This window comes from Cervus elaphus, chromosome X (genome assembly GCF_910594005.1).
Source record: "Cervus elaphus chromosome X, mCerEla1.1, whole genome shotgun sequence".
Lineage (NCBI taxonomy): Eukaryota > Metazoa > Chordata > Mammalia > Artiodactyla > Cervidae > Cervus > Cervus elaphus.
In genome coordinates this window covers 176,135,971-176,208,059 of record NC_057848.1, presented here as the reverse complement: position 1 = coordinate 176,208,059, position 72,089 = coordinate 176,135,971, and the positions used below count along the sequence as shown (strand labels likewise).

The window sequence follows — 72,089 nt, the reverse complement described above, 5'->3', positions numbered from 1 at the left end:
ACATACTCAAGACCCCCTAGGACAACTGCTCCATAACAAAAGGTCCCTGATATCTAGTCATATTTGGTCCCCTCCAAAATGACCCTAAGACATTTGTTACACATAAAAAGGTCCCTGATATCTGGTCATACTTGGTCCTGTTCAAAATGAGCCGAAGATAACCACTCCACATCAAAAGGTCCCTGATATCTGGTCATATCTGGTCCTGTCCAAAATGACCCTAAGATATTTGTTCCACATCAAAAAGTCCCTGATACCTGGTCATATTTGGTTCTGTCCAAAATGACCCTTAGACAACTGCTCCACACAGAAGGGTCCTTGATAGCTGCTGCTGCTGCTGCTAAATCACTTCAGTTGTGTCTGACTCTGTGCAACCCCACATATGGCAGCCCACCAGGCTCCTCTCTCTCTGGGATGGCTGGTCTTGTCTAAAAGCCATTTGGCACGGACTGAATACGAACATGGAGGTTTTGAAGGGGACCAAACATGAAGGATCGTTTGGTGTGAAATAAGCGTCTTATAGACCAAACGTCTTACGGACATCTTGGAAAGGAATAAGTATCTACTAACCACCCAAATTTCTGACCTTTTCCAGATACCATTCCAATAATACATATTTTCACTGTGTGTGTGTGTACGTGTGTGTGTATGCACATATATGTCCATCACACATATTATCAATTGAGTGCCAGAAAATGCTGGCAAACAAAGTAGTTTTCCAAACAAAAAGAATGTATATATAGAGTTATTATATACAGTACAATTTGAAATATGAAAATATATAAAAATATGTGTATGTGTATATACATTTATATATATGAACATACGTATGTCCATGTATGCAACTTGTATGAGTTTTCTGTAGCTACTACAAAAAATCACTACAAAGCTGTTGGCTTAAAACTACTAGAGAAATGTGTAAAATAACAGATGTAGTCCCCTATTTCTGGAGGGCAAAGGTTAAAAATCAAGGTGTGGGCATGGTCACACTCCCTCCGGAGACTCCAGGGGACGATCCTTCCCACCTCTTCCACCTTCTGGGGGGCTCCCATGGACTCCCAGGGAGTCCCTGGGCTTGTGGCCGCCTCCCTCCTGTCTCTGCCTCCATCTTCACGTGGCCTCTCCCGTCTCTGTGTATCCAAGTCCTTCTCTCCCTTCTAAGGACACCAGTCAGTGGACAGAGCCCAGCATAACCCTGTATCACTTCACTCTACATATGCATATGCACAGCACATATTTACAAATGTATGCACACACATCCGCCCCACCTGTTATGAATTAACCACTGAGACAGGTATTGGAAAAACCACACAACTCTAGAATGAATGCTGCAGTGGTTCAGAGCCGTGAAGTACAGACGGAGCGGAGAGAAGGCAGCTGGACCGAGAGGAGGAACAATTCTCTCCTGCAGAAGCTACTCCTCCTAGTGAGGGGCCCACCGCTGCGATCTCCCCACAACCGAGGTTCACCCTGCAGTAGAGCTGACTGTCCTAAGCCGGGGAAAAGCCTGGACTTTGGCCATTGCCTCGCTCCTGTGCTGATTTACGGCCAAGTCTTGTTCACTGAAGTGGAAACCCTGGAGGAGGTCAACCATCAGCATTAACAGATCATTCTGTAAATAACGGCGTGATATGAAATTGTGTCTCTGTGTTGGCATGTGCGTGTGTGTACTGTATGGTGGGTGAAGCCCATATTTACAATTCAGACCACATTTATGGTGAGTGAGTGTGTGTTTGTGTGTTTCTCTTCTGCAGCATAAAAGGCAGCAATTTTCATCTACGTAAATCCCTGGTCTTCATTTTCTTGAATGACGGATGCCTTCTCTGTGCTAACTCTGTCTACGTCTCCGTTACTAAGGAGCCTGAGTGAGGACACTCAGGCATTCAGCTAGAGTGAGTTACTCTCATGAGGACAGACTGCTCTGCATGTTACTTACATACTGGGTAGCGAGCCTTCTGGAAAGAGAAGTCTTATTATTTTTAATAATGAAAGCGCAAACCTCCCCTCAGAATTTCTTGGAGCCTGAGGGCTGCCATTTCCCCAGCTCTGCATTGCAAGATCTACAGAGTACCACTGTTGGCAAGCAAAAAGAAACCCCCAGAAATTTGTAATAAAAACCCAAAAAAAAAAAATCACTGAAATTCTGATTTTGCTTCCCCCTAACAAACTAGTAAATGCTCTCTTACACACATACACATAAATAGACATGCACACCCATACACACATGCACACACATACACACACACAATTCCCAGAAATTTGTAATAAAAGACAATCACTAAAATTCTGATCTTGAAAAAAAATAAAAAATAAAATAAAATAAAATTCTGATCTTGCTTTCACCTAACAAACTAGTAAATGCTCTCTCACATACACATACACACATATACAGACATGCACACCCATACACGCCCACACAGCCACAACTCCCAGAAATTTGTAATGAAAGACAGAAAAATCACGAATATTCTAATCTTGCCTTCACCTAACAAAACAGTAAATGCTCTCTCATACACACCCACACATACATGTCTGCAACTCCCAGAAATTTTTAATAAAAGACAAAAAACAAATCACTAAAATTCTGATCTTGCCTTCACCTAACAAAACAGTAAATGTTTTCTCAAACACATCCACAACTCACAGAAACTTGTAATAAAAGACAAATAAGAAAGCACTAAGGTTCTGATCTTGTCTTCACCTAACAAAATAATAAATGCTCTCTCACACACATACACACCCAGACACACACACACAGACAGACACTCAAACATAAACAGATACACACATACACACCCAGACACACATACACACCCAGCCAGAAGTAACAGAAAAACTGAGAAGTCCAAAATCAGTGTTAGACGTAAATGTATCTCTCCCTGAACATGTTTGACAAGCAGAAAGGTATTTAGAACAGAGATGTAGATACAACATGGAATATTCAAAGGCCTGTACCAATGAACTTTTACAGAACATTGCACACTGGGAATGATTACAAACGTACTGCCCTGACCAGTACTCTGACACTCAGCAACAGAATAACACAATTAAAATGTGAACCTGACAACACTGCAGAACAATTAGAAACTGATGAAACATCAGTGAAAAACATGTCATTGGCTTGGATCACGAAGCACATACTTCTAAGCAACTCAGGGTAGTCAAAAGAAAAATAGAACTCAGAAAATAAGCAGAATCCAGAAACACCGACAACATCATACACCAAGTCATGTGAAGTAAAGCTAAAGGGAACTAAGTTCACAAAATTTAATTTTCAATGTGACGAATTTTAAAGGAGAAATATAAAAGACACTGACACTGGGAAAGATTGAGGGCAGGAGGAGAAGGGGACGGCAGAGGATGAGATGGTTGGATGGCATCACCGACTCAATGGACATGGGTTTGGGTGAACTCCGGGAGTTGGTGATGGACAGGGAGGCCTGGTGTGCTGCGGTTCATGGGGTCGCAAAGAGTCGGACACAACTGAGCGACTGAACTGAACCAAACTGATAAAAGACAAAGTAATTAAAAGTTGGAAAACCTAGATTAAACACAAGAGAGAGCAGCAAGAGAGAACTGAGAAGGAAACACAGAAGAAAATAACCACGTGACTTACTGTGGAATGCCTGGGAGAAATTGATAGTATAACTAACAAAATTTAAAATATTGGCTTATGGGAAAAGTAGTAATGGGAAAAACACTGACAAGCTTGGTCAGGAAGAAAGAAAGAAAAGCATAAACAGTCAATAGTATATATTGAAACATTAGGTAATTTCTTGATAGAGGTTTAAGAAAATTATAATGCATCATTTTATATCCCACAGACTATGTATATAAACCATGAAACAGCCCAATACAACCCAGGAGACACTCTAATCCTGACATGACTGGATAATTAGCTACAATGCATGACATTTTCCAGGGTGGTGGGAGGAGTGGGGAGGAGCTTTGAAACAAGCTGGTTCTAAATCTGAAGGTCAGTAATGAGTATATTCATTATACTCATTTCTCTACATTAGCAAGTGTTTTAAAATTCAACTATTTTAAAAACTAATCTCCCCAAAGGAACACCAGTCCCTGATTAGAGGAATATCTTTAGGAGACTAATGCTAGGAGGGGGCTTCTTTTACTTCATAAAGGATTCGCTTCTCAACATTCTGCAAGAATCAGAAGTACTCAGAGAAAAAGATAATGCTGCACTGATTCAACATTGTATCTGAGGATGTACCTCCTGCAAAAAGGCAGGGAGAAAGGCTATAAAAAGATGAGGGTGTTCAGAATCGAAGGAAACACGTGTAACCCAATGTTCATCGCAGCACTGTTTACAATAGCCAGGACATGGAAGCAACCTAGATGTCCATCAGCAGACGAATGGATAAGAAAGCTGGTGTAGATATACACAATGGGATATTACTCAGCTATAAAAAGGAAAGCATTTGAATCAGTTCTAATGAGGTGCATGAAACTGGAGCCTATTATACAGAGTGACGTAAGTCAGAAAGAAAAACACCAATACAGTATATTAACGCATGTAAATTGAATTTAGAAAGATGGTAGCGATGACCCTATAAGCGGGACAGTGAAAGAGACACAGATGTACAGAACAGACTTTTGGACTCTGTGGGAGAAGGCGAGGGTGGGATGGTCTGAGAGAACAGCATTGAAACATGTGCACACCAGAGCCCAGGAGAAAGGAGCAGTGAGACCCCACAGGAGACTGAGCCAGACCGGCCTCTGAGTGTTTGAGGGTCTCCTGCAGAGGCGTGGGATGGCAGTAGATTGCCAAAGGCAGCAGCAGTCCTGGGAGATGCGTCTTGGCATAAGTCCACTTAGAGGTCACCAACAGCCCTACTACAGAAGCCCACAGCCCAATCCTTTGGCCACCTGATGCAAACAGCCAACTCATTCGAAAAGACTCTGATGCTGGGAAAGATCGAAGGTGAGAGGAGGAGGGGACGACAGAGGATGAGATGGTGGGATGGCATCACCGATGTGATGGACATGAGTGTGAGCAAGCTTCGGGAGTTGGTGATGGACAGGGAGGCCCGGCGTGCTGCAGTCCATGGGGTCGCAAAGAGTCAGACAGGACTGAGCGACTGAACAACAACAAATAGAAGCCCATAGAATCCAGGACTTGGTGGCCTCAAGCCAAACCAGTAACAGGGAATGATCACAGCCCCACCTGTCAGCAGACAATGGAAGTTTGAGTGAGCATGGCCCCTGCCCACCAGACCCAGTTTTCCCCACACCCTGTCCTTCCTGTCAGGAAGCTTGCACAAGCCTCTTATCCTGGTTTTCCCAACAGAAAGAGCAAGCATGTAGGTGGTAGAGGTGCTCTGAGTCAACATGCTGTCCTGATCTTCACACACACACACACACACACACACACACACACACACACACACACACACGCATCTGCACCCACACTCTCCATGGACATTAACAAATTGTGGGCACCCCCCTCTTTGGCTGTTAGCTATTCCCACCTGAAGCTAAATTCACTTTGGTTTCTCTTCTAACCCAAATCTTCACTTATCCTTTCTTCTTTGTTAAGGGAAAATGTTAGTCACTCAGTCATGTCTGACTCTTTGCAACCCCATGGAGTGTAGCCCGCCAGGCTCCTCTGTCCATGGGGTTCTCCAGGCAAGAATACTGGAGTTGGTTGCCATTCCCTTCTCCAGGGGATCTTCCCAACCCAGGGACTGAACCTGGGTCTCCCGTATTGGCAGGCAGATTTTTTACTGTCTGACCTACCAGGGAAGACTCTTCCGTAAGAGTTGAATGCTACTTAGTAGAAAATTAAAGGGAAAAAGACATGTTATTGTCATTATTTCAAAATATGACTTAGGGCATAGATCTTAGTTATGACAAAAAATATTTTTAAACATTTGGTAAGAAATAATATGTGACCCAGAGCCAGGATGGTAAAGAATCTGCGTGCTACGCAGGACACCCAGGTTTGATCCCTGGGTTGGGAAGATCCCCTGGAGAAGGAAACAGCAACCCACTCCAGTATTCCTGCCTGGAGAATCCCCATGGACAGAGGAGCCTGGTGGGCTACAGTCCACGGGGTCACCGGAGTGGGACACGAATGACTGAACCACCACCTCTGCACTGCACCCATCACACTATGAATTCTATAAGCATTAAAGTCAGAGTCTCCCAAGAGTCGTTCCATTTCAATACTTAAAGTCAGGTGCGCACATATGAAATGTTTGAGGCAGTTAATTATTTCATAAGCAACAAACATAATCTTGGAAGAGATTTATTTCTCTTAGTAAACGGGAAAATAGCAAACGAATTGAGCAATCACTGCATCGGACTCTGAGGAATCAAAGAGCGATACTGTTTGCAGTTGAGTTTTGCTGTGTACTCCTCTCTGAGATGTCTTCCAGTTCTGTGTGAAAGGACTTCTTGATTTCGGTAGCTACAATGCTTTAAAAGATGCAGCTTATAATGGATTTCTAAGAAAAGACTTTCATCCAGTAATCCTATTCAGCTCTAAATACTCTTATCTAAAATACAGTTTTTGACTGTTACATGGTTTTTTTTTCTTTCTCTAGATGGTTCAAGTATTCTCGAATAGTCTTTATGCTCACAGTTTTACATTTTAGATTCAGAAACTGTCTTACTTTTTTTGTTCTAATTCCATAATGCTGCACAGACTATAAACACTCAATGAAAGCTTTATCAAATATTTAATACTGATAATTAAAAGGAAAGATAATAACTTGACATGGGAACATTGGGAAATAATTTTTTTTTAACTGTCATAATCTATGAACTCTATCTGAATTGCATTTTAGCCCAGTCCACTGGATTAGAGAGATTTCAATACATTGAAATTGCCCTTTATACTGTTACTGGTACAAAAACATATACACACACATACCATATAGAAACATGAGTTTTATATTCATTCCTGACTTTTCAGAATTATTTCATAAAGCATAAACCAACTAATTATGGTTAGCTATTTATCACTTTAGTGAGCTGAACAAGAAAAAACAAACACTAGAGCTTAAAAATAAAAGATATAAAATTCCATTAGTGTCTGCCCCACAGGAACCAGGTAATAAACACGTGTAAAATAACTAGACACAATAATATCAAGTTTCACCAATAAAAATATTGGAAGGTATAACTGTCAACATCAATGACACTCAGAAAGGTAAACTGATCTCATCAAGGTATCGTTACTGTGGAATGAATTAGATACGCCCTACAACTAAGAGCGCATCTGGCTGAAACTGAAGTTGCGTGCGTTGCCTTGACAGGACACGGCTACGGTGGTCTCGTGAGATGACCCCTTTGGGTAGAAAGCTGGCGTTTCACCGCCACGATTTAGTTCTCTAAGTTCCTGAGTGCTGGGCTCCAGTGCTCGGAGGAGTTGTTAAACCGCATCCCTTACTTTTGTCCCAAAGGCTGAAGTGTCTGATTTTGCGGGTGAGTTACAGAGTGTGTGCTGACTTACCAAGATGACAAAACACTACACACCCCAAGTAGCCTGCTCTACAGAGGACACCTCAGCGTAGCCTTCACGACCATGCTACTTCCCTTTGCCTCAGGATGCCTGTCCCCAAGAAGTCCAACATACAGCCAGGAGAAACGTGATGGGCAGGACGCTGAAACTCCCAGGCGAGGCATAAAATGATTTCGTGCTTCAAAGTGATGCTGTCCCCGTGCTTTCATAAAGGGAATTTCAAGGGGCGTGCTGAGATGCCTGTGGTGAGCTAAAACTTGTACTAAGTCTGAGATCCAAACACACATTAACCCTTCCAGTGCTCACAAGTTAAGAAGTCCACTGGATCTCAGGACATGGTAACCCTCAAAATATCTCACACATTGTTGTAAATCTGGAGTCTCAGCGGGATCCTGAAGCAAAACACGTCCTGTTGTTGTTGTTCAGTTGCTAAGTCATTTCTGACTCTTCAGGACCCCACGGAATGTTGCCCACCAGGCTCCTCAGTCCATGATATTTCCCAGGCAAGAACACTGGAGTGGGTTGCCATTTCCTCCTCCAGGGGATCTTCTGGACCCAGGGATCAAACTCATATCTCCTGAACTGCAGGCAGATTCTTTACCGTCTGAGCATGTCCTATGTCTCGTTCATGAGGTTAAAAACTAGCACATTTACTTAATTTGGGGGCACTGCGACTTAATTTAGTGAAAGGAAGCCTGGTTTTAAACCGTACTGAGCTTTTGTACCTTTCTCACCATATGAAACAATTGGTTATTCCCCCTAGCTGGGTCATCAAGCTATTTCAAAGTCTGCCATGTTGAATCTCGAAAGAAGAAATGGAAGCTACGGGATCATCAACTTGTGTCTTGAGTGGAGACACTCCAGAGGACAAGTGTATCTTTATTCCCATGTCTGTTGGCCTCATACTCTAAGGATCTTCTTGCATGTTTATCTTCAGACTGTCTCGGTTCTAATGCTGCTGCTGCCGCTGCTGCTAAGTCACTTCAGTAGTGGCCGACTCTGCGACCCCATAGACGGCAGCCCACCAGGCTCCCCCATCCCTGGGATTCCCCAGGCAAGAACACTGGAGCAGGTGGCCATTTCCTTCTCCAGTGCAGGAAAGTGAAAAGTGAAAGTGAAGTCGCTCAGTCATGTCTGACTCCTAGCAACCCCATGGACTGTAGCCCACCAGGCTCCTCCGTCCATGGGATTTTCCAGGCAAGAGTGCTGGAGTGGATTGCCATTGCCCTCTCTGCTGGGTTCTAATATCCTGCCCCAAACTCTTTTCTTTCATCTTGTCTTCTTTCACAAGCCCTTGTGCTATGCACACACTGCTTTTTCAAATACATCTTCCATTGTTCTCTGCTCTACCTTATGACCTCTGCTCTCTGGCTTTCTTACGGATGCAAAGACAAGCTCAGTGACACATATGAAACCATACAGAAGCCGTGTCTCCTTAGTCTTTGTGGATGTGAAACTTGCATGGAGACCATCGGGTCTGGAGCCACCTGTCACCTTCAAGCCTCACCCATGGTCATGTGGTCAACCTACGGCAAAATTGCGTCATGTCAGTGCCATGATCCCTGCACCTATCCCATCATTGCCTGTGCGGGCTTCCTGGTGAGTGTTTCAAGGGAAATTACCTTGTTTTCAAGAGTGGAGGGTTCATGTTATCACATGATTGACCAAGGGACTTATTTTTTTTTTTTTTTGTAGAAACTAATGCCTGTGGCCAGTGATTTGTTGTATAAGTGAACATGTCTCCAGTCAATAATGTTTGGGCTTGGGGCTTCCCAGGTGGCTCAGTGGTAAAGAACACACCTGTCAGTTCAGGAGATCCAGGAGACCCAGCTTCGATCCCTGGGTCGGGAAGATGCCCTATAGAAGGAAACGGCAACCCACTCCAGTATTCTTGCCCGGAGAATCCCATGAACAGAGGAGCCTGGTGGGCTACAGTCCACAGGGTCACAAAGACTGTGACAAGACTGAGTGACTAAACAGTAACGTGTGGGTAACAAAAAACATGTTAATACGTCTCTGTTCAATGATGTGTTAAGCAAGATAGACCCTGCATGTTTCAGTTATTTCTAAATATTTATTTTTCTTTTTTTTCCCCATGTGATCTATTTGTCTGGACTTCCCTGGTGGCTCAGATGGTAAAGCGTCTGCCTACAATGCAGGAGACTCGGGTTCAATCCCTGGGTCAGGAAGATCTGGAGAAGGAAATGGCAACCCACTCCAGTATTCTTGCCTGGAGAATCCCAAGGACAGAGCAGCCTGGTTACAGTCTACAGGCTACAGTCCGTGGGGTCGCAAAGAGTCGGACACGACTGAGCAACTTCACTTTCCATTTGGCTGTGTTTATCATTTAAACGTTCGGTTTACTTTTTCCTTTTACCAGTTTTCCTCTCCACTATCTGTCCTCTATCACAGATGGCGTGCCTTAGTCGAAGTCTGCATGTAAACAATGCACTTCTCCTGCTCCTAGGTGTGACAAGTACCTTGAGAAATGTAAAGGGTGGACGTTCTCTTTCCAGCGTACAAGCTGGTGCTGTCATACGTATTTAGGTAGCCACACTGCACTATCATCGCCGTCAGGCGTTCCTATTTTCAATTCGTAAAGACGAGCTTCTCTGCCGCTGCACATTTCTCACTATCAATAGTCTCCGTGTCTCCTTGTGACCTAGCCTTTTAATCTTAAATTATGCACCTTTCTTCTGAGACTTTCCCACTGTTATTCAAATCATGTTAACAGCGTCTCTGAGACCTTCAGTGCCATCAGTTAGGAAAATTCTAAGGCTATCTCTTGGACTTAAAACCTCTTGACTCTGCCCTTGCTGTGGAAGCATATTTTTTTCCAAATTCAGAAATCTAGGCTGATATTAGTGCTCAGAAATCTGATGTCAGACTAGTTGTTATTCCTTTGGGTTTTTTTCTTTTTTTCCCCTCAATCCTTTCCAACTTTTAAGATCTTTTCAGGGACTTCCCCTCATGGTCAAGTGGTTAGGACTTGGTGCTGTTACTGCCACGGTCCTGGGTTTGATCCCTAGTTGCAGATAAGATCCCACAAGCTGCACACACACACACACACACACACACACACACACACACACACAAACTATTTCCTGTGCCTCGGTATTCTGATTTTAAAACCTGTGCTTTCTCGGTCTGAGTTGGTTTGTACTAATCATGGTTGGATTTACTCTGGTTTTTAAACTCAAAGTTGGTGACTTTAATCAACTTGGCAAAATTCTTAGGTGATAAAATTTACAAGCTTTTCTTGAGTGCTGAAGAATTGATGCTTTTGAACTGTGGTGTTGGAGAAGACTGTTGAGAGTCCCTTGGACTGCAAGGAGATCCAACCAGTCCATCCTAAGGAGATCAGTCCTGAAAGTTCATTGGAAGGACTGATGTTGAAGCTGAAACTCCAATGCTTTGGCCACCTGATGCAAAGAGCTGATTCATTGGAAAAGACCCTGACGCTGGGAAAGACTGAAGGTGGGAGGTGAAGGGGACGACAGAAGATGAGATGGTTGGATGGCATCACCAACTCAAAGGACATGAGTTTGGGTAAACTCTGGGAGCTGGTAATGGACAGGGAAGCCTGGCGTGCTACAGTCCATGGGGTTGCAAAGAGTCGGACACAACTGAGTGACTGAACTGAACCTTTTCAAAGAAAGCTTCACCCCTGCCCTGTTTTGTTTTGTTTCTTCCCTCACTTTTCCTCCTTGAAGAGATATATTTTAGACCTCTTCATTCTCGTCTCTATATTCTATAATCTCACTTTCTAGTTTTCCATGTTTTTGTCATAAGCAAAGCTAGGTAACTTTCAAAGACCCAAATACTTTCACGTCATCATTCCTCCTTGTCTTTCCATATATTGAGCATAATTATATTTTGTGTACTATCCATGTGAAACACGTGATACAACTGGACTATGGACACCACCTAGCACCCTAGGAATGCGACAGCAGTAACTGCTAAGCACAAGCAAGTTAAAATGGAGATCAGTCCTGGGTGTTCATTGGAAGGACTGATGTTGAAGTTGAAACTCCAATACTTTGGTCACCTGATTTGAAGAGCTGACTCATTTGAAAAGACCCTGATGCTGGGAAAGACTGAGGGCAGGAGGAGAAGGGGACGACAGAGGATGAGATGGTTGGATGGCATCACCGACTCTATGGACATGGGTTTGGGTGGACTCCGGGAGTTGGTGATGGACAGGGAGGCCTGACAGGCCGCGGTTCACGGGGTTGCAAAGAGTAGGACACGACTGAGAGACTGAACTGAACTCAATGATAAAGAGCCAGCCTGCCAATTCAGGAGACGTAAGAGACGTGGGTTTGATGCCTGGGTCAGGAAGATCCCCTGAGGGAGTGCATGGAAACTCATGCCAGTACTCCTGCCTGAAGAACCCCACGGACAGCGCAGCCTGGCGGGCTATGCGGTCCATGGGGTCACAAAGAGTCAGACATGACTGAAGGACTCAGCACTAACTATGTTAACGTAAATGCTGGCACACATTCTAACAAGGCAGACAGTGAAGCTGGGCTGCCAAACCTCCTGTGCACTTTGAGCCAGGCCGCTGAGAGAAATTAAACTGTCTGAACACATGCACGGATGTGAAGTCCCTTGGTCTGTTCAATAACTTTGGTCTGGACCTGTGGCCAGCACACAGCACCCATTTGTGCAGATTTGTTTGTGACAAACACAAGAGGTGGGGGTTCCTGAGTTGTGTGTGACAAACACAAACAGTGGAGGTTCTGGAGTGGAAGGTCAGATCTGCAGTCACCTACTCCTGCTTTTTCACAGTAACACACGACCCATTAATTTCTGGAGAGTGAGTCCAGCTCTCAGAGAAAGCCCGGTGTCTTCCGCTCTTGGTATGAACGGAGAGTTCTTTCTGAAATGAGTGTGCATTTGTATTCTGCTCATGCTGGCTCTATTGACTGTAGGTGAAAGTGGATAAAGACAAATATCTTGGCATAAGAGAGAAAGACGCATTTGCAGAAAAGAGCAACTCTGGAGGGTCAATTCTTTTCCATTAAGCAGTCAATTACAGTGAGCAGGCTGCCTGGTCCAGGCCTTTCTTTCCAGTGTGTGTCTTGGTGAAAAAAATCTGAGATCGGGGGCCAAATTACCCTCAGAGAAGCTTCTGGTCTATTTTTTGAGCCATTTATGCCAAAAAAAAAAAAATCCCACATAAATAATTTAGTACCATTTTAGGTGAATTCCACTATGCTGGGTTCTGAAAGTTAGAAACTGCAAAATGGATCTATTTGAAATTGTAAAATACAGTTCTTAGATGTGGGGATTCACATTTAATATAAATTTCTATTGCGTGTTTAAAAATTTAGTGGTGCTCCTTTTCGAGTTTCCAGATGGTATATAAGCCATCTCACAAGTATGTTTAATGCAGAGGTATACAGATGTAAAAACCAATGAAAATTAAATTTGAAAAGCAACAATATATTTTATGCACATAAGTAAGTGTTAGTCACTCAGTCGTGTCTGACTCTTTGTGACCCCATATAGCCCATCAGGCTCCTCTGTCCATGGGATTCTCCAGGCAAGAATACTGGAGCAGGTTGCCATTCCCTTCTCCAGGGGATCTTCTCAGCCCAGGGATGGAACCCAGGTCTGCTACACTGCAGGCAGAGTCTTTAGTGTCTGAACCACCAGGAAAGCCCTTATGCATGTAAAGCAATTTGGAAGGATGAAAGGGTGAGTCACTTAGTCATGTCTGACAGTCTGCAAACCCCATGGACTGTAGCCCACCAGGCTCCTCTGTCCATGGGATTCTCCAGGCAAGAACACTGGAGCGGGCTGCCATGCCTCCTTCACGACCCAGGGATGGAACCCAAGTCTCCCGCACTGCACACGGCTTCTTTACCATCTGAGCCACCAGTCTACCCACATATGGTCAAAAGTTTATGACAGAGAAACTAGGAATATACAATGAAAAAGGGACACTATCTTCAATGAACAGTCTTGAGGAAACTGGTCAGCCACACCCAAAAGAAATTAACTGGACCCCTATCTTACACCCAGAGAAGGCAATGGCACCCCCTCCAGTATTCTTGCCTGGAAAATACCATGGATGGAGGAGCCTGGTGGGCTGCAGTCCATGGGGTCGCTAAGAGTCAGACACAACTGAGCAACTTCACTTTCACACGTTGGAGAAGGAAATGGCAACCCACTCCAGTGTTCTTGCCTGGAGAACCCCAGGGACAGGGGAGCCTGGTGGGCTGCCCTCTACGGGGTCACACAGAGTCGGACATGACTGAAGTGACTTAGCAGCAGCAGCAGCTATCTTACACCACACCCAAACATTAACTCTGATGGACTAAAGACTTGAAGCCATGAAACTCCAAGAGGGAAATACACATTGGTGACAATTTTTGTGGATATGACTTCAAAGGAAAAAGAAACAAAAGCAAAAATAAGTCAGTGGGAGTACACCAAACTACAAATTTTCTGCACAAGGAAAGGATCAATAAAAAGATAGCCTACTTAGTGGGAGAAAACATACGCAAATCATATGTTTCATACGGGGTTAATACCTAAAACAAACAACTGATACAACTGCAGAGAGGAAACCAAACAACCCAATTCAAAAACAGGCAAGAGGGTCTGAACAGGCTTTTTTCCTCAGAAGACATACAGATGGCCAACAGGCACCGCAGTGGTTCAAAACACCACTACTCATGAAACCACAATCAGATAAGGCCTCATACACGTCAGAATGGCTGTCATCATAAAGTCTACACACAGCAGCTTCCCACATGGCTCAGCGGTAAAGAATCTGCCTGTCGATGCAGGAGACAAGGTTCAATCCCCAGTTTGGGAAGATGCCACGTGCCAAGGGGCAACTGAGCCCACGTGCTCCAGCGACTGAAGCCCAAGGCCTAGACCACCCGCTCCACCACGAGAGAAAAGCGTGCGTCACAACTAGAGAGGAGCCCCTACCTGCCGCCAACTACAGAAAAGCCCGCACAGCAATGAAGACCCAGCACAGCCAAAAATAAATAAAACTTTTTTTTTTAAAGACCTCCTTTGTTTTAAAACACAAGAGTGGTGACTTCCCAGGTGACCCACTGGTTAAGAATCTGCCTTCAAATGCAAGGGACTCACGTCTGAGCCCTAGTTGGGGAACTAAGGTCCTACATGCCATGGAGCGACTGAGCCCCAAGTCCCACCACTAGAGAGGCTGTGACCACAGTGAAGTATCCCATGTGCTGCAGCTAAGTCCTGACGCAGCAAATGAAATAATTATGTACGGTTTGGTCGATGCATGGCAAAGTCCACCACAATATGGCAAAGAAATTATCCTCCAATGAAAACAAATTAATTTGTAAAGCAATTTGCCTCCAATTAAAATAAATAAATTTTAAAAAAATAAAATAAAAAGCAAAATGCTTCTTCAGTAATCCTCTGGAAAGATGCCAAACCATTAACTGAAGAAATGAAAATCTGAAGCTGTCATAATAGATGAAAAGTTAATCATCATTAAAAAAAAGGAAAATGAAATTAATAAATGAAACACAAGAGTGAACTGGGATTAATGGAGTGGAGGGGTGTTTCTCAACTGGGGGCAGTTTGGCTTGTCTGCCCAGGTGGTGCCGTGGTGAAGAATCTGCTTGCCGATTCAGCAGACCTAAGAGGCTCGGGTTTGAATTCTGGGTTGGGAAGATCCCCTGGACTGGGAAATGGCAACTCACTCCAGTATTCTTGCCTGGGAAATCCCAAGGACAGAGGAGCCTGGCAGGGCTACAGCCCATGAAGTCGCAAAGACTTGGACAAGACTGAGCGAGTGAGCATGCCAGGTCATTTGGTAATGGGTTGGGAAGATCCCCTGGAGAAGGAATAGGCTACCCACTCCAGTATTCTTGGGCTTTCCTGGAGGCTCAATCGGTAAATAATCCGCCTGCAATGAGGGAGACCTGGGTTCCATCCCTGGGTCGGGAAGATCCCCTGGAGAAGGGATAGGCTACCCACTCCAGTATTCTTGGGCTTTCCTGGAGGCTCAATTGGTAAATAATCCGCCTGCAGTGAGGGAGACCTGGGTTCCATCCCTGGGTCGGGAAGATCCCCTGGACTGGGAAATAGCAGCCCACTCTGGTATTCTTGCCTGGAGACTCCCATGGACACAGGAGCCTGGTGGGTTATGGTCCATGGGGTCCCGAAGAGTCAGACAGAACTGAGTGACTTACTTTCACTTTCAGGCAGAACTAAGATTAATCCACTGCTGTGCAGCATGGCCCGATCTTTAAAAAGATTCCTTAATTCAAAGATATGTATTTGTATTTCTCTGCTCTCCTTATACTCAGCTAGATAAAACTGGCTCTGAGAAAGAATCAGGTGATTTGAGACACCACCTGTGATGTGACTGGCAATCCCCTCATCTGGTTGGCTAAACCTGCTTCTGTTCATTTAAAACACTGCAAGCCGAGGGATTGCCCTGGCAGTCCAGCGGTTACAACTTTGCCCTCCCAGCTTCCCTGGCGATCCTGGGGTAAAGACTCTGCCTGCGAATGCAGGGGGACCTGAGTTCAGTCTCTCCTCCGGGAAGACCCCACGTGCCTTGAAGCAACAAAGTCCCCGGCGCCACAGCTGCTGAGCCTGTGCTGTAGAGCCTGGGAGCTACCAATACTGAGCGCAAGCACCCTAGAGCCTGTGCTCTGCAACCGGAGAAGCCGCTGCCCTGAGAAGCCCAGGGAGCCACAATCAGAGGGTGACCCCCGCCCCGCCCACCCGCCTCACCACAACTAGGAAAAGCCCGCGCAGCAACAGGCACCCAGGACAGCGAAAGTAAATACACTCAATACATGAATAAAATAGGAATGATAATAAAAACTCCACCTTCCAACGCCTGCACTGGAGGGGGTGTGGGTTCCATCCCCGGTCAGGGAGCTAGAGCCCACACGCCTGGGGGCCAGACGACCAAAACATAAAACCACAGCAATGCATTCAACTGCACCACATGTTTGTTTTTTTGGTTTTTTCCCTGTGTCAGTTCTGCCACGCAATTTTCTGCCCTCAGCTCTGAGATTTCCTCCTTCTTCCTGTGATGAAACCTCTGGGCACCTGGGCTGGAGGCCTAGCGGCTTCCTTCTCTCCCTTTGTCTTCATTTCGTTTCATTTTCTTTGTCTAACCCTTTGAAGGCAGCTGAGAATGGCAACTGTCTCAATTTCCCATATCCCCACCTCAGCAGACAGATTATTGTCTTCCGGCTTATCTCTGTTCTTTAGAATCAACACAAAGGAAGCATTTGCCTCAGATCACTGACAAGCAATTGTTGGCACAGGGAAGGATTCTTTTCCCCCCCTGATTAAATGATGTTTACATATGCTGAGATGTCTAACTTGAGAATAATAGATTTTTTTTTTTAATTTCCTATTTCACTTTGTTTTTTTTCGCCTGTAAGTGAATATAATTAAATATCTGTTGAGATTTGGTCTTCGATGCTTCAGGTCCAAGTGAGAGTGAAAATGTAATCCACTCAGTCGACCTCGTGGACTTGTAGCCCGCCAGGCCCCTCTGTCCATGGGATTCTCCAGGCAAGAATACTGGAGCAGATCATCATATCCTCCTCCAAGGGATCTTCCCGACCCAGGAATTGAACTGATGTCTCAGTTCCTCCACCACCGCCCCCCAAAATGAATGGATTTTTAGAAATAACGTATACATATCTTTTTTCCCTTTTCTTTTGTTTTTTTTTTTTTTTTTTTTGGCCACAATGTATGGCTTGTGGGATCTTTGTTCCCGGACCGAGGATGGAACTAGCAGTGGAAGGTGAAGTCTTAACCACTGGACCACCAGGGAAGCCCAACAATGCATATATATAAACATTCCTTAAACTTAGTTCAAATTATAGCCAAGCAGTGTTCACATTAAATACCATTTGGGTAGGAAGACATTAGTTTTTATTTAAGTTTCTATACTGAATCGGATTCATTGGGAAGGAGAGTCCTTCTGATCATATACAGCTCCTTAAGACTCTCACTTCTCACTTGACTTAAGGAAACATTTTGTAACAATGCATCATGAACACATAAGTCAAAAGTGATCAACAAGGCAAGCTGTGCACCACCATTTGGGTTAAAAAGAAGACATGGGAAAATAGGCAAGACACAGTTGTGATTTAGAAGACCATCGACCCTTGAGGACGGCACCTATCCCGCCCAAAACTGAACACCGTCTATTCCCTGTTTTCAAACGTGCCCTTAGCATCATGTTTGTAAGAGGGCATCACTTGACCAAGGAACCTGGATCAGCCTCACTGGATGAAAAATGAAAAAGTGAAAGTCGCTCAGTCGTGTCCAACCCTTTGTGACCCTATAGACTGTAGCCCTCCAGGCTCCTCTGTCCATGGAATTCTCCAGGCAAGAATTCTGGAGTGGGTTGCCATTTCCTTCTCCAGGGGATCTTCCCAGCCCAGAGATCGAAGCCAGGTCTCACACACTGCAGGCGAATTCTTTACCGTCTGAGCCAGCAGGGAAGCCTAAGAGTTAGCTGCTCAGTCGTGTCTGGCTCTTTGCAACCCCATGGACTGTAGCCCACCAGGCTCCTCTGTCCATGGGATTCTCCAGGCAGGAATACTAGAGTGGGTTGCCACGTCCTTCTCCAGGGGGTCTTTCCAACCCAGGGATGGAACCCGGGTCTCTTATGTCTCCTGCACTGCAGGCAGATTCTTTACCATCTGAGCCACCAGGGGAGTGAGAAGGAAGAGAAAGACAGGCTAGATCCCACAGGGCAGAGTGGAAATCAACCTGAGAGCCAAGAAGAGGAAGAAAGTTACCGGAAAGGGAACAGCTTCTGCAAAGGGCACACTCTGAAGTCAGACTGCATAATCAGGGGATGATAAGAAGTGCATTTCATGATGAAAATGCAAATCTACATTTGCAAGTGTACATTCATTCATATGTTAAAGATTTCGCAAATATCCGTGCCTAAAGATTTCCTCAATGTAGACAAACTCCAAAGTACGGTGTTAGCGTCAATTTAAGGTTAACTGGGACAAAACTAACTGCACAGGATTTGGTCCTGCTTGACACATTTATAGTGAGAGCTGGACTCTAAAGAAAGCTGAACGCCAAAGAACTGATGCTGTCCAACTGTGGCACTGGAGAGGACTTCTGAGAGTCCCTGGGACTGCAAGGAGATCCAACCAGTCCATCCTGAAGGACAGCGGTCCTGAATGTTCACTGGAAGGACTGATGCTGAAGCTGAATCTCCAATACTTTGGCCACCTGACGTGAAGAACTGACTCCTCGGAAAAGACCCTGGTGCTGGGAAAGACTGAAGGTGGGAGGAGCAGGGGACGACAGTTGGATGGCATCACCAGCTCAATGGACGTGAGTTTGAGCAAGCTCTGGGGAGTTGGAGATGGACAGGGAGGCCTGGCGTGCTGCAGTCCATGGGGAGGCAAAGAGTCAGACATGACTGAGCGAATGAATTGAATTGAACTACAAAATTTATGTCCTAGGGCGTTTTTTTATTTTCTGTGGAGAATAGTCAGGTTACTTACCAAGGAACCAACTAAACAACAAGATTAGATGCTAGAAAACCTAGGAATAAAAATCATGACACCTACACCTGATGACTATCATTTTCCTCAATATTTCTTACTTTTTCTCTTCAGGTCATGTTGATAGATTCATTATAAAGTTGCCATCATTGCTCCTAAACCTTGTGAGGAGGACAGGCAAAAAATAAATAAATAAATAAAATCAAGAAAGAAGCACAAACTTCCCGTTGCAAAATGAATGGGTCATTGGTGTGAAATGTACAGTGTGGGGAACGCGGTCAACAGTTGATATAATATCTCTGCGTAGTGACAGAAAAAAAGGGAGATTCATCCTGGGTATTTTTACAGACACAACAAAACAGGGACAAATCAAGCAGTGATGTTTGTCGACACAAGAGACACACGAGCCAGGATGCTGTGTCAGTTGGAAACAGGAGTGTGAAAAGAATAAAGGCGGGTACTTTCATCATGAATGAAAGTGAAAGTTGCTCACTCGGGTCCGACTCTGCCTCACCATGGAGTGTAGCCCGCCAGGCTCCTCTGTCCACGGGATTCTCTAGGCAAGAATACTGGAGTGGGTAGCTGTTCCCTTCTCCAGGGGAACTTCCCAACCCAGGTATCGAACCAGGGTCTCCTGCATTGCAGGCAGATTTTTTACCATATGAGTCATGAGTCTAGCGGATTCAACAAACATAAGGTGAAATAAATATACCTAAAGTTGGGATTCAATTCTGAGCAATATTCATTCAAAGACTAGTATGAAAAGATTATATATCTATACAGTACAATTAGATTTGGACCAAACATACTTAACTGTCCCTTCTTAAAATAACATGTTCTATAAACCTCACCTTTGCTGCTTGCGACATAACTAATGTTGTGTGTGTATGTATATACACAATCATATATTAATTATTTGCATTTTGTTTTCATTAAAAAGGGGAACAAATGATTACATTTCTAAGGTTATCTACATCCAAGAATATCACCATAGCTTTTTGGTGTTTTTGTGCCTTATATGTGCTTCAAGGGACACTGAATGTAACATAGAATTATTATACTCATTCCTGAATTAATTAGCAGATACAAATCTGTGACTTTTTTGTTGACAAATCAATGTGTGAAAGAGTCTATTTTATAGGACTCTTACTGCCGTACATAACGAACTTTACCTGAAGGCAACCAGAGAGGTTTTGCCATGCCTCTAAAAAACACATTATTTAGGATGTGTGTAAGGGACAGGATCTTGACTAGACTTGAGAACCTATGGATCGAAATAATGTTTGTCACACATCCATAATTCTATTACAACTCTTTCTTGTTTGTTCCTTAGTCACCCTAAGGCACTAAGTCTGAAAGCAAAGTGTGCTGGTCCAATGGTTAAGAATCAAGCTGCCAATGCAGGGTACATGGGTTCGACCCCGGGCCTGGGAAGATCCCACGTGCCGCGTGGCAACTAAGCCCGTGTGTGCACTACAACTGCTGAGCCCGTGTGCCTAGAGCCCGTGTTCCACGATAAGAGAGGCTACCACAAAGAGAAGCCTGTGTACCACGGCTAGAGTGTAGCCCTTATTGCCCTAAGTGGGAGAAAGCCCGTGAACCAATGAAGACTCAGTACAGCATGGCCAAAAACAATTAATTTTACAATGTCCCAACTGAAAACATTTAGTGCTATAAAACCAAAGTCCACGAAATATACAACTTTTATAATCTTATTGTCTTGGAATACTGGGTTCAACAGAAAAATAGAGGCATCAATTCTTCAGCATTCAGCCTTCTTTATGGTCCAACTCTCACATCCATATATGACTACTGGAAAATCTACAGCTTCGACTAGACAGACCTTTCCTGAAAAAGTGATGTTTCTGCTTTTTAAGACGCTGCCTAGGTTTGTCATAGCTTTTCTTCAAAGAAGCAAGCGTCTTTTAATTTCATGGCTGCAGTCATCGTCCACAGTGATTTTGGAGCCCAAGAAAATAAAATCTGTCACTGCTTTCACTTTTCCCCTTCTATTTGCCATGAAGTGATGGGACCGGATGCCATGATCTTCATTGTTTCAATGTTGAGTTTTAAGCCAACTTTTTCACTCTCCTCTTTCACCCTCATCAAGAGGCTCTTCTCTCTTGCTTTCTGCCATAAGGGTGGTGTCATCTGCATATCTGAGGCTATTGATACTTCTCCTGGCAATCTTGATTCTAGTTTGTGATTCTTGCATCCTGGCATTTGCCATGAGGTACTCTACATATAAGTTAAATAAGAGTGACAATATACAGCCTTGATGTACTCCTTTCCCAATTTCTAACCAGTTCATTGTTCCATGTCCGGTACTAGCTGATGCTTCTTGACCTGCATACAGGTTTCTCAGGAGGCAGGTAAGGTAGTCTGGTTTTCCCATCTCTTGAAGAATTTTCCACAGGTTCTTGAAATCACAGAGTCAGAGGCTTTAGTGTAGTCAATGAAGAAGAAATAGATGTTTTTCTGGAATTCCCTTGCTTTTTCTATGGTCCAATAGATGTTGGCAATTTACCTATGGTTCCTCTGCCTTTTCTAAATCCAGCTTGTACATCTGGAAGTTCTCGGTTCACATACTGTTGAAGTCTAACTTGATGGATTTTGAGCATTACTTTGCTAGCATGTGAATGAGTGCAATTGGGGATAGTTTGAACATTCTTAGGCATTGCCCATCTTTGGAACTGGAGTGAAAACTGACCTTTTCCAGTCCTGTGGCCGCTGCTAAGTTTTCCAAATTTGCTGACATACTGAGTGCAGCACTTTAACAGCATCATCTTTCAGGATTTTAAATAGCTCAGCTGGAATTCCATCACCTTCACTACTTTGTTCATAGTAATGCTTCCTAAGGCCCACTTGACTTCACACTCCAGGATGTCTGGCTCTAGGTAAGTGATCACACCATCGCTGTTATCAGGTCATTGAGAACTTTCTCGTACAGTTCTTCTGTGAGAATTCTGTATTTTATTTCAAATCCAAAAGAGTGCTTGCTATCATCTGTGGAAAACAGCATAGATATTTAACAAAATATTAATAAAGCTAGGCATTTATGAAATGCACGGTGAAATACGATCTCAAATTACCAAGTGCTGTATATTTTAACTATGTATCCATTGCAGATATAGTCATATACTCCAGTTCAGTATTTTAAAATATTTGGATTGCAACCGAAGGAGTAAAAAACATATTACACACCAGAGTAAGAAATTTGGTGTGTGAATTCACAGCACTTTAAGGATAAATATGTAGTTCAGTATCCGATAGCAGTGCTCGTGGACAGTAGCATGTTGGCAAAATCATGAAGAGAAGTCATGTCAATAAGACATCAGAAACCTGGAAAAGAATCAGACTCTCCCTTGAGTGATCTGATGATTCAGACTCGAAATATCTCAATGTGGCAGTTTTCTGGCTCCAACAGTTTTATGTGGTCTCTTAGGGAGATGACTTTCAAAGGCGCCATGTTAATAGATCACCCCGGGTGAGCATTTTGAGCAAATTCAATTTTTCAGGCTCCTTCACTTTCATACTTTAAGATAGAAATCCTCCCCCAAATAACTAATAGAAATCATTAAGTGCCATTCAGTTGATGGATTGCCATTACAAAGGAGAGTCTTTTTTTTTTTTCTTTTTTCCTCTGGCACAAGATCTTTTAGGGTGCTCGAGGGGCCAGAAGTTCAAAGAGGAATTCATGGGACCGCCCCATCTCCCCGCCCGCCGTTGCTATCCTGACTAGAGCTGTAATTAATACGGAAATGTGACGATAAAATTCCACATGAGCCAAGAGGCTTTCCATTCTTACAGTCTGACCTTGTTCTGGGGCTCTGTAAGTCACAGTTCCGCTTTTCCTCAGTACCTGAAGGAGGGGCAGGGGGAGGCATGATACTGATAAACAAAGTCAGCAGTAACTAAGGCTGTGGGAAGCAGTCCTCATGACAGAGATGGGGCTTCCCCAGTGACTCCATGGGTAAAGAATCCACCTGCAATGTGAGAGACGCAGGTTCGATCCCTGGGTCGGGAAGATCCCCTGGAGAACGAAATGGCTACCCACTCCAGCGTTCTTGCGTGGAGAATCCCCAAGGACAGAGGAACCTGGTGGGCTACAGTCCATGGGATTGGAAAGAGTCAGACACGACTCAGCACAGGGGACATTTTTCAGTCACCACTGTGGGTGGGAGGTTTGCCACCAGCATCTGGTGGGTCACGAATGTTGCTCAGCATCCCACAGTGCGCAGGACGACCCATCACAGAGACGGATCTCGTCCCAAGAGTCAACAGGCTCAATAAAGACGGAATTCATTTTCCTTCAGAGCTGGGTCCAGAGTCCCAGGGTCCACATCCGTGCACCTTCATCCTGTGTTGTCTTTATCATCACACCATGTTTGGGGCTCGCCCTGAGACAAGGTTTCGGTCACTATTACAGGGCCCTGGAGGATGAGCTGACTGGCGTGCTGAATTTCCCACTGGGCTTGGGATTTCTTGGTTTGCTGTTGCTGAACTTGGCTTTGTATGTAGGTCTATGGGTGGTGGTGGTGTTGAGGTCTAGGTGAGACTTGACAAGGCCCTTTGTAAACCAACCTTGGCTTCATAGAGCAGTTGGTAAAGAATCCGCCTGCAATGCAGGAGACTCCGATTCGATTCCCGGGTTAGGAAGATCCCCTGGAGAAGGGATAGGCTACCCACTCCAGTATTCCTGGGCTTCCCTGGTGTCTCAGCTGGTAAAGAATCCACCTGCAATGCAGGAGACCTAGGTTCAACCCCTGGGTCGGGAAGATCCCTTGGAGAGGAAATGGCAATCCACTTCAGTATTCTTGCCTAATTCTCAGAGGAGCCTGGGCTCCAGTCCATGGGGTCGCAAAGAGCTTGGACAGGACCGAGCAACTACACTTTTACTTTCTCTCCACAAAAACAGACATGGAAATCAGACGCTTCAGAAAGTATCCTACTCATTCATGTGTGATCACAGGTGTGTTATCTGATCTATCACTTATCTACCTGCCTTATGCTGTCATCTTCTGGTTGGAAATGTTAGGGAAAGCACTGACTGAAACCACTCGCCCTGGCCAGGCAGCAGAGTGACTATTTTCATGAGTTATCTTACAAGAGAAGGTCCTGGTAAGGAACATGGAACTAACAAGCCACCATCAACTGGAAGAGTTCAGGAAAGGTCAAAAGGATATACCACATGTCCTACAAACCTCCCAGAATCCTCCTGGCTGGAATCCATCTTGGCTGAGCAATGCGTGAGCCACCAGAAAAGACCCTGAGTCAGAACGATGGACCAGAGACAACCTGGAAACTGACCCCGTCACCATAAAACCATGTGGCTGAACAGTTCTCCTGGGTTCCCTTACCCTCCTCCTCTCTGCCCAGGCGTCCCTTGCCAATACAGTCTCTTGCTTTGTCAGCAGCAGTGTCTCATTGGACAATTCATTTCCAAGTGTTAGACAAGAGCCCGTTCCCGGGCCCTAAAAGTGGGTCCCCCACTTCCCGCAACAGAATCAGGGCCCTAGTTTCAGCCCGCACATCAGCAGAGGAGGTAACAGAAAGGAGGTGAGGATCATAGACTGAGGGTTGGTAACACTGCAGATTCTAGACTGATCTATGTGGATTCTAGACACATGAAGTGCCTCTGAATGTAGCTGGTATAATTTCCAGTGAGTTGGCTAGGTAGACAAGTCACTGAATTACAATGGGGACTTTAAAACACAGAATGAGGAACTTCCCTAGTGGTCCAGTGGTTAAGAATCTGCCTTGTAATGCAGTAGATGGTGCAGGTTCGACCCCCGGTCAAGGAACTAAGATCCAACATGGCTTGGGGCAACAGAGCCTACACACCACAACTAGAGTCTGCACGCGGCAACTACTGAGCCCACACACTGTCACAAAAGATCCTGCCTCACACAATGAAGATCTGACACAGTCAAAAAAAAATATTAAAAAAGGAAAATAAAAAATTTAAATAGAATGATAATTACCATAGTCATACAACGAAAAAGGTGGAAAACAGATGCTGAAAATATTTGGGGCAGCAGTTAAAATGTAACCTCCCTGTCTTATCCCAGAGTAAGATTTACTGAGTCTTCAGTTTTGGTCTGGGGTATAAACAAGCATGGTTCTCTCTTGGAATGAGCTTATGGGTTGCTGGTTTCTTTCCCTCCAAGAAAATGAACAGGATTTCTTTAACTTATTTCCTATTCACATCTAAGAAATCAGTGATCCAGCCTGAGTCAATTCTACACTCTGACATATTCTCCAATTTCCACATTCTCAACATGTATAATACACATCACAGTGTTATTTATGCAGTGTGAATTAAAACAACAACAAAAGCAAAACAGTTTCACTACATGTCACACACAAAAGAGAAAACTGTGAAGTATTGATTACAGACCAAATTGAATCTGAAATAGGGTTTAATGAGTCAAAAAATTCAAACAACCCCTTTGAAAGTTAATTATGGTGCCAAAAGCCTGTCTTCGGGCCCTTTTATTAAATCTATGTTTTGCTTTATGATGGAAAAATATAGGGCCCTTGAGGCGTTCTTTGCACAGTAATTACTTCTAAAGGGAAAACCTTGAACACGGCGGTGACATGATCTGAATATCATACACAAGCTTTCACCCTGCTTCGCTTTCCCTTCAACATTTTTATCATATATAATGGGAAAGAAAAATGGATTTATCAGACTAGTGGAAATATTAGACTCAGATTATCAAAAGAATTTTTTCAGTTGGTGACAGTTTTTGTAGAACTGTGAGAAGTAATAGGGCTTCTCTGGCGGCGCAGGTGGTAAAGAATCTGCCTGCAATGCACGAGAACCAGGTTTGAGAAGTCATAAACCCCTATTTCTAGTAACAAGCAGGATACATCTATTTAAAAAAATATGCTCTTTCTCCGTCAGGTTAAAGTCAGATTTGGAGCAAGACAAGATACCCACACGTTGTCTGAAATGTTATGCAGATGACAGAGAAGGCTGTAGGTAAGGAACGTAACAGTGCCTAAGTAAGGAGGTAGGAATGTTACGGTCTGGAGAATCTGGTCAAATGATCTCTCCTACACATGTGAAAGTCCTACCAAGGCAAGGGCTCTGAGCGTGATACGGAGCAGACCTGGAAAAATACACTTTAGCCAGTGAATCTGTCTTGTGATGGGTACGGGTTCTATGATGTAACTGGTGTCCACACTAGCAAGATTTCTGACAGCAATCCATAGACTCCTCGTGTTCTGTTCCTGTCTCAGCCCATGTATGAGATGTTTTCTCGAGAGCTTTTATTGAAAAAAAAAAAAAACTAGTCACTCAGTGGTGTCCGACTCTTTGCAACCCCATGGACTGGGGCCCGCCAGGCTCCTCTGTCCATGGGGATTCTCCAGGCAAGAATACTGGTGTGGGTTGCCATGCAACCCAGATCCAGGGTATCTTCCCAACCCAGGGATTGAACTCTGGTCTCCTGCATTGCAGGTGGACTCTTTACCATCTGAGCCACCAGGGAAGCCCGAAAAAAAATATAGTCTGTTCCCTAACACGACTGCTGAACCGAATCATCTCACCCAGCCAGTCTTGGGAGCACCCAAACCTCTAGCCGCCGTATGATTCGGAATGTAGCTGGGGGCGATGCATGCACTTGTGTTAGTGTGGGCAGGACAAGTAACTTAGGAATGGCAAATAACCTGGAGGACCAGGAATGAACACAAGCACGTCTGCATGAATGAGTGTTCCCAAGAGTAGGATTTCATCCAGGGGGGCTGTGCACAGGGTGGATGGAGCCCGGGAGTCTATGAAAGAGATGGGGTGGACCTGCATGCAAGAGGGAACACAGCGAAAGAGCTAAGATGAAACTCGGGAAGTCCATGAAAACAGGAAGACAGAGATGGTCGTCACTGGGGTGAGTTAAGTGTTCCTTACCAACAGAGGTCCGTCCAGTCAAAGCTATGATTTTTCCAGTAGTTATGTATGGATGTGAGAGCTGGACTATAAAGAAAGCTGAGTGCCGAAGAATTGATGCTTTTGAACTGTGGAGATGGAAAAGACTCTTGAGAGTCCCTTGGACTGCAAGGAGATCCAACCAGTCCATCCTAAAGGAAATCAGTCCTGAATATTATTTGGAAGGACTGATGCTGAAGCTAAAGCTCCAATACTTTGGCCACCTGATGACTCACTGGAAAAGACCCTGATGCTGGGAAAGATTGAGGGTTGGAGAAGAAGGGGGTGACAGGATGATATGGTTTGATGGCATCACCAACTCAATGGACATGAGTTTCAGTAAGCTCTAGGAGTTGGTGAAGGACAGGGAAGCCTGGCGTGCTGCAAACCATGGGGTCACAAAGAGTCAGACATGACTGAGCGACTGAACTGAACTGACTTCGTTATGCAGTGCTCTGACTCAAGCTGTGGCCAGTGCAGCTGCAATTTATATGATCAGGTGTGAAGTTTCCTGTACTATTAGTTAACACACCTTTTTCTACCATGGGGGTCACCTTAAGGCCAGTGGCCAGCTGGACAATGTGCATACGTCTATCTGTCTCTAAGCACATTTCAGTATATTATGCTGAGAATGAGCTGTGAAGGAGAAAATCATCCCGGCAGTGCACCTGCAGAGAGAAGGATGTCCCCTACCTCCCAAAGTGCTGAAGAGTAAGGGAAGGTCAGAGAGCTGTCCGGCATGTGCCTGCTCTTTAGACAATGCTCTCAAATGCAACCTTGACGTGTGCTCCCAGGTACTGTGTTAAGAGTGAAAGTGAAATTCTACAATTTGTGTTGAATTCGTATTTCTTAAATTAAAAGATGCTCCTTGGAAGGAAAGCTATGACAAACTTAGTGTCTTAAAAAGCAGAGACATCACTTTGCCGAGGAAGGTCCCCACAGTCAAAGCTATGGTTTTTCCAGCAGCCATGTAAGGATGTGAGAGTTGGACCGTAAAAAAGGCAGAGCACCAAAAAGTTGATGCTTTTGAACTGTGGTGTTGGAGAAGACTCTTGAGAGTCCTCTGGAAAGCAAGGAGATCCAACCAGTCCCTCCTAAAGGAAATCAACTCTGAATATTCAGTAGAAGGACTTATGCTGAAGCTGAAGCCTCAATATTCTGGCCACATGACGTAAAGAGCCAACTCATTGGAAAAGACTCTGATGATGGGAAAGACTGAAGGCAGGAGGAGAAGGGGACAACAGAGGATGAGATGGCTGGATGGCATCACCGAGTTGATGGACATGGGTGTGAGTAAGCTCCACGAGTTGGTGATGGATGGGGAAGCCTGGTGTGCTGCAGTCCATGGGGTCGCAAAGAGTCGGACATGACTTAGATGATGAACAACAACGCCGAGTATATTTTATCTATTCAAAGTTTAGGTTTCTTAATGACATAAACGAAATTATTTACAAGACAGAAACAGATGCACAGATAGAGAAAACAAACTGATGGCTACCAAAGGGGAAAGGAAGGGGAAGGCTAAATTAAGAGTCTGGGATGAACACATAGCCTGTTATACAACCAATAAGGATTTATGCTAAAGCACAGGAAAGTACAGGCTTCCCTGATAGCTCCGATGGTGAAGAATCTGCCTGCAAGGCAGGAGATCTGGGTTGGATCCCTAGGTCTGGAAGACCCCCTGGAGAAGGAGATGACAACCCACTCCAGTATTCTTGCCTGGAGAATCCCATGGACAGAGGAGGCCGGTAGGGCTACAGTCCATGGGGTCGCAAAGAGTTGGACAGGACTGAACAACTAACACTTTCACTTTTTTTCCCCCACAGGAAAGTATGTTCAGTGTCTTGTCATAACCTCAAAGGGAAAAGAATTTGAAGAAAAGATATATGTAGACTGTAAATATATATGCAGGCATGTATATTTGCAGCCTGGTGTGCTGCAGTTCCAAGGGGTCACAAAGAATCAGACACGACCTAGTGACTCAACAACAGATATATATATATATATATATATATGGGGGGATGTATAACGGAGTCACTTTGCTGAATATGTGAAACTAACACAACATTGTAAGTCAACTGTAAGTCATCAAAAACTGTTTAGGAAAATTCTGCAGTGGGGCCACTGGGGCCTGCTGATTTCTTGGTGGAAAGGATCTTAAATACAAATTCAATTTATTTAATACCTCTATGGATATTCAGGTTACCCACTCCTTCTTGAGTGAATGTTGGTTGTTTGTGTTTTTCAGGAAACTTGTATACAAAGTAATTTTCATATACTTGCTCTTAGTCTTCTCCTATGATTTTAAGGCCTACAGAGATGGAGTCATAGGAGATCTTTCATTTCCAGTGTTGGTAAATTGTTTCTAGTTTGGCCAAAACCTTAGGAATTTTACTGATTTCCAAAAGAACCATCTTTGGTTTCCTTGCTATGTTCTATGGTTTATTTGTTTTGTAGCTCATGATTTCTGCTTTGTTATTATTTCCCCTTTTCTGCTTATATCTGGTTTATTTTCTAGCTGCTTAAAGTACAAAATTAAGTCAGTGACTTGAAGCATTATTTCTTCTGCAATATAAATGTTAATCGTATAAACATCCCTGTAAGTGATTACTTCTTTAATTGCAACCTACATTTTTTTTTTTCTGGGTGAAACTATTTTTTTTTCCAGGTTTATTGAAGTCTACTGAGTACATAAAAAGCTGCAAGCAATTAATGTACATAATTTGCTGACTCTGGACATTTCTGTCCAGTAATGTTACCATCACCACAATCCAGGTAATAAACTTAACTATCTCCTCCTAACACCGTTGTCCTTGAGTTGCTGAGTCATGTCCGACTCTTTGTGACCCCCATGGCCTGCAGCATGCCAGGCTCCCGTGTCCTTAACTATCTCCCAGAGTTTTCTTCAATCCTCTCTTCTGTAGATGCAAAAGAACATTCTCCAGCACCGTGAGTTTCATGTTCACTTTCCACATCAGAATCAGTCACTAAGGTTTCTTGTCTTTTTGTTAGTCTAATATTCACTTTGAATCAGAACTATATTCTGAAGAACTATCATCTTCCAAGCCACGAGGACATGGGTAGCTTATACAATCAGAGAAAGTATCTGCATAAAATTCACCGCAAAATTCTTCTTCGCTCAAAATTTTTGAAAGTTTTAGGGGCTTCCCTGATAGCTCAGTTGGTAAAGAATCCACCTGCAGCGCAGGAGACCCCGGTTCAATTCCTGGGTCAGAAAGATCCCCTGGAGAAGGGAAAGGCTACCCACTCCAAGATTCTGGCCTGGAGAATTCCATGGACTATGCAGTCCATGAAGTCGCAAAGAGTCAGACACAGCTGAGCAACTTTCACTTAGGGTAATAAACTCTGCATTTATAATATACACAAGGCTGGAACAAAGTCCTGATGGAGCAAAATGTGAATGATATCTACAGTCACAAGTTGTATAATGAACCCATGATCCATTTTAAGCTCCAGCAACTTTACATGGTGACGCTAACTGCATCAGTCTCTAAAAATGTATTTATACATCTCCGGTCAATAACGTTCAGGTAACACAAAATGTTTTCATGCACCCCTGGCCAATAATGTGTTAAGAAATGCACATTCTTTTATATCGACTGTGATACATATCATTTATGATGGTTTTCATTCCTTCGCACAGATCCAGGTCTCTATTTGCTACAGTCACCCTGCTGTTTTTAAGAATTCTTTCACATTTCCTGTTAGGCTGGTCTGCTGGGGTGACTTCCTCACCGGTGTGTGTCTCAACAAGTCTGTATTCCAGTTTTCATTTTTGAAATATATCTCCACTCAGTTTAGCATTCTAGGATGAAGACTACTTTCTGCTCTTGAGGGAGGGCATGCCACTCTTTCCTGGCTTGCATTGTTTCTGAAGAGATATGTCAGGTCATCCTTATCTTTGTTCCTCTGAAGGGAAAATCTCTTTACAGAGTCTTTATTATTGCCTGACTAAAATGCATCTTGCTTTCGTTTTCCTCAGTTTTCTCCCATATTTCATCCTTACTCACGGGACATTTTCTGGAAATGTGAGTTTACAGGTTTCATTAAATTTCATGGGCGGGGGGCGGGAGGAAATGACATTATTTATTTAAATTATTTTTTCCCTTTCACTCTCTCTGGAATTCTAATTACATGCATATTCTTCTGTCTGAACTTTTCTCACAGATCACTGGATCCTGTTCTCTTTGTTAATCCATGATTTTAATCTGGAAGTTTCGATCTGGATGGCTTTCATTTAGAAAAAAAATTTCCCTAACTTTTCATTTTTCAGCGTCTGCCTGCTGTGAATTACATCCAATGGAACCTTTATCTCAGATACTGTATCTTTTGACTGTAGACTACTGATTTTGTTTTCACAATCTGCCTGATCCTCTTTATGATACTGTTAACCTTTGACCACCTTCTTGAAATTATGGGATTCTTAAAAATAATTCTTAATAATTAAGAATTATTTCATACTGTTGACTATTAATTCTATTATTTCTGTGTTGCTGTTCCATTGCTAAGTCATGTCCCCATGGACACTGCAGCATGCCAGGCTACCCTATCTTTCCCCATCTCCTGGAGCTTGCTCAAACTCACAGCCATTGAGTTGGTGATACCACCCAACCATCTCATCCTCTGTCGTCCCTTTCTCCTGCCTTCTGTCTTTCTTGAAGACTTCTGTTATTTCTTGGTCTGTTTCTATTTACTGATCTTCTCTTTTCTTCACATTAATGGCCCTTAATTTTCTCCTTTTTTGCATGTCAATAATATTTCCTTAGGCACCAGGCTTTACAAATGTTGCCACTGTGGGTGCAGGATGTATCTGTATACTCTTATGTAACTTGGCAATAGTTTGTTCAAGTCTTGCTTTGAAGCACAACTGAGAGGAAGTAGAAAAGGCTTTTGTCTGAGACTGAATTTCTGAAGCAATACACTTTTGAATGCATCCTGCTTCTTTTCATTTTCTTTTTTATAAATTGTGGGCAAATACACATATAACTTACTATCTTCACAAATGTTTAGTGCACAGTTCAGTGGTATTAAGTGCATACTATGTCTTTCTCTTCTGATCTGAGAGGATGTTTTTCAATTGTTCTACTACTTTCTAACATACCATTTGATTTACTGATTATCTCTGCTATCTATTAACCTGTTAGATCCATGCCATGAGAGTTACATCTAAAGCCCGGCACCTGTCCTTGACACATAACAGGTATTCAGTACTTATTCTGTGAATCAATCAATCCATTCATTCAATACCAGAAAAGAACAATAAAAGTTTCTCTTTTTTTTCCCTTTAAAAACTACTGTTTAGTGACAAGACTTTACTAAAGAGTGGAAGATGTGCTTTCAACTTGACATACAATACTGTGTTGATTTCTGATGTACAGCAAAGTGATGACTCGTAAGTAATTATTCAAAGTGATTATTCTTACGTACTTTTCTGTAAGCACCTCCAACCCACAAGCTGAGGGACTGAAATTTGTATTAAAGGAGAGTGGAAGGCAAGTGCAGAGAAAAAGACTGCAAGCTAGGCAGTCAGACAAGAAAAAGGAAATTTATTACAAGGAAAAGACAGGGTGACTGGCTCTTAAGGAGAACCAGCGTTTTCCCTTTCTGACAGAGTCCTTCTTATACCCCACCAATGAAAAGTTCTCTGAAGGAATGGTCAGGTAGCCAGAGGTCTGGAATCTGGTGGTCTTGCAGCTTTGAGAAGATAAGCACAAATGAGATAACAGGATGCCATTAGGGCAATTTGGTCAGTCTCACAGATCACTGTGATTTTATTCTTCATTTGCAAGGCCAACATAACGAGGAGCCATCTTATCAATGAGACCCCATGTGGGCCCTATCAGATAGCGATCTGTCTATAGACCCGTGTCTTTCCTTTGAAAGGCCATGGGCATACATTCTTTATAACAAACTGAGAATTTCACAGCAACTGCAAAAACTGGTGAGAACAATTTCATATAAGCATATAATAAAGGAAAGATGTAATCGTCACTTTAAAATTATAAGGCTATAAATGCTGTCACTTTTACTTTCAAAGCGGAAATGAGCTGAAATGTAAATATATGTGGGACCTCCCTGGTGGTTCAGTGGTTAAGCATTCGCCTGCCAGTGCACGGGACACAGGCTCGATCCCTGATCTGGGAAGACTCCACACGCCCTGGAGCCATTAAGCCCCTGTGCCACAACTCCTGAGCGTGCCCACTACAGCCTGGGCTCTGCAACAAGAGAAGGCACTGCGAAGGAAAACCAACTCAGTGAGAAGCCTGGGCAGCACAGTAAAATGTACTTCCTGCTCGCTGCAAACAGGGAGAGCACGTGTTGCATCAGTGAACATCCAGTGCAGCCAAAAATAAATTAATTTTAAAAACAAAAAATACACCTTGGTGTGTATATATGTATGTATATATAAGAGTATCATTTTCTCAAAACAAAGAAGAACACAACATGTGCATCCTTTCTGATTAACGAAAATGATAGTGTCCCTGTGAAAAACTTGAAATATATATATGGAAAACATTCACGGGATTAAAAAAAAAAAATAGTCGTCTATTCCTTTCTGTAATAGTCTAACAAAAAAATATTTTTCCTAAATAGAATAAAAATCTCTACTTGAAGCAAAAATAGTGATCCTCTCCAATATTTTGTTAAGTTATCATTTTGATTGAAATATGCTTATTATCTTATTTGAAGCCATAATTTCTGATTTAAAAATACACTGGTTTTTAAAAACTTTATGTTTTGACCTTTGAAAGTAACTTTCTAGGTTAGACTTCCTTAAGGTCAATAAAATGTGTCAACCAAAGAAAACAAAATTGATTCTGAAAGTTAACCAAAACTGAATTTACATATTTTTTTAAAATTATTATTATTATTTTTTTCCAGTGGGTTTGTCATACATTGATATGAATCAGCCATGGATTTACATGTATTCCCAATCCCGATCCCCCCTCCCACCTCCCTCTCCACCCGATTCCTCTGGGTCTTCCCAGTGCAGCAGGCCCGAGCACTTGTCTCAAGCATCCCACCTGGGCTGGTGATCTGTTTCACCATAGATAGTATACATGCTGTTCTTTTGAAATATCCCACCCTCACCTTCTCCCACAGAGTTCAAAAGTCTGTTCTGTATTTCTGTGTCTCTTTTTCTGTTTTGCATATAGGGTTATCGTTATCACCTTTCTAAATTCCATATATATGTGTTAGTATGCTGTAATGTTCTTTATCTTTCTGGCTTACTTCACTCTGTATAATGGGCTCCAGCTTCATCCATCTCATTAGGACTGGTTCAAATGAATTCTTTTTAATGGCTGAGTAATATTCCATGGTGTATATGTACCACAGCTTCCTTATCCATTCATCTGCTGATGGGCATCTAGGTTGCTTCCATGTCCTGGCTATTATAAACAGTGCTGCGATGAACATTGGGGTGCACGTGTCTCTTTCAGATCTGGTTTCCTCAGTGTGTATGCCCAGAAGTGGGATTGCTGGGTCATATGGCAGTTCTATTTCCAGTTTTTTAAGAAATCTCCACACTGTTTTCCATAGCGGCTGTACTAGTTTGCATTCCCACCAACAGTGTAAGGGGGTTCCCTTTTCTCCACACCCTCTCCAGCATTTATTGCTTGTAGACTTTTGGATAGCAGCCATCCTGACTGGCATGTAATGGTACCTCATTGTGGTTTTGATTTGCATTTCTCTGATAATGAGTGATGTTGAGCATCTTTTCATGTGTTTGTTAGCCATCTGTATGTCTTCTTTGGAGAAATGTCTGTTTAGTTCTTTGGCCCATTTTTTGATTGGGTCATTTATTTTCCTGGAATTGAGCTGCAGGAGTTGCTTGTATATTTTTGAGATTAATCCTTTGTCTGTTTCTTCATTTGCTATTATTTTCTCCCAATCTGAGGGCTGTCTTTTCACCTTACTTATAGTTTCCTTTGTAGTGCAAAAGCTTTTAAGTTTCATTAGGTCCCATTTGTTTAGTTTTGCTTTTATTTCCAATATTCTGGGAGGTGGGTCATAGAGGATCTTGCTGTGATTTATGTCGGAGAGTGTTTTGCCTATGTTCTCCTCTAGGAGTTTTATAGTTTCTGGTCTTACATTTAGATCTTTAATCCATTTTGAGTTTATTTTTGTGTATGGTGTTAGAAAGTGTTCTAGTTTCATTCTTTTACAAGTGGTTGACCAGTTTTCCCAGCACCACTTGTTAAAGAGGTTGTCTTTTTTCCATTGTATATCCTTGCCTCCTTTGTCAAAGATAAGGTGTCCATAGGTTCGTGGATTTATCTCTGGGCTTTCTATTCTGTTCCATTGATCTATATTTCTGTCTTTGTGCCAGTACCATACTGTCTTGATGACTGTGGCTTTGTAGTAGAGTCTGAAGTCAGGCAGGTTGATTCCTCCAGTTCCATTCTTCTTTCTCAAGATTACTTTGGCTATTCGAGGTTTATTGTATTTCCATACAAATTGTGAAATTCTTTGGTCTAGTTCTGTGAAAAATACCGTTGGTAGCTTGATAGGGATTGCATTGAATCTATAGACTGCTTTGGGTAGAATAGCCATTTTGACAATATTGATTCTTCCAATCCATGAACACGGTATGTTTCTCCATCTGTTTGTGTCCTCTTTGATTTCTTTCATCAGCCAATATCACTGATGAATATAGATGCAAAAATCCTTAACAAAATTCTAGCAAACAGAATCCAACAACATATTAAAAAAATCATACACCATGACCAAGTGGGCTTTATCCCAGGAATGCAAGGATTCTTTAATATCCGTAAATCAATGTAATACACCACATTAACAAATTGAAAGATAAAAACCATATGATTATCTCAATAGATGCAGAGAAAGCCTTTGACAAAATTCAACACTCATTTATGATTAAAACTCTCCAAAAAGCAGGAATAGAAGGAACATACCTCAACATAATAAAAGCTATATATGACAAACCCACAGCAAGCATCACCCTCAATGGTGAAAAATTGAAGGCATTTCCCCTGAAATCAGGAACAAGACAAGGGTGCCCACTCTCACCACTACTATTCAACATAGTGTTGGAAGTTTTGGCCACAGCAATCAGAGCAGAAAAAGAAGTAAAAGGAATCCAGATAGGAAAAGAAGAAGTAAAACTCTCACTGTTTGCAGATGACATGATCCTCTATATAGAAAACCCTAAAGACTCTACCAGAAAATTACTAGAGCTAATCAATGAATATAGTAAAGTTGCAGGATATAAAATTAACACACAGAAATCCCTTGCATTCCTATATACTAACAATGAAAAAACAGAAAGAGAAATTAAGGAAACAATACCATTCACCATTGCAACAAAAAGAATAAAATACTTAGGAGTATATCTACCTAAAGAAACAAAAGACCTATACATAGAAAACTATAAAACACTGATGAATTTACATATTTTAACCAGAGATCGTTGTTTGATGACACTTTAAAAGAAAACTAAAAAAGAAATGTATATTGGAACTATTCAGGGTTCTGAAAATGTAGCCTGATCAATGCTGACTTCTCATGTTTTTTTCTTTTTTTGTCCCCTTAAAGAAAAAAATATATACTGGCAAGCTATGTCCTTGAGAATCCCTGACAATTCATCTATATTCTGCTCACTAAAACTTTAAGATCTACTTCCAAAATTGAAAGCCTGTCAACAGGTTATGGCTGTAGGAAATAGAAAATGAGTATTTTCCAAAAATGTCTCAAAATGCGTTAATGTGTGTGTGTTCAGGTAGACTGTAACAGTGAAAATACAAAGTAAAGACAACCACCTTTTAGGAGCACATTTTAGTACAGGTACAATAAATGGATTCTCTAAAAAATAAATGAAAAACAAAAATAAATTATGGTTGAAAAATATAAGCCTAAAATCAAAAGAGAAAGGTAAACTCTGCTCAATGTTACCAGAAATGAACTATAGTCCATAAAAAATACTCATTTCTCTCTGCTGATTATCCTTAAAAGAAAAAGAAATGGGCTGACTTAAAACCTTAGTGGCTCAAAAGAGAACTTAAAGTGGAAGTCGGTCAGTCATGCCCAATTCTTTGTGACCCCTTGGACTGTAGCCCACCAGGCTCCTGTGTCCATGGGATTCTCCAGGCAAGAAGATTAGAGTGGGCAGCCTTTCACTTCTCCAGGGGATCTTCCCGACCCAGGGATCAAACCCAGTCCTCCCACACTGCAGGCTGATTCTTTACCATCTGAGCCACCAGGCAAGCCCAAGAAACGGAGTGGGTAGCCTTTCCCTTCTCCAGGGGATCTTCCTGACCCAAGAATTGAATCAAGGTCTTCTGCATTGCAGGCAGATTCTTTACCAGCTGAGCTACCAGGGAGACACAAAGAGAACTTAAGAGACTTCCTCAGAGATGTCCTGTCACCAGGACTATGGCAGCTGTCCTGGAGCTGCTGGCTGTGACCCAACAGAGACTCAGAAAAGTCAAAAATAAAGCAAAAGTCAACCATCTTGAACTACTGGTGGGAATGTAAATTGAGACAACCACTACGGAGAACAGTATAGAAATTCCTTAAAAAACTAGGACTAAAACTGCCATAGGAGCCAGCAATCCTGAAGGAGGAACAGGCTCCATCTTGAAAGCAGGATTCCATCTCTGGCTGGACTGTGGACTTTGAGCTCTATGCCCAGTGTCTATGGAAACGACATACCAACTGGAAAACCAGACCACCCCGGAATGAAGAGAATCAGAGCGTGTACCTAGACTCTCCATCGCCTCAAAGAATACCCTAATTATCTGTGCAACCAAAAAGAATCACACATTCTATTCTGCTTATTGGGGTATGACCACACGCCTATTGATTATTGTCCACTGTTAACTACCTAGGCCTAAGGCATACGAATCATGGGTTTAAGGCATACGAATCACGGGTTAACTTTGACTGTATCTTTCTTTTCCTTTGTTTAGACTAGTTTCAGAGAATTCAGGTAGGTGGGTTTGAGCACGTACACTTAGGCTATATAAGGTTTTCATAAAAACTGGTCGGGGTCCTTGGCTAAGAGGAGACTCTGCCTTGGGCCCACCGGTGTAATCAACTGCATTCCAGGATCTGCATTGTCCTTCTGAGTGAGTTTGTTTCCCGGAACACGTGGCAACAACAATCCCACTCCTGGGCAACTATCCTGAGAAAACCATAATTCAAGAAGACATATGTACCCCAATACTGTAGCACTGTAGCACTATTTATAATAGCTAGGACATGTAAGCAACATAGATGTCCATTGAGGAATAGATAAAGAAGATGTGGGACAAACATACAATGAAATATTACTCAGCTGTAAAAAGGAACAAATCTGAGTCGGCTGAAACAAGGCGGATGAACAAAGAGCCTGTTACACAGTGTGAAGGAAATCGTATACTAATGCATATATATGCATGGAATCTAGAAAAATGGCACTGGTGGACCTATTTGCAGGGCAGCAATGAAGAAGCAGACGTAGGGAACAGACTTGTGGACACAGTGGAGGAAGGAGAGGGTGGGACGGATTGGGCGAGCAGCACTGACGTATATACACGACCCCGTGTAAAACAGACAACTAGTGGAACTCAGCTCGGGGCTCCGTGATGACCTGGACGGGGGCTGGGAGGCTCAAGTGGAAGGGGATACATGAACATATACAGCTAATTCACACTGTTGTACAGCAGAAGCCAACCGCATTTGAAAGCACTTATCCTTCAATTAAAAATAAATTTAAAAATAAACACAATGGAGAGCCAAAAAGAAAAACAAAATTGCAAGCTTCAAGATAGAGCTTAGGGAATGTTCAGATGCAGTATATTTTATCAACCTTTCTGTATTTCATAAACAAATTAGACTATTAAAGCTAGGCAGAAAAGTAGCCTCCCCAGGGCAATCTGGGAACATTCATTTCTATCACAGGGCTTATTTATATGTATTTCTGAGAGTCCTAAAACAAGGTAAATTCAGTCAACACACCCCCTTCCCTTCCTCCCCTTCCCTTGTTATGTGAATCGGGGCTATTAGTTTCCTTCCTTTCAATCAGTTGTGTCTGACTCTTTGTGACCCCGTGGACTGCAGCACACCAGGCTTCCCTGTCCATCACCAACTCCCAGAGCTTGCTCAAACTCATGTCCATTGAGTCAGTGATGCCATCCAACAATCTCATCCTCTGTCATCCCCTTCTCCTCCCGCCTTCTATCTTTCCCAGCATCAGGGTCTTTTCAAATGAGTCAGTTCTTTGCATCAGGTGGCCAAAGGACTGGGGCTTCAGCTTCAGCAGCAGTCCTTCCAATGAATATTCAGGACTGATCTCCTTTAGGATGGACTGGGTGGATCTCCTTGCAGTCAAGGGACTCTCAGGAGTCTTCTCCAACATCATAGTTCAAAAGCATCAATTCCTCGGTGCTCAGCTTTCTTCACAGTCCAACTCTCACATCCATACATGACCACTGGAAAAACCATAGCCTTGACCAGACAGACCTTTGTTGGCAAAGTAATGTCTCTGCTTTTTAATATGCTGTCTAGGTTGGTCATAGCTTTTCTTCCAAGGAGCAAGCATCTTTTAATTTCATGGCTACAGTCACCATGCGCAGTGATTTTGGAGCCCAAGAAAATAAAGTCTGCCACTTGTTTCCATTGTTTCGCCATGTATTTGCAATGAAGTGATGGGACCAGATGCCATGATCTTCATTTTTTGCTTCATCCAGCGTGCCATTCTCATGATGTACTCTGCATATAAGTTAAATAAGCAGGGTGACAATATACAGCCTTGATGTACTCCTTTCCCATTTTGGAACCAGTCTGTTCTTCCATGTCCAGTTCTAACTGCTGCTTCCTGACCTGCATATCGATTTCTCAGGAGGCAGGTGAGGTAGTCTGGTGTTCCCATCTCTTTTAAGAATGTTCCACAGTTTGTTGTGATCCACACAGTCAAAGGCTATGATTGTATGTAAATCAGGGCCCTTAGTAGCTACTCACTACACACAAACTGCGGGGAGGTGGCTCACTTGATAAACGTCCCTGAGGGCAACTGAAGTGTGAAGTGTTTCCTTCTGACCTTGGGCTCATCCTTCGTTCACGTCAGCACCGGACCATTCAAAGAGTGAGACACTGAGCAACTGAACAACAACATTCTGAGGAGGGCCCACCACTCCTGAAGAACTTGTGTGTGAACCAAGGAAAAAACTGCATTTTAATCCCAGCGCAACAGGAACTAGAAAGTGAAAAGGAACTAAAGAGCCTCTTGATGAAACCGAAAGAGGAGAGTGACAATGTTGGCTTAAAACTCAACATTCAGAAAACTAAGATCATGGCATCCAGTCCCATCACTTCATGGCAAACAGATGGGGAAACAGTGGAAACAGTGACAGACTATATTTTCTTGAGCTCCAAAATCACTGCAAATGGTGACTGCAGTCATGAAATTAAAAGATGCTTGCTCCTTGGAAGAAAAGCTATATCCAACATGGACAGCATATTAAAAAGCAGAGACATTACTTTGCTGACAAAGGTCAGTCTAGTCAAAGCTATGGTTTTTCCAGTAGTCATGTATGGATGTGAGAGTTGGACTATAAAGAAAGCTGAGCACTGAAGAACTGATGCTTTTGAACTGTGGTGTTGGAGAAGACTCTTGAGACTGCAAGGTGATCCAACCAGTCAACCCTAAAGGAAATCGGTTCTGAATATTCATTGGAAGGACTGATGCTGAAGCTGAAGCTCCAAAACTCTGGCCACCTGATGTGAAGAACTGACTCACTGGAAAAGACCCAGGGATGCTGGGAAAGATTGAAGGTGGGAGGAGAAGCGGACAACAGAGGATGAGATGGTTGGATGGCATCACCAAATCAATGGACAATAGTTTGAATAAACTCCGAGAGTTGGTGATGGACAGGGAGGCCTGGCAAGCTGCTGTCCATGGGGTCGCAAAGAGTCGGACATGACAGAGTGACTGAATTGATCTGAATCCTAGTGCACAGTGTGAAGAGATTAGGAAGCAGGGTAAAGCTACAGATTTCAACCAAGCAATCCTGGCTGAAATAAAGTCCTCAACAGACAGCCCTGACCTGAGGCTACCACTTGCAAAATCCAGGTCATTTGCAGAGATGTGTTTGGACCTACAGACTGTCTTAAAAAGTGAGGAAAGTCAAAGAAAACCAAATATCATTAACTCATATATGTGGAATCTGAAAAAAAAAAACAAAAGTGAAAAGCGTACAGAGGATCTTAATTACAAAGCAGAAATAGAGACACAGATGAAGAGACCAAACCAAGGGGAAGTGGGGGGCAGGTGGTGGGATGGATTGGGAGATTGCAGTTAACATACATACACCATTGATAACAACGTAGAAATGGCAACTCACTCTAGCATTCTTGGGAAATTCAAGGAACACAGGGGCCTGGCGGGCTACAGACCATGGGGTCACAGAGTTGGACACGACTTAGGGACTAAACAGCAGCAACCACCTCACAGACAACAACATAAAATAGATAACTAATGAGAATATATTGTAGAGCACAGGGGACTCTACTCACTATCCTTTGATAATCTAAATGGGAAGGAAATCTAAAAAAGAGTGCATATATGCATAACTGATTCACAAATAGGAAGGAAATCTAAAAAAGAGTGTGTGTGTATATACAAATATATATGGCCTTCCCTGGTGGGTCAGACAGGAAAGCATCTGCCTGCAATGCAGGAGACCTGGGTTTGATCCCTGGGTCAGGAAGATCCCATTGAGAAGGAAATAGCAACCCACTCTAGTATTTTTGCCTGGAAAATTCCATGGACAGAGGAGCCTGGTAGGCGACAATCCATGGGGTTGCAGGGTCGGACACGACTGAGGGACTTCACTCACTCACTCACTCATACACATATAAAAAGTTGATTCATTTTGTTATACAGTAGAACTAAGACAGCACTGCAAGCCAACTACAGTCCAGTAAAAACTAAAAGCAACAACAAAGTCCACACAGCACTGCCCTCAGGCCATCACTTGCACTATCTGGGGTCCACAGGAGTCTTCCAGCCCACTAGGACCAAGCCAGGGTCACGGGATTCCAGAGCAGGGACCAGGCAGGCTCCTAGGGCAGAAGGAACGGGGGTCCCTGGGGTCGGCCACTACAATGGCACCACGGCCATGGTGTGGCAGCCAGGGAAGACGTGGACTGCACCAGCTAGAGCCACAAGTTCAGGAGAGGGACGGATGGAACAGCTGATGCCAATGACCAGGAAAGTCCAGCAAGCACCCACTGGTCCCCTCTCTTCCCTGCATCCAGGATTCCAAAGATGCCCCTCTCCTCCACATCTCTGGGGGAGAGGCAGAGGATAGCAGGCTGAGCGTCCGGCTTCCCTGGTGGCTCTGTGGTCAAGAATCTGCCCACCCATGCAGGCGACCACGGGTTCTATCCCTGGTCCGGGAAGGTCCCACACGCCCAGGAGCAAGCAAGCCTGTGTGCCACAACTGCTGAGCCTGGGCACTGCAAAGCCTGAGTCCTGCGCGCCCCAGCATCCACACTCCTCAGCAGAAGAAGTCAGGGCAAGGAGAAGCCCATATACCACAACTAGAGAGTAAGGAGCCCCTGCTCACTGCAAACAGAGAGTGCCCACGTGCACCAATGAAGACCCTCCATGTCCAGATAAATATTTCTTTAAAAGGCACAGTCACTAATAATGTGTTTGTTTTTATAAAGTCTGAGAGTCTTGAGATTTCTTTCCAAGAAATTCTATCTAATAATAATAAAAAAAACCCATTCAAATTATATAATGAAATCAAGTTGTTAAAACCATATCAAAAGGTAGTTGGTTATTCTCCAAATAAATACCTGTTTAAAAAGCACAGTCATTAAAAAAATTTTTATTTTTTAAAGAAGGCTGAAGGTCTTATTTATTTCCAAGAAATTCGATCTAATAATAAGAAAACTATTCCAATTATATAGTGAAATCAAGATGCTAAAACCATGTCAAAAGGTAGTCGATTGTTTTTCCCAACTAACGAGCAGGTTGGGACTTGAAAAGAAGGACAGATTCCAGTGTAAATAAATATCATTTAAAAAAAGTGTCATCTCCCCTGCCAGTCCGACTGACAGTGTAAATGAGATGTTTGAGCATATTATTATATTTTACCATGGGTATTGTATTTCAAAGCAGTCAGTCAAATGGACAGCCAAACAGGCATGAGAAGAACTGTCTCATTTTGGCCCATCTTTTTTATACACTGACGTGGAAATGAGCATGCAAACGGTGAGCAGTGAATACTTCATTGCGTCAACACAGGGGAGGAAAGATTCCAGGAGGATCATCCCAGTGTTACAGCATTATTTGGAAGAGGTGACCTCCCCATCAACTGGGTGTGGGGGCGTGTGTGTGTGTGTACACTCAACTAAGTTGTGTCTGACCGTTTTCAACCCCGTGGACCATAGCTGCCATGTTCATCTTGTCCATGGGATTCCCCATAGCCGCCATATTCATCTTGTCCATGGGATTTCCCATAGCCGCCAAGTTCATGTTGTCCATGGGATTTCCTGGGTGGGAATACTGAAGTGGGTGCCATTTCCTCCTCCAGGGGATGTCTGACCCTTTTCGACCCCATGGACCATAGCCGCCATGTTCATCTTGTCCATGGGATTTCCCATAGCCGCCATGTTCATCTTGTCCATGGGATTCCCCATAGCCTCCATGTTCATCTTGTCCATGGGATTTCCCATAGCCGCCATGTTCATGTTGTCCATGGGATTTCCCATTGCCGCCATGTTCATCTTGTCCATGGGATTTCCCATAGCCGCCATGTTCATCTTGTCCATGGGATTTCCCATAGCCGCCATGTTCATCTTGTCCATGGGATTTCCCATAGCCGCCATGTTCATCTTGTCCATGGGATTTCCCGGGCGGGAATACTGGAGTGGGTGCCATTTCCTCCTCCAGGGGATCTTCCCGACCCAGGGACCGGACCTGAGTCCCCTGCATTGGCAGGTGGGTTCTTCACCACTGAGCCACCTGGGAAGCCCTTATCAACTGGGAATGGTCACCATGAAGCAGTATGGCGTCTTGACTCCCACTGGGCCTTTCGTGAGGTATGAGACATGTGTGTCTGACAACTTAGTTCACTGCACAGAGCTTTCAGTGCCACCGGGATTCATTTGTAAAAGGATCTGTATCCGGCAGGGCCAACTAATTAAATGGCTCCCACTGGCCACTGATGAAGCGTGGGAGCTGATAAAAGTTTACTGGCAGAGAGAGAAGTAGCTTCTAAATGAGAGATCAAAGAGTCTAGCTCTTTTCCTTTATCAGGTGACAGTGACCCCAGAAGAAGCAGACTGTCAAGGCAGATCAAAAGCATCGAGCTTTCTTCCTCTCTTTTCTTCCATTTTTTTTTAAAATATTGATTTATCTATTTATTTATTTGGCTGCACCCGGTCATAGCTGTAGCATGCGGGATCCTTTTCTTTTTTTTTTTTAACCGCTTCTTGCAAACTCTTAGTTGTGGCATGTGGGATCTACTTCCCTGACCAGGGTTTGAACCTGGGCCCCTGGCATTGGGAGCTCAGAGTTTTAGCCACTGGGCCAGCAGGGAAATCCCTCTGTGCTTCAGCCTTGAACCACATTTTTAGATACATGCAACTTCATACTCTGAGAATCTGTAGATTATAAAACTGTTTGAAGGACAGGGAAAACCAGATCGCATCTCCAAGAATCACTGCTTTCCTAGGCAAATGGTTTAAAAATGTCATTTTTACACTGAACACGTACATTATGACTGAAAGAAATGGATGTGGATTTTACTGACCCAAAGATGGGATGTCAAAGATCTTTGCTTGGGGATGTCCCAGATGGTCCGTGGCTAAGGCTCTGAGCCCCCAGTGCAGGGGGACCAGGTTCAATCCCTGGTCAGGAAGCTAGATCCCACAGGCTGCAGCTAAGAGTTTGCACGCCAGAACTAAAGAGTCCATGTGCTGCAACTAAGACTCTATGTAGCCAAATACATATTAAAAAAAAAAAAAAGAAGGAAAAATATCTGTGCTTGAGGACTGCTACTTCAGGGAATGGCTACTGGTTTTCCTTCCTTTTTTTTTCCCACTAATACATGCTGTGCCCATAATTGTGAGCTGCTTCTGCTTGTTCAAAATTTATTGAGACAAAAATTGCACACCATGAAATGCCCAGACATGAAACAGGTGCTTTGATGTTTTGCTTAATCCCAGGAATCAGCCAAGATGGAGTATATTCTCATCACTAGAAAAACTTCTAACAAGCTCCTTCCAGGATTGAAGACCATGTCACAGTTTGCTTTCCCTGCTTGCTATTGAACTTCACACAATCCTAAATTCAACATACACATATGCACTAATTTGCATCTGATTTCTTTCAGTCAACCTAATGTCTGTGAGAGCCGTCCGTTATGATTCACTCATCAGTATCTGATTTTTCTATCTTTTTTTTTCAGTGAGTGATATCCCATGGCAATCTGCAGACCCAGTGTCCCAGTGAGTTTCATTCAGTTATTTTTTCCCCCACTGTTTTCTGCATCTGCTCAGTTGACTATATGGTTGCCCATCTTTATGCTTGTAACAGAATTACAGAGACAATCACAAATTGATTTTCCCATGTTAAACCCACCTCACGTTTCTGGACAGAAGGCCAATGTATCTTTTTTCTATACGGCTGGGTCTGATTTATAAACAGGGCACCTGACTCAAGGGAATTCTCCCTGGGAACATCTCTCTATTTGGTTATTTCAGGAGAAGGACACTCAGTTATTTCCAAGCAACAGACTACAGGTTAAACATAATCTAAGAATGACTTTAGAGAAAGAAATAAGTCACATATTAGATGACTAAATTGAGTCCAGAGGATGCAATTATGTTGTGAAACTATTCCGCTTCACTACAAGAGCTCCTCCAAGGGTCTTTATCTTAAGTATCTGATTTTTTTTTTTTTTTTTTTTTTTTTGGTAAAACGTCTTAATGGCTAAGGAAGGAAACAAACAGCAGGAGCCTTATCCTGAATCTTGAACTTAATGACTGTCTACCTCTGCGCCTCTGATCCATCTTCTTGAGAACCTTTCCTTTGTCCCTACATATATCCATGTATTTTAGAGCCAGTTTGGATATGACTCATTTGAAAAGACCTTGATGCTGGGAAAGATTGAAGGTGGGAGGAGAAGGGAACAGAGGATGAGATAGTTGGATGGCATCACCGACTTGACGGACATGAGCATGAGTAAACTCCGGGAGCTGGTAATGGACAGGGAGGCCTGCACTCCATGGGGTCGGAAAGAGTTAGACACAACTGAGTGACTGAACTGAATTGATGCCAATTTGGGGTATCCACTCCCCCAAGATTTATAATTACAATCTTATCCTGATTTATAAGGTTATCCAGTAGTCCAAACATGGAGAGGCAAGAATATATGTTATACACTTCAGCTTTGTACTAGAAAGCTTTGTCCGAAAACAGTAAAGCCACCTAAATGTGAACAAGTTCCATTCTGAGAGCACATTCCTAACTTCAGTGTGTTTGTAAGTCCAACAGAGTTAGCCTAGGTATCCAATTAACACAACTGGCTACACAGTCCTGTACTGTCACAGGTTTGTAAGATGTTCACACAAACACATAAAAAATAAACACAAAAAATAAACGTTTTTAATCTTACAGAACAGTACTTTGAAAGGTGCCGTTCAGTTCGGAGCTTACATGCACAGAGTGAAAGTGAAGTTGCTCAGTCATGTCCGACTCTCTGTGACCCCACAAACTGTAGCCTACCAGGTCCATCCGTCCACGGGATTTTCCAGGCAAGAGTACTGGAGTGGGTTGCCAAGATGTCTCTAAAGTGGTAACGCAAACACACAATGGTCAAGCTGTGTTGAACACAAACATACATGACTTTGGCAATAAAATCAATGGACTATTAATACTGGTCTATCATCTCTTCCCCACTTCCCTCTCTCTCTCACACACCCCCACCCACACATATAATCCCCAAATGAACTACAGCCGTGAAGAAGCACCATGGCTGTGCTCAGCAGATCTTAAAAAGACAAACTCCCGGGACCACGCAATCAAGCTCTTATCTAACTTCCATATAATGAGGATGTAGGATGGAAGGAAAAGTGAAGTAGCTCAGTTGTGTCCGACTCTTTGCGACCCCATGGACTGTAGCCCGCCAGGCTCCTCCCTCCATGGGATTCTCCAGGCAAGAGTCCTGGAGTGGGTTGCCATTTCCTTCTCCTGGGGATCTTCCCGACCCAGGGATTGAACACAGGTCTCCCACATTGCTGGCAGACACCTTACCATCTGAGCCACCTGGGAAGCCACCTGGGAAGGATGGAACAAATTTCCAAAATCACAACAAGAGCCAGCTGCACCTATGTGGGATGCACGATGTTTCCCAATCCCCTTCTTTTTACACTGCATGCAGGGTTTCATCGTGTTGAAGTTACCTGTTCTAAAGAGGGAGGTTGGCAGGCTCGGGGTAGGAGGCATTGGTTGTTCCCTGAGGGGGGCATTCAAAATAATACTGCAGTGCTGTCAACTCTGTGGCCTTTTCTGTCACTATGACAGGTGAGTGAGGGCTGTGAGGCTCATGACAGAACATAGGTTTAGGCGGCTCCAACTTTGAACACATACACATTTTAAATACACTTGTTCCAACGTCACAGTCACTCAACCGAATTCAAAATCTCCAAGTGTCACCAGTGTGATAGACAGCATTTAAAGGACTGATTAGCTGAAAACTGGCTATTTCTGGGGCGTCTCTGGTGGCTCAGACCCTAAAGATTGGCTGTTTCTGACCCATTTTTCAGGATAGCCACTGTCTGCCCTCTTTTTTCTACACACGTTTTCTCTTCGACAGAAAAATACTTTAAGGGACACAAAAAGCATTTAATTGGCTCCAAGAGAAATAGCAAATGTTAATCAAAAGGACTAAGGCACTGAAGTAAATTTTTCATTTCATATTACACAGATGAAAGTTCACTGCTTACCATGGTTTTCACCTTTTAAAATAGGTTTAAATATTCAACAAAACCTAAAGTAGTGAGTTTAAACTAACGAGTACACCATTCTACATAAAATCGCAACAGTTAACAACAGTAGGAAGAATGAAAAAGGAGAAAGTTCTAGTCTCATATCAGGAAAACCAATAGGAACTCAAGTGGATTCTGCCAGGTGTGATGTTCAGTATGATCTTTTATCTTTTTTTTTAAAAAAAAAAAACTTCATTTTTTGGGGGGGCTCCAAAATCACTGCAGATGGTGATTGCAGCCATGAAATTAAAAGACGCTTACTCCTTGGAAGGAAAGTTATGACCAATTTAGATAGTATGTTAAAAAGCAGAGACATGACTTTGCTAACAAAGGTCCATCTGGTCAAGGCTATGGTTTTTCCAGTGGTCATGTATGGATGTGAGAGTTGGACTGTGAAGAAAGCTGAGTGCTGACAAATTGATGCTTTTGAACTGTGGTGTTGGAGAAGACTCCTCAGAGTCCCTTGGACTGCAAGGAGATCCAACCAGTCCATCCTAAAGGAAATCAGTCCTGAATATTCACTGGAAAGATGGATGCTGAAGCTCCAAATACTTTGGCCACCTGATGCAAAGAACTGACTCATTTGAAAAGACCCTGATGCTGGGAGGGACTGGGGGCAGGAGGAGAAGGTGACGACAGAGGATGAAATGGCTGGATGGCATCACCGACTCGATGGGCATGAGTTTGAGTAAACTCTGGGAGTTGGTGATGGACAGGGGGGCCTGGCATGCTGAGGTTCATGGGGTCGCTAAGAGTCAGACATGACTGAGCGACTGAACTAAACTGACTGATGATCTTTTATGGGCTTCTCGGATAGTGCTAGTGGTAAAGACCCTGCCTGACAATGCAGGAGACATAAGAGACACAGGTTCAGTCCCTGGGTGGAGAAGATTCCCTGGAGGAGGGCACGGCAACCCACCCCAGTCTTCTTGCCTGGAGATTCCCATGGACACAGGAGCCTGGTGGGCTACAGTTCATGGGGTTGCAGAGTCGGACATGACCGAAGCGACTTAGCTCACATGCACAAGATCTTTTATAATAAAGGAGAGGAGAGGCAAACTGTGTTTGCCTTGCACCGCTGGAGCAATACCCTTCAGCAGTTAAAGTTCATCTGTGTAATTAAATCAACAGTAGTAAGAACCGCCTCTCTGTGGAAAGGTCATACATCACGGCAAAAGGCGGAAATCTCAAGCTTATAGATGAAACAGTAATTAATTGCCAAGACATGAGGTAGCTCTAGCACTCTGCCAGTCAGGAACAGTTAGGAACTCAGAAAGAGTCTGGGTGAGATTCTGAAGGAAACACTGACAGACCATGAGGGAACAATATTTATCAATGACAGTGTTTCTTCTATCCCCCTTCTTGCTTTGGAATGGATAGATTTTTACAAATCTAAGGATTCTCTTATCTTACTGGTTTCTGGAAGAACACGCTCTTCAGATGCACTAGTGTTGAAGAAGTCATATGAAATAGGAGAACGTACTCTTAAAACTTAGAAACACAAGTAATAAGCTGGAAAATGACATTAAGTTAAGCAGTGTGTAATAACTACTAAGTGAAAGCATTATGGTAAACAAAGTTTCTTGTTTATTATTGAAAGCCTATATTCTTAAAGTAACTTATGGCAATAATTTGTCAGTGCTACTTTTATTGGAAAACATCTGGTAATCTATCTTTTAACTCATCACTTAAGAAGGAGGGAAAGTTAAACATAGCTCTCATGAGAAAGTCCCAGTGCAAATTAGCCAAAATGCTACAAATGTTCACATGTTTTAAAGTCAGTTGAAGAAACAAAGGAGGTCAGCATAGGGTATTAATATAATAGCATGAAATTATTTTAAAATGTGTATGCAATTGCCTTTTTTTAAGGAAAATATTTCCAAGCCAAGAATTAGGTACCTAACTATTGAATTAAAGAGAAAACTCCTACAGAGGATTTAAGACAGAACAAAACAAATCCAAAAAAAACACCCTTCTTCCTTAGAAACATATATTCTCAACCAAATGCTACACAAACAGAATGAAGGCAAACAACCCATTTCATATATATGTATTTGTTGCTGTTTAGTTGCTAAGTCATGTCCAACTCTCTGCAACCCCATGGATTGCAGGCTCCTCAGTCCATGGGATTTCTCAGGCAAGAATATTGGAGTGGGTTGCTACTTCCTCCTCCAGGGGATCTTCCAAACTCAGGGATCAAATCTGTGTCCCCTGTTTGGCAGACAAATTTTTTACCACTGAGGCACTAGGGAAGCCCATACGTATGTGTGTGTGTGTATGTATGTATGTATGTATATATTTTAACATGAAATAAAGGACTAAGTGGTTGTCCAAATTAGGTACTCAGAAGGTGGATCCCAAATGCTTTACAGGAGTATTTGCCCTTACAGAAGTAATATCCATGAAATTAAAGTGCTTATAGGTTTATTTTCATTCTCAACCAAAGATTGACTCTTTTTTCACTACACTGTAACATCATAGTTTCCTTTTGTCGTTTTTGTACTCACGATGAGGAATAATTGTCATTTAAGTGATCTTTAGGACACTAACAAAAACAATCCTCAGAACAATATAATTTTAACTCTGTTCATCTAAATTACTGAATTAAGTGAGAGTAAAAAGTTATCTCAGCTTTTGGTGGCATATTATTCAAACACATGTAGCCGAGCCAAAGATTAAGTTACAATGTAATACAAATTTACTGGGAAAAGCAAAAGATTTCTGAATGGCTTCCAAGCACAACCTTAAAGTGCTTTTTCAGAGAACTCAATTCTATCTCCAATCACTTTTACTTTTCCACTTAAATGACTAGGATCCAACTATTAATTTCCTGGCAACACTGTGACTAAGCATTTCATTTGTATTCATTGTCCACATCAGGGCAAAGTGCTTTTTTAGACTCCTCTGGCCAACTTCCCTGCCCCTTGGGTTCTCATCAATTTGCCAGGAGTTTTACTGTTGGAAGCAAATATTTATTTGCCTACCAACACAATTTTTATTCAGTTGGAAGCAATGAACCTTACAAAATAAAGGGTTTCTCCACTAGCAACAAAAATTTATACACAATGTCTCAAGTTTAAAAAGAAAGTTTGCATTAATTTTTAAAAAACTATAATTTAGCATCAAATATACACCTAACCCCTGGAGGAGGGCATGACAGCCCACTCCAGTATTCTTGCCTGGAGAATCCCCGTGGACACAGAAACGTGGTGGGCTACAGGCCATGGGGTTACAAGGAGTCGGAGATTACTGAGGGAGTAAGCACACATAGACCTAGCTATATGTGACACTTCACATACAATCTATATATGTGAGTATACATGGATGTGCATATGTGTATACATGAATACATAATATACACTTATGCATAAAGCAGCTAACAAATGAGATCAAATACTTTATGGAGAGAAATAAGATACTGGACTGCACGATACCGAAAAAATTAAATATGTCAAGAAATACACAACAGGTATGTACCTAAGAAGACCCTCCATCATTCATCTCTTTCTAAGTTCCACATCGGTGCAAACCAAATTCTTGACCGCTTTCCTTGTGAAGCTCAGAGAGAAACTGGCCTCAGAAAGGCAAACACTGGTTCCTTTGCAAATACCGTGTGCATGTCCTAGCATTACTAAAAATGTCCAGATCTACAAGCTTCTTCCTTTACAGGCTGAGGTGGATCCTGATGCTTCTATAGAAGAACAAGAGGCCAAGCGTGGAAAACTACCTTCTGAAGATGGACCGGAGCAGAACTCACCCTTCTGTGTGCTGGGTGTCATTAAAGGTTCCAGTAGTGAAGAATATGTACTGACATGCAGAGTACATCATCAGAAAGGCTTGGCTGGATGAAGCACAAGCTGGAATCAAGATTGCCGGGAGAAATATCAATAACCTCAGATATGCAGATGACACCACCCTTATGGCAGAAAGCAAAGAACTAAAAAGCCTCTTGATGAAGATGAAAGAGGAGAGTGAAAAAGTTGGCTTAAAACTCAACGTTCAGAAAACTAAGATCATGGCATCTGGTCCCATCACTTCATGGCAAATAGATGGGGAAACAGTGACAGACTTTATTTTTGGAGGCTCCAAAATCACTGCAGATGGTGGCTTGTAGCCATGAAATTAAAAGACACTTGTTCCTTGGAAGAAAGGCTATGACCAACCTAGACAGCATATTAAAAAGCAGAGACATTACTTTGCCAACAAAGGTCCGTCTAGTCAAGGCTGTGGTTTTTCCAGTGGTCATGTATGAATGTGAGAGTTGGACCATAAAGAACGCTGAGCACCAAAGAATTGATGCTTTTGAACTGTGCTGTTGGAGAAGACTCTTGAGAGTCCCTTGGACTGTAATGAGATGAAACCATTCAATCCTAAAGGAAATCAGTCCTGAATATTCATTGGAAGGACTGATGCTGAAGCTGAAACTCCAATACTCTGGCCACCTGATGCAAAGAACTGACTCACTGGAAAAGACCCTGATGCTGGGAAAGACAGAAGGCAGGAGAAGGGGACGACAGAGGATGAGAGGGTTGGATGGCATCAGTGACTCAGTGGACATGAGTTTGAGTAAATTCTGTGAGCTGGTGATGGACAGGGAGGCCTGGCGTGCTAAAGTCCATGGGGTCGCAAAGAGTTGGACATGACTGAGCGAGTGAACTGAACTGAACAGACATTTCTAACAAATTGCAAAGTTTCCTTGTGTCCCTGTGGTTTAGCCTCGTGGTGAGAACACTCCCCATGAGATCTACCTTTGTGACAAATGTTTGCAGCAAAGGACATGGTCTTGTTCATTAGAGGTGTGTACAGTACACACAACCTCTAGGATGTATTCATGCAGCGTAACTAAAACTTTGTTATAACCACTCCTCAGTCCTGCAGCCTCAGACACCGGCCAACCCTACCGGCTCTCTGCTTCTGTGGGTGACCCAGTCCTGCAGCCCTCAGACACCGGCCAACCCTACCGGCTCTCTGCTTCTGCGGGTGACCCAGTCCTGCAGCCCTGAGACACCGGCCAACCCTACCGGCTCTGTGCTTCTGCGGGTGACCCAGTCCTGCAGCCCTCAGACACCGGCCAACCCTACCGGCTCTGTGCTTCTGCGGGTGACCCAGTCCTGCAGCCCTCAGACACCGGCCAACCCTACCGGGCTCTCTACTTCTGCGGGTGACCCAGCCCTGCAGCCCTCAGACACTGGCCAACCCTACCGGGCTCTCTACTTCTGTGGGTGACCCTGTGCAGGGTCCACATGTAAGCGAGATTGTACAGCATGTGTGTTTCTGAGGCACAGTGTCCTGTGGGGGCATTCATCTTGTCAGACATGGCGGGATTTCCTTCCTTTTTTTTAAGGCTGGATGATATTCACAATGTGTGATCAACATGTGCGTGTGTGCGTTTCTTGTCACTTGCCTCTGTGCTCTGAGACCCGGCCTCACACTCAGCTTGCTCTGCCTGCAGGCACCAGGCTCCTGCATCTTTACCTGGCATCTCTAGTTGATGATGCCAGTTGGTATCTTTAATTCAACTCAGCAAGAGGAGGCCGGGGCAGGCCATGGGACGGGCAAAGGAGGTGGGACCCTGGGTAACTCCTTTGCTTCTGCTCTGCAGGAAGCTGTCTCCACGGTCCCAATCCTGTCACTTGGGTTCAGCACCTAGACTCCCTGCGGGGTGGGGGTGGGGCTCATGACTTGAAAGGCTCCCCACTCTCTCAGCGCTTTGGCAAACAGCTTCCAATATTTAACTCTCCTCTTCAGCTAGCTGGTGTACCGCCTATTTTTCTGAGTGGGTCAAGAATGACAGACTCCAGAAACCAGAACTGAAAGAGACACGTGTACCCCAATGTTCATCGCAGCACAGTTTACAATAGCCAGAACATGGAAGCAACCTAGATGCCCATCGGCAGATGAATGGGTAAGAAAGCTCTGGTACATAGACACAAGGGAATATTACTCAGCCATTAAAAAGAATACATTTGAGTCAGTTCTAATGAGGTGGATGAAACTGGAGCCTATTATACAGAGTGACATCAGTCAGAAAGAAAAACACCAATACAGTATACTAACACATATATATGGAATTTAGAGAGATGGTAATGATGACCCTATATATGAGACAGCCAAAGAGACACAGATGTAAAGAAGAGACTGATGGACTCTGTGGGAGAAGGCGAGGGTGGGATGGTTTGAGAGAACAGCACTGAAACATGTATATGGCCATGTGTGAAACAGACTACCAGTCCAGGTTCAATGCATGAGACGGGGTGCTCAGGGCTGGTGCACTGGGACAACCCAGAGGGATGGAATGGGAAGGGAGGTGGGAAGGGGGTTCAGGATGGGGGACACATATACACCCATGGCTGATTCATGTCAATCTATGGCAAAAACCAATACAATATTGTAAAGTAATTAGCCTCCAATTAAAATAAATTAATTAATTAAAAAAAAAAAAAACGAATGACATACTTGAGAATTCACTGGCTAAGACACTGAGCTCCCAATGCAAGGCTCCCAGCTTTGACCCCTGGTAAGGGAACTAGAGGGGCTTCTCAGGTGGCACTAGTGGTAAAGAGCCTGCTCTGTCAATACATGAGACCCAGGTTCGATTCCTGGGTGGGGAAGATCCCCTGGAGGAGGAAATGGCAACCCACTCCAGTATTCTTGCCTGGAAAATCCCATGGACAGAGGAGCCTGGCAGGCTACAGTCCATGGGCTTGCAAAGAGTCTGACATGACTGAGCATGTGTGTGCACACAAGAGAACTAGATCCTGCATATCGTATCTAAAGATCCCATATGCTGCAACTAAGATATGGAAAAACCAAATAAAAATTTTTTTTAAATGACATATTCTGAAAATTGCAGTTTTAATTGATGCAACTTTACAGAGTTGCTTGGCCACTGGCAGAACTTCCTATGGACCCTGGGATCCAGTAACAACAATGAAAAGGACCCACAGTATTCTGAGATCCTTCATCTCTTACCCATGATAACCACTTGTCCAGACCAATGACCTCTCAGTTTCTAGACAGTAAATAATACTCTTGTGTAAATAATGAACAACATTAGTATCACAAGCCTGTCACATCTATACATCTGGGGCCATTTCTCCCTAGATTCAAGTCTCCACACAACCAAACAAAACAATGATGGTAACTTAGAAGTGATCCATTTTCATTCAGAAAATGTGTGTTACTGGCATTTTCAGAATTACGAGTTTCATTTAACGTGAGGGCTACTGTATTGCCAGAGATTAAATAATTCTTAAAAGCTTTCCAATTTTCTAGTTAATTCATCCTTTGAAAAACAGATTCAACCCATATTAGGTCTTAAGAACTGAAGTTTGATTGGATGATGCAAGTCAATTTCCCAACAAATACGAGTTAATGTCCTTAAGGAATTTATTTCGATATAAAAAACGGAGTAGAATTTTGGGATGCCAAGTCTGATCTACATTGAACGTTTCCACTTGTTTGTCAGAGTAATCACATCTTTTTCTTTAGAGCTTCATAGATATTCAAGGGATGCCCCCAACTCCCCCTCGCTTTGTTCTCTCTACAGATGTCAGCAATGCTGATTTTATGTCACCGAACTTGTCTCACTGACTTGTACACACATCTTTTCCAATAATTCAACAAGAGTAAAGCCCTATATACCACGATGGGGAAGGTGCACTGTTATTTTTTACACATGAATTGTATGAATTCTTCTGAAATGTGTTATTTTGAAAACACATAATTGGCCTAACTGGCTGAGAGCTGCATTTTTTTTTTTTTTTTTGCCTGCACTGTGCAGTATATGAGATCCTTGTTCCCTGACCAGGGATTGAACCTGTGCCCTCCTGCATTGGAAATGCAGAGTCTCAATCACTGGATCACCAGGGAAGTCCCAAGAGCTCTAATTTTAAATGTGTGAGCACTGAAGAATTCATTTCAGTTCTGGGACTCCAGAGTGGCACTTAACACTGTCATAAAAAAGCAAGTCACAACATAAATTTAGAGAATGCTTTTTAATTTACACGTTGTCTGTCATGCACCTTCGGGTTTACACATAAACAGCACTGAAGAAATTTGCAATCTTTTTGCCTTTTCATACTGTCCATAGGGTCCTCCAGGCAAGAGGAAAAGACCTTGATTCTGGGAAAGACTGAAGGCAAAAGGAAAAGGGGACAGAAGAGGATGAGATGGTTAGACAGCATCACCGACTCAATGGACACAAGTTTGCGCACACTCCGTGAAACAGTGAAGGACAGAGGAGCCTGGTGTGCTGCAGTCCATGGGGTCACAAAGAGTCAGACATGACTTAGCAACCGAACAACAGCAACCTCCAAGTTTGCAGTATGCTTGTCTTTGTTTTATATCCCTCACGAACGAGTTAAATATTTGCGAGCACATCAAAGCTTAGTCACCTTTATGGAGCAGGACAGCTTGGCATCTAAACTTGTTCCATGCAAAGTTTCAAACCGGAGCTGTTATTTACAGAGCATGCCAAGAAGAAAGAAATCTGGGACATGGCACATTCTGAGGGAAAGACCCAGTAAGCTCATTCATAAGAACTGAATCAGTTTGGAAAAGAGCAAATTTGGAAAAGAGCAAATGTCACATGTGTTGGTAGGTACTGCTGAAACTGTTTCCTGAGCCCAGTCATTCCTCAAAAACATACAGAAAAACAAAAACAAAACCCAAGAGTCATGTCATGAAAATCTTAGAGTATAGGTCACCCATACAAGGCAGAAGAGTCAAACATGACTTAGTGGCTAAATGAGAAAATGAGGCAGAACTCCTCTGTAGATGGTTTATAAGAACTTGACAGAGAGGTCCTCAGGACTGACACAGCCTGCCTTGGTTCTGAGAAAAGGTCATCTTTCAGATGATCTAATAACTCCTTAAAATATGACCATGTACTCCCATGAGCCTAACTCTGGCTTTTATAACATCACACTATTTTGGATTTTACCTGACATTTCTAGATGATCCTTCTTAGATCCCACTGTAGTATACTTGTCCTTTGCCAGATTTGAAAATTTTCATCCTAGAACAGGTTTTTTCAAACCCACTCTCACTGGGCAGTTCAATTTAACTCTCTCAGATATCATCTAAAAATCAACAACTTTCTTTTCTAGAAATCTCACAAGATACACACCAGATACACAACTCTCTCCTTAGATCTATTATCTGGAACATTTAACACACTTGTGTCTTGCAGACACAGCAACGAGCTGACCTGATAATGTCTCTCCTAGTAAGTATTTCTACTTCATGAATATTTATTTTTATAAGCGATATGTCAGATTGGTTTTGCCACTCTTTTTTTTTTTCATTTTTTTTGCTTTAAAAGGTTTGCTTTAAAAGTTTTTTTCTTCTTTTGAGTTGTGTCTACTAACCTCTTTGCCATCTTCTGTCCCTCCTTCCCTTTAGATAATTACTATATTATATTCTTAAGCTCTTTGTCTCTTTTTCTTTTCTATTGGGTTGGCCAAAAAGCCTGTTAGAGTTTTTTTGTAACATCTTAAAAGTCCAATGAACTTTTTGGAACCCAGTATCTTCATTTCCAAGCCAGTATTTTCATTTATTTGCTTTGTTAAATTATCAGTTCAAGTCTCTTTTAAGTTCACTTAGGAGTTACTTTTTTTATAGATTTAAAATTGTACTCAATTTGTTCAAATGAAAAATAAAACAGCAACTCTTTATTCTTAGGAAGGATGAAGAAATTAACTTCTATTAATTGGAAAGTCTCACTGTAAACCCTTTTCACATAATTTTGCTGATTTTTCTACATTGCTATTCTTCTTTGGAGATAAAACAAATAAATTCGTTACCATATAGCTACGGCCTATAATTAGTTTCAGTAAACATTTATTTTACAATTGTAACAGGTACTGACTGTGATATTAGTGCATTATCAAGATGAACCAACACGTGTGTAACTCAAGTTATTTAGGCTTTCAGAAAAAAATAAAGACTTGTTTAAATGAGATCATGGTAAGACCAAGATATGGCCAGCAACAACTTATAAAACAGAATTATTACATATACATAATTTTTATCACAAGTATCTAGGTAAATATATTACATGAGTTTTTACTTCTGTAATAACTCACAGTAAGTATTTTTCTTAAATAAGAGCAAACTATTGGAGCAAAAATTTCACTATTTTCTTATAAACTACTAACCAAGGCCATTAAGTAAACTCACATTTGAATCATTGTTCTTTGTGATTTACAGGTTCACTCAGAAAACAAAGAAAGAAAGAAAGACACTGTGCAAACCTATACATGCATAGCTGTTACAGAGCTAAGACACTTAAAGTATAAGAAATAAAATATCTTTTCTAGAAATCTGAATTTGTCTTGCTTAAATATATAATAATCCCTAATTAACCCCTATAAGCCACTCAAATAGGTGCTCAATTGAATCTGAATAAAACCCATCCTCTAATTCTTTATCTTCACAATTATTCAAAATACAGCATTCTTTTCCAAAGAATTCAAATAGAATTGCATTTTCAACTAAAATTGAATTTTCTATTGAATTTTCAAATTCAAAAGAATTCTATTTAAAAAAATATTTCAAAGTAGTAAAGTGGGAAACTTTTTGTCAACTCCAAAGAAAGTTAAGGGAATTCATTTTGATAAAACAGCAGGATATGTTGGAAGCAGATGCACTGGTATCTATTAGAAAGGTTAATCAATTAAAGAAACAAAAAATTAACTCAGCAACAATAAAAGTCCCACTATGATTACTTTCTGAAGTTTTCATGTCTTTCTCTTGACCATTATAATAATGGCATTGACTTTCTTGAGTTTTTATAAGGGACTTAATTAACTAGAGATTTGGGGGATTATTAAGTATAGACTTAATTGACTGTTAGATCCCTATGTTTAAAAATTATTTATGCAACTTCTAAAGATACATGTTTCTCCTTTCTTTGTCCTGATTTCAGAAGTCCTGGCATGATCCTTATTTACCATTATTTAATTGTTCAGAGTGCTCATTGTCCTTGTCAACGATAATTGCACTGTTGAGTATATATGCAAAGAAACCAAAAACACTAATTCAAATAGACATACACACCCTAATGTTCACACCAGCATTGTTTACAAGAGCCAAGTCATTAAAACAACCCAAATGTCCATTAACAGACGAATGGATAAAGAAGATGGTGTACATATATACAGCAGAATAATACTCAGCCATAACAAATGAAATTTTGCCATCTGCAGCAACATGGATGGACTTAGAGGGTATTGTGCATGATGAAATAAGTCAGAGAAAGACAAATAGTGAATCACATCACTTTTACGTGAAATCTAAAATATATACAACAAACGTGTGAATGTAACAAGACAGAAACACTCACTAGGTACAGAAAGCACACAGTGGTTGCCTGTGGCTTGGAGGGAAGTGGGGAAGGGACTAAAAGGTGCAAACTGTCAGGTATAAAATAAGCTACATGGAAGGATACACTGCACAACACACAAAACATTGCCAGTATTTTATAATAACTATAAACGGAGTATAACCTTTAAAAACTGTGGTTCACCATATTGTACACCTGTGCCTTCCATAACACTGCACAGAAACTATACTTAAATTGAGATAACTGAATAAAAATTAAAATAACTCCGCAGTGTTGGACTGAAAACAAAACAACAAGAAACAGATCATTCACTGAATGTTAGGTCTGGTTCTCTCTCTGTTCTAAGTGCCCACCCACGACGCAGGGTTAACGCTTTTTTAGGGCCAGGAGTCTTCTGAATTGATTGCAAGGCAGTATCATTCCATTTTACAGACATTGATAATTATCAAGACCATATGCAACCGTGAAAACAAAGGCTTGCAGATGAATCGCAGGCCCTGAAGCTTTCAGGGTTACAGAAACTCATACTGGTGCATTGTGCGAAAGCACACACAGACACAAGCACTTGTGACCCTTGTGGGGTCACCAAAATATGACAGTAACAGCGTCTCCACCTTATATTCTGAAACACCAGGAGATACCAGAATCCTCAAGGCAAACAAAGAAACGCAACTGCAGAAAACAAACTAGATTCCTTGTTACCTCTGACCTTCAACAGTCACTTAATCCTACTGGAAAAACACAACAAACATACTTCGCAATTCATCTACACCTGTCCCCAGTGCAGACAGAGACCAGGCCCTCAGACACATATCCTGAAATACACTTCACCAAGAACGAGAGTGACAGCTCAGAGCCAACACACGCAGTGGCTCTTCATGAAATTAAAAGATATACCTGAAGAATGGAAATAGGAGATTCAAGGGGCACAACTCTGGGTCAGAAACAACTGGAAGGTATGACCCTGGTTGGTGACCTTTAAAGCGGATCACGATCAACCTATACACAGCCTTACATCCTCTTCATTTCTCTCTCCCCCTGACATCATCCATGTTAACCAATCTCCAACATCACAGTCGTCAGTCTACAACCAGGCTTTCACGGCAAAACCAATTTGGAAACCCCGTTAGGCTCCAACTTTCTTCAACGCTATTTGCCTCATCTTATTTCCTCATGAACCGAATCACCTTGAACCAAGATACATGGGTCATCTGCATACAGTGTCTATCACAGTGGCCTTTGGCCTACTTACCCCAGCTGATCTTTCAGGGTCATATATGCTCAGATGTCACGACTCCCGCATAGATGAGAAGTTTGGGGGTCACAGGCCCACTGGCCAATTTGCTGCCTAGACGGGAAAGGAGGGAAACATATGGATTAAGTAAAGCCCACACAGCCTTGGAGAAAACTCTTGAAAGTCCCTTGGACTGCAAAGAGCTCAAACCAGTCCATCCTAAAGGAAATCAGTCCTGAATATTCATTGGAAGGACTGATGCTGAAGCTGAAACTCCAATACTTTGGTCACCTGGTGCAAAGAGCTGACTCATTGGAAAAGACCCTGATGCTGGAAAAGATTGAAGGCAGGAGGAGAAGGGGATGACAGAGGATGAGATGGTTGGATGGCATCACAGACTCCATGAGTTTGTGCAAGCTCCGGGAGTTGGTGATGAACAGAGAAGCTTGGCGTGCTGCAATCCATGGGGTCACAAAGAATCGGACATAATTGAGCAATTTAACTGAAGACACAGCCTTGTAAAAGAAAAAAAATAAAAGACTGATAAAACAGAATGAAGGTTTGGGGTTTAATCTGGGTGGGAGTATAAGTACTTGAGAGGTAGACACCAAAATTTGGGGGCAGCAGGATGAGTAAAACAAACAGTCTGCTTAAGAGTAGCTTTCCATAACATAAGACAATTTAAAAAAAAAAAGAGAGAAATGATCCACTTTGGAACTCAATTATGTCAACTAATACTTATCTCAAATAAAATATTCAGATTATTGGGGGGGGGAGTAGTTATTTGTACTCCTATTCCAAGCTATTCATGATGCTTGGGAAGATTGAAGGTGGGAAGAGAAGGGGATGACAGAGGATAAGATGGTTGGATGGCATCACAGACTCAAGGGACATGAGTTTGAGCAAACTCCGGGAGTTGGTGATGGACAGGGAAGCCTGGCTTGCTGCAGTCCATGGGGTCACAAAGAGTCAGACACAACTGAGCGACTGAACTGAACTGAGAATGTGGTGGTATTTGGATAAAGGAGGTAGCCATGGATGAGGTGAGAAGAAGTCTGATTCTGGTTCTATTTGGATGGCAGACCTATCAGAAATGGCTGAGAACTGATGGTAAAATATTTTTTCCCGTTTTTATTTTTTTTTTTAATTGAAGGATAATTGCTTTACAGAATTTTGTTGTTTTCTGTCAAACATCAACACGAATCAGCCATAGGTATTAAAATATTGTTTAAATGTGGGCAACCAGAGTGAATAGTTGGGCCAAGTCACATAATAGAGAAATTTAGGGGAAATCAGATTGGGTTTCCATGTATCTTGGTCAAGATGTTTATCTGATGGTCTTCCCAGGTGGGGAACTTAACTCAAGAAGTGGGTAAGACTCCATGATATCAATACAGGGGGCCTGGGTTCAATCCCTGGTCAGGGAAGTTCCACAGGCTGTGGAGAGTGGCAAAAAAAAAAAAAAAAATGTGTATTTGATTATCTGCTGGGAGTTGCATCCTTTAAAGTGTCATAAAGGACTATAAACCTCATAAAGGACTGTTTTAAAGAAAAGGACAGGAATTAAGGGATGAAGGAAAAGGGGAGATATAGTGGAGGGAATGGCTGAATTACACCTTCCATGAATACTCTTGCTTCTTCCATTCTGACTCATCTAGAATCTTAGATCATCTAGAAGGATCCTATGGTAATGTTATTCTAAACATGTATGCTGAGTCACTCAGTCTCTTCTGACTATTGCAACACTACAGACTGTTGTACACTACAGCCCACAAGGCTGCTCGGTCAAGAATCTATGTGATTTTCCAGGCAAGAATACTGGAGTGGGTTCCCTTTTCCTCCTCCAGGGGATCTTCCCGACTCAGGGATTGAATCATCTCCTGCACTGCAGGCAGATTCTTTACTGTCTGAGCCACAAGGGAAGCACAACACAGGTGGCAGTAACTTCTCAGCCTCACAGAAAATGGGAGACATGTGCTATTGCTGGTACAGCTTTGCCAAGATATCACCACCATCCAGTTTCATTTAACAACCTGGTCTTTTGGCTTCGGGTTCATCCCTCATCCAATTTTAGATGCAGTTTTCTTTTTCCCTCATCTTTATTATAGGTTTCAGAAAGGACTGCTGGTAACTGGTAAGTTTGCTTCTCTATCTCTTGCTATAAATCTTAGTGTTTTAAATACATGCAAATGGAAGTTAATAGCCTTCTGGGGAATGTATGTAATTTTTACTTCATGTTTCCTTAACTCAGGTAGATTCCTGGGAAAACCCCCTAGAAAAGGAAATGGCAACCCACTCCAGTATTCTTGCCTGGAGAATTCCATGGACGGAGGAGCCTGGCAGGGTACAGTCTATGGGGTCACAAAGAGTTGGATACGACTGAGCAATTAACACTTTACTTTTTACTAACTCAGGTAGAGAAGAATGAAGAAGCCCGTTTCCAGTTAAATCCTAAAGTTCATCAGTTACTATACACAACCACAGGAAATTAAAATGTTCCCCTCCCTTTCTCTCTGGAAATATCAAGATTTAATGAGTTATCCTCTACCTCAAGCATTTTTACTATCACATTTACTACCTGTGCTGCCGGTCATCCTCGCCCGGAGCAGAAATCATGTTTCACCACTGGCCTTCCTAAGAACATTTCCCCGGGACTTGTAATACCAGTGGTTCTACTATGAAACATGACCCAGTGAAACTTTACTGCTCTGTGATGACAGCGACCTTAAAGATAATAAGAGGATAAAAGTCGCAACTCAACTCCAATGGAAGATCCACCCAAGCTTGAAGTTTCACGGCCTGTGGCCTAAATTATTCTCAGGGTCTGTCTTGTGGGAACACTAAACTCCCTTTTGGGCTTCCCTGGCTGCTCAGATAGCAAAGAATCTGCCTGCAATTCAGGATACCCGGGTTCGATCCCTGGATCGGAAAGATCCCCTGGAGGAGGGAATGACAACCCACTCCGGTATTCTTGCCTGGAGAATCCCATGGACAGAGGAGCCTGGTGGGTTATAGCCCATGGGGTCACAACGAGTCAGATATGACTAAGCGACTAAACAACAAAAACTTCCTTTCACCTCCCAAGATAAGAAAGTTTCTATGAAAAACTGCAGTGCTAGGATTGGGTCTTTCTCCAGGAACCCGCAGGTGATGCTCCTAAACCCATCACTCTGAGCTCCTCCCAGCATGGACCACACCCTGTGCAGAGCAGAACTGGCAACCCAAAGACAGAGGAGCCTGGTAGGCTACAGTCTACGGGGTCACAAAGAGTTGGAGGGGATGTAGCGACTAAACAACAAAAACAAACTCCCTTTCACCTCCCAGGATAAGAAAGATGCCGTGAATAACTGCAGTGCTAGGACTGGGGCTTTCTCCAAGAATCCTCAGGTGATGCTCACAAACGCATCACTCTGAGCTCCTCCTGGCATGGACCACACCTTCTGCAGACCAGAACCTGCACAACAAACTGTCACCGGGATCAGGGTCAAGGAAAATTTACGAGACTGCTGTCAATCACTGAGAACCTAGGAGGCACCAGAAACTATGCAAAACATGGGAGAAATTCCACTGAAGTTTAGGGGGTGGGAGAGAGGGAGGGGCAGGGAGAAGGTAACTACCCACAATGCTCCTAGGGCGACCAGGTGCGCCGCCCTCCCCGGCGATGAACTTCCCACACCTGGCGGGCTGCCTGGGAGGGAGGCTGTGGCGGAATTGGGGGTCCCGGCCCCCAGGCTCCTGAGAAGTTCTAAGCTTGAGGCCCGGTTTCCACAGAGCGCTGCCCCGTTTTGGCCTCCACACAGCCCCTGGCCCTCAGCCCACTTCCCTGCAGCTGGCCCGGGGTACCTGGAACAGGAAGGAGGTGCGGGCATCACGAGGACAGCGGTCTGCTATGGAGACAGAGGGAGCCTGCTCTGAGGCACCAGTCTAGAACCAGAAGCCTCCACAGCCCCGGCTCCCGCGTATCGCAGAAGAGGACGCCTCTTCGCGCCTACACACACTGGCCGGTCACTCTTGACATCCCGCGAGATCCTGAAAGATCACGCGATACCCCCGAGTACCGTCGCGAGACCACACGAAATCCTGCGAGATCACTTTCTTCTGGGAAGAGAAGTCACGTCTGCTGTCCCCGCAGTCCATGTTTCTGCCCTTTTGGAGTTCACCTGATTCTCCGTCGTTAATGTCTATGAAAGTTCACAAATGTAAACGTTTTCCCTCAGAAGGCAAATGCAGGGTTTTTGGTTTTTTTTCCATGTGCACATACTAGCCATGCTGATGGCACTAAAATACCCTTTTCTGTGATCCTACACACTTGAAATAATGCTAGTCCCTTTAATGCTCCATATGCTGAAAAGAATTCTACAACCTGATCTCAAAGTATTGTAAAAGCTCCAGGTTTGCACACGTGAAGCCACAAGTAAATAGCTGGTTTTAGTGAGAGAAAAGGCCTCGGAGAAGTGAAATATATTAATACGCTTACCATTTGTGACTGTCTAAAAGAAGCATCCTCAGGACTGGCGGAGGGACTTCCCTGGCAGTCCAGTGGTTAAGACTTCAACTTCCAATGTAGGGGTGCAGAGGTTCGATCCCTCGTCAGGGAACTAAGATCCCACATGCTTCCAGGCCAAAACACCAGAATATAAAACAGAGGCAATATTTTTAACAAATTCAATAAAGATTTTAAAAATGGTGCACATTTAAAAAAAAAATCTAAAAAGTTATGTGGAAAATAGGATCAGATCATATGTGAATCCTAAGTGCGTTCTTCAATAGTCAAGGTTGTTCAAAGACCTCTTGGAAGATTTTTTTAAATTAGTTGCAGTTTCTTTTTTTTTCTGCAGAGAAGATAATTTTGGAAATAGTGAAAAAAGAAAAGATTTTTCAAGCTTTAAGCCCTGGTAAATTTATCTAGTATATGTGCATTAATTTTGTTTCATTTATGGAGGAAAGAAGGGAACCAGTATAAGGAGTTTTCCCTTGGAATGCCAGGAGAACACACACATACACAAACAACTGAATTAAACAGCTTGTATCACTAAAGAGAGAAAGGTTAGAGCGGATCTTCAGAGCAAACCCAGAGTGAAAGTATCCCTTCCACCGAAGGTTTTTTGAGTTTTTTTCTTACATTTTCAAGAAATCTTGAGGATGTGTTTGGCAGGCTTCACTTAGTGCTCTAGAGAGGTTCTTACCTTGGAGAATAAGGCTATTTAAACGTTCAAGATTCTCAACAAGTTACAACTGTTTGGACTCTGTGACTGTGAAGTTTACAAAAGAAGGAAATGTGAAAAAGGGTTTTGTTAACTTGTCTCAAGTACAACGACTTGAAAGCTGATAACTCTTGTTTTATTTCCTGAACTGAAAGTCAACAGGCTCTGGGGTCAAGCATGAGAGTTGCCTTAACTTCAAATCATTCCCTCTCCCTCACTTTTTCTCAGAGTGAGTTTGGTCCTCACTCCCCTCTCACCTTCTCATGATTTATTCATTCTTTAAGATATGGATCTTTTATTCTGTCCACACCTCTTGTCACCCAGTGTACAATTCCTTTTCAGAAAACTGTGTGGAGCCCCCCCCCCACCAAAAAAAAAATTAAAAATAGAACTGCAAAATGATACAGCAGTTTACTTCTGGGTACTTGTCAGAAGCGAACAAAAGTATTATGTCAAAGAGATATCTGCACCCTTATGTTCATCGCATCTTCACTCACAATTGCCAAGATGTGGAAACAACCCAAGTTTTCATGAATAGGTGAATGAATGAAGAAAATATAAGAATACTATTCAGCTGGTAAAAATGAGAAAATCCTGCTATTTGTGACAACATATATTGTCACATATATATGTGAGGGTATATTATACTAAAAGAGAAAGACAAATACTGTTTGATTTCACTTACATATGGAATCTAAAAAAGAAGCTAACAAAGTCATGAAAAAAAAAAAAATCAACTTTGTGGTTCCCAGAGGCAGAGTGTAGGTGGTGGGGGAATTGTATAAAAGTGGCTCAAAAGAGATAAACTTTGAGCTACAAGATAAATAAATAATGGAGCTGTAATACACAACATGATGACCACAACAAAGCTGCATAGTAATACATGAGAGTTGCTAGGAGAGTAAATCCTAAAAGTTCTCAAGTAATTACGAAATTAAAACCACAAGTCATCATCCTGTACAACTTAAACTTACACAGTATCTAAATTTATACAGTACTGTGTGTCAACTTTATCTCAATAAACTTGGAAAAAAACAATTCTCACTGTGTCCTGTAGATTCATTATCATCATACGGATAGTACAACTAAAAACTTCCAAGGTATCTCTTAAACTGAGGGAGCAAATGATGCCTCTAACTTTTCCTTTATGTTTTTAAATTTTCAAGTCACTGAGGAAAGTCTTATACTTGCGGGTTTAAAATAGAGATGGTGTAAGTGGAATAAAAAAGCATACGCAAGCATATATCATTTAAACTGTGCCCTCAAATCTTTCCATGGCAGGAACATTCGAACAGTCAACGTTTCAAGTTGTAGAAACTTTATGGCATGAGACGAAAACAAACAAGGCAAAAAGTGAAGGTTGGTTAAACCGTAAGAAATACAATAATTATGCACATTTTACAGTGCGTAATGCCAAGCATGAAGATGCTTCTTAAACCTTTTAGAAGCTTGGAAAAAGAAAGTGAAGTAATTCCCAAAACTATTCAACACATGGACAACACATACAGGTGGAATCAAGAAAAATGGCATAGATGATCTTATGTCTAAAAGAAAATGAGAGACACAGATGCGGAGAACCTATCTATGCACACCATCCTACATCGGGGGTGTGCGATGATTTAGGACACCGTGATTAACATATGCAGTGGCACTAGTGGTAAAGAACCCGACTGCCAATGCAGGGGGTATAGGAGATGTGGGTTCGAGTCCTGGGTCGGGAAGATGCCCTGGAGGAGGGCATGGCAACCCACTCCAGCCTTTCTGGCCTGAGGAATCCCATGGATAGAGGAGCCTGGCAGCCTACAGTCCATGGGGTCACAAAGAGTCAAACATGACTGAATGACTACACACACACACACACACACACACACACACACACACACACACGCATATGATGCAATTAGATCAAGAAAAAAAATAAACCCTCTTTGAAGGAAGACCACGCTATGCCAAGGCAAATTTTGATTCTCAAAATTATTTTAAACAATGCCAACATTAAAACAACTTCCCAGTGTAACAGAAACTAACAACACTGTAAAGTAACTATACACCAGTAAAAATTTAAAAAAATAATAATAGTAGCAGATATACAAGGAAACACTAACAAATGGCTGAAAACCAAGATAAATGTGGAGAGACAAACAAAAAAAAACAGTAACCCAACATACCAAAAAGAAAACCCCAACAACACAAAAAACTGTAACCAATCCAGCTATTATAGATATCAGAATAGGAGTTTTACATGCCTGTCACTACCATCTTCACTAAGTACCCAAGGCCAGCATCACCAGTAATAAGGCTTCGACATGATGAATGCAATGGGAGGACACGCTGAGGATCCAGTATCATTGCTACTATATTTCTGCCCAAAAAGCACACCTGAAGCCTTGTCTGATCGTGAGAAAACATCAGACTTGAGGGACATTTGACAAAATAACTGATGAGCATTACTCAAAAGTGTTAAGATCTGAAATAAACGAAAAAGACGGAAGACCATTAAAGATGACAGGAGACGGAAAAGAAAATTAAATGCACTTTGGTATCCTGGACTGCAGCACTGTTTCCAGTAGCCAAGACATGGGAACAACCTACATGTCCATCAACAGAGGAATGGATAAAGAAGATGTGGTACATACCCACGATGGAATATTACTCGGCCATGAAAAAGGATGAAATAATGCCATTTGCAGCAACATAGATGGACTGGGAGGATGTCATACTGACTGAAAGAAGTCAGAAACAGAAAGACATATATACTATTTTATATTGCTTATATGTGGAATCTTAAGAAATGATACCAATGAACTTACAAAACAGAAACAGACTCACAGATGTGGGGGAAAAAACTTCTGATTACCAAAGGGGAAGGGGGGAGGAATAAATTATGATTTGGGGATTAGCAGATATGAAACCACTGTATTTGAACTAGATAAGACCTACTGCATAGCACGGGGAACATACTCAATGTCCTGTAAGTAAACCAGGATGGAACAGAACTTGAAAAATAGAATATACATATTATATTATAATATAGCTATATGTATGTGTGTTCAGTGGCTAAGTCATGACAGACTTGGCAACCCCATGGACTGTAGCCCACCAGGCTCCATGGAATTTCCCAGACAAGAATACTGGAGTGGGTTGCCATTCCCTCCTCCAGGGGATCTTCCCCACCCAGGGACCAAACCCTCATCTCCTGTGTTTCCTGCATTGCTGGCAGATTCTTTACCCGCTGAGCCATTGGGAAAACCACAACTGAATCATTTTACTATACACCACAAACTAACAAAACATTGTAAATCAAATATTACAATTTTTGGAAAAAAAAAAAAACAGGAAAAAACTTTTAGTGTTTCTCTAGACACCTTTCAATCTTGAAAGTACCAGCTATGAAATAGAGACAATTGCAATAATGTCTAATATTAGATATTCCCAATAAAGTGCTCATGTCTCGCATTTAAAACATTGCTTTATATAAATTATAAAAAGAAAGCTTACTTAGTAGAAAATAATACAGACACTTAGCTTAGTAGGATATCAAAATGCCATTCTTAAGTCATTTGTGTAATGTACATGAAAACCATACACAGACCTTGTATCCCAGAGTAACTGAAAGTATAAAGTTGACGATCTCAAGCACTGGCAATAATGCTCTGGAGTAAATGAAATCTCTCCTGAGCTGATGATTTATAATACAATTGGGATAGTCACTTAAGACTATTTTAGCAGCATCAACAAAGTTGAAAATAAGCATACCTTATAACCCAGGTTCAATATCTGTGAAAAAGTTGGCTTAAAACTCAACATTCAGAACATTAAGATCATGGCATCTGGTCGCATCACTTTGTGGCAAATAGATGGGGAAACAATGGAAACAGCGACAGACTTTATTTTCTTGGGCTCCAAAATCACTGCAGATGGTGACTGCAGCCAGGAAATTAGAAGACACTTGCTTCTTGGGAGAAAAGCTATGACCAACCTAGACAGCATATTAAAAAGCAGAGACATTCCTTTGCCAATAAAGGTCCATCTAATCAAAGCTATTTTTTTTTCAGTAGTCAGGTACGGATGTGAGAGTTGGACTATAAAGAAAGCTGAGTGCAGAAGAACTGATGCTTTTGAACTGTGGTGTTGGAGAAGACTCTTGAGAGTCCCTTGGACTACAAGCAGATCCAACCAGTCCATCCTAAAGCAGATCAGTCCTGGGTGTTCATTGGAAGGACTGATGCTGAAGCTGAAACTCCAATACTTTGGCCACCTGAGGCAAAGAGCTGAATCATTGGAAAAGACCCTCATGCTGGGAAAGATTGAAGGCGAGAGGAGAAGGGGACAATTAGAGGATGAGATGGTTGGACGGCATCACCGACTCAATAGACATAGGTTTGGATGGACTCCGGGAGTTGGTGACGGACAGGGAGGCCTGGCATGCTGCAGTCCATGGGGTCTCAAGGAGTTGGACATGACTGAGCAACTGAAATGAACTGATAACCCAGGCATTGTATTCTTACATAGATAAAACTGTAGATGTACAATTAAAAGACATTTGCTCCTTGGAAGGAAAGCTATGACAAAGCTGGGCAATGTATTTAAAAGCAGAGACATTACTTTGCTGATAAAGCTCCATACAGTCAAAGCTATGGTTTGTCCAGTAGTCATGTACAGATGTGAGAGAATTGGACCATAAAGAAGGCTGAGTGCTGAAGAGTTGGAGCTTTCAAACTGGTGATGAAGAAGATTCTTGAGCGTCCCCTGGACAGCAAAGAGATCAATTCAGTCAATCCTAAAGGAAATCAACCCTGAATGTCCATTGGAAGGACTGGTGCTAAAGCTGAAGCTCCAATACTTGGGCCACGTATGTGAAGAGCTGACTCATTGGAAAAGACCCTGATGCTGGGAAAGACTGCAGGCAGGAGGAGGGGACGACAGAGGATGAGATAGTTAGACAGTATCACCAACCTCCTGGACATGAATTTGAGCCAACTCCAGGAGATAGTGGAGGAGAGGGGAACCTGGCATGCTGGAGTCCATGGGGTTGCAAAGAGTTGGACGCAACTTAGCAACTTAACAAAAATAGCATGCAGGTATCTGTAAATATTCCTATATGTTAGAATTTTAACTTGTCTCGTTTTACATGTAAATGTAAACAATGTTGTATATGTAAACATGTTTTACATGTTTGTGTGTACACACAAACTTATGGAAATGAGTGAAATTGCACACATATTCTTCATAGAGACATATCCTTTCAATAAAAATTACCTCCAGCCTACCCAACAAAGAAATGATATCTTATAGAAATACTGAGTTCCGTGTCAGTTAATTAGCTTTGACCTATAATAACGCAATGGTCTTCCCTGGTGGCTCAGAAGGTAAAGAATCTGCCTGCTAGGCAGGAGACCCGGGTTCGATCCCTGGGTGGGGAAGAGCCCCTGGAGGAGGGCATGGCAACCCACTCCAGGACTCTTGCCTGGAGAATCCCATGGACAGAGGAGCCTGGCGGGCTGCAGTCCATGGGGGTCGCAGAGATTCAGACACGACTGGGCGACTAACATACACACACAGTAACGCAGTAGTGATGACAACTGACAAACTCAAATACATCATCTCCCAGAGCTTCAGTGGGGAAAAAAATAAGAGTGGGAAAGACAAAATAATTATAACTCAATATACAGTGCACACAAATTTAGATCCAGCAGCAGTTAAAAGGGGAAAAAATAGAAATAAATGAATAACTGCAAGTAAAGGTTAAGAGTAATTTAAACAAGTGGAGAACAGCATACCCATCTTGTAAATTGCATCATTTAATAATATCATTGTGTTATAATTTCATACATGCAGCCTCAGATCCCAGAAGGATACCCACCAGAGACAGGCGATGAAAATGTGACCTTTCCAAAATTATATTTTCTTTCATCATTAAAACATTAATAAAGCTACTTGAAGATGGCAGCCCTCATTTGAACTAGACCGCATTAGACATTCATTAAACATTGGAGGAATGTGTAAATAGATTAAGTAAAACCCACATTATAATTGCAAAGATAATGACTCTAGTGTTCTAACCGTCACTTCTAAAACACACTCACGGCCATTCGCCCCTAAAAGAGATTAAAGGTTCCGTTATCCAGTCAGCCATGACTGTACTCAAGGTAATAGAAAATGACTTCCTTCTATTTAGTAACATTTTTGCTATTTGGTTTGAAGGGGTATTGGGTTTTCTTTATAGCACTCACCTTAGCAAGAAGCCATTATGTTAATATCTCTGCATTATGGCTGTGGTCCTTCCAACACCCTTATTATAAACAGAAATGACCAATTAAGAAAACCAAAGGTTTAAAACATTTTACGGACTCC

General features: G+C 42.5%; 1 long non-coding RNA gene across 1 annotated transcript; it reads right to left on the bottom strand.

Moving 5' to 3' along the window:
* Positions 1-46,690: 46,690 nt before the first annotated feature.
* Positions 46,691-64,512, bottom strand: LOC122690088. The gene is made up of 3 exons (XR_006339969.1): positions 64,375-64,512; positions 60,550-60,645; positions 46,691-46,750 (listed from the first exon to the last, which is right to left on the bottom strand). It is a non-coding gene; the product is annotated as an uncharacterized LOC122690088 (long non-coding RNA).
* Between the last annotated feature and the right edge of the window lie 7,577 nt (positions 64,513-72,089).